This window comes from Rhipicephalus sanguineus, chromosome 11 (genome assembly GCF_013339695.2).
Source record: "Rhipicephalus sanguineus isolate Rsan-2018 chromosome 11, BIME_Rsan_1.4, whole genome shotgun sequence".
Classification (NCBI taxonomy): Eukaryota; Metazoa; Arthropoda; class Arachnida; order Ixodida; family Ixodidae; genus Rhipicephalus; species Rhipicephalus sanguineus.
Window position 1 is genome coordinate 67,983,716 of NC_051186.1, and position 72,089 is coordinate 68,055,804.

A 72,089-nucleotide genomic window follows, 5' to 3' on the forward strand; every position below is an offset into this window, starting at 1 on the left:
GGCAGCACGTCTATTTTTGTTACCAACCCATCCCCGTGCATTGTTACGTTGGTTCGAGGGGGATGTCTCGGCAAAGTGGAACCCGTTGAAGACGCACAAGTTCTGGACGCACCCGATGACTCGCACTGTACCAGTTCCCGCACCATCAGTGCTGTTTCCACGTCTGATTCGTCACCTACTGATGTATTTGGTCCCTCCATTGCTGACAACCTTACGTCGGTCCAGCGTTCGCAGCTTCTGTGCTTGTTGGATGAATTTCGTCATTCTTTCGATGTCGGGCAAACTTCCCTCGGCCGCACGTCCGCTGTTACGCATCGCATCGACACTGGCGCCCAACCACCACTGCGGCAACGTCCATATCGCGTGTCTCCCACAGAACGCCGGGTAATTAACGAGCAAGTGGACGATATGCTTCGACGCGATGTAATTCGGCCCTCCGACAGCCCATGGGCGTCTCCTGTTGTTCTCGTTACGAAGAAGGACGGTTCTGTGCGGTTCTGTGTGGACTACCGACGGCTCAACAAGGTCACCCGCAAGGATGTTTATCCACTGCCGCGAATCGACGACGCGATTGACAGCCTCCAAGGAGCAGAATTCTTTTCATCTCTCGATTTGCGCTCGGGGTACTGGCAAGTACCCATGGCTGATGACGCTCGACCAAAGACAGCCTTTGTCACGCCCGACGGCTTGTACGAGTTCAACGTCATGCCGTTCGGACTGTGTAATGCGCCCGCGACCTTCGAGCGCATGATGGACACCGTTCTGCGTAACTTGAAATGGCACACGTGCCTGTGTTACCTGGACGACGTCGTCGTCTTCGCTCCGGACTTCTCCACGCATCTCCAACGTCTGCGGCATGTTTTGACACGTTTGAGCAACGCCGGCCTTCAACTGAATCTGAAGAAGTGCCGATTTGCGGCACGGCAGCTGACAATCCTCGGCTACGTCGTGTCCAAGGACGGAATCCTTCCCGATCCGGCCAAGCTTCGGGCCGTGGCCGAATTTCCCAAACCTACGTCCGTCAAAGAACTGCGCAGTTTTGTCGGACTGTGTTCATACTTCCGACGCTTCATACGAAACTTTGCCACCATCATATCGCCGCTGACGAAGCTCCTTGGAAGTAACGGACCCCTAAATTCGTGGTCGTCCGAGTGTGACGACGCGTTCGCAAAGCTCCGTCGTTTGTTGACGTCTCCTCCCATCCTACGCCACTACGATCCTACGGCCCCAACGGAGGTACACACGGACGCCAGCGGTGTAGGCCTCGGCGCTGTCCTTGCGCAACGCAAACCAGGGTTCCCCGAATATGTCGTGGCATACGCAAGCCGTACGCTTACCAGAGCCGAGACCAATTACTCAGTCACGGAAAAAGAGTGCCTGGCGATCATATGGGCCCTTACAAAGTTTCGACCTTATTTGTATGGTCGCCCATTTGATGTCGTCACCGACCATCATGCACTATGCTGGCTGTCGTCATTGAAGGATCCCTCAGGCCGTCTCGCCCGCTGGGCACTTCGCCTGCAGGACTACGACATCCGCGTGCTGTACCGCAACGGACGCCAGCATGCTGACGCCGACGCCCTCTCGCGCTCTCCCTTGCCTGACGACAGTGCCCCCTGCTCAGTATCTCACATAGCTGTTGCTTCAATCAGCGTTCACACCATCGCTACCGAACAGCGCAAGGATAAATGGATCACCTCGCTGATCGACTTGCTCACTGATCCGACGGCAACACCATCCACTCGCGCGTTACGTCGTCAAGCCCACCATTTCGCCGTTCGTGACGACCTCCTGCACCGACGCAATCACAACGCCGACGGCCGCCAGTGGCTACTAGTGATACCCCGCAGTCTGCGTTCTGATATATGCGAGGCCTTCCACTCCGACCCGCAATGCGCGCACTCTGGGGTATCCAAAACTTACCACCGCATTCGACAACGATACTTCTGGCGTGGGATGTACCGCTACGTGCAGAAGTTCGTTCGCTCCTGCCTCGATTGCCAACGCCGAAAACCTGCAACGCACGTGTCGCCAGCAGGTCTACAACCATTACCTCGCCCTAACCGTCCGTTTGGGCGCGTGGGCATCGATTTGTATGGACCACTTCCTCTGAGTTCGGCTGGTAACCGCTGGGCCATCGTCGCTGTTGACCATCTAGCGCGATACGCCGAAACAGCCGCCCTCCCAGCGGCTACAGCGCGCGATGTTGCCTCCTTCCTACTACACCGATTCATACTGCGTCACGGTCCACCCCAAGAGCTTCTCAGCGACCGAGGCCGTGTCTTCTTATCGGAAGTCGTGGAAGCCATTCTGAAAGAGTGCCATGCTGTTCACCGCAAAACTACTGCTTACCACCCGCAGACGAATGGCCTAACCGAACGCTTTAACCGCACGCTCGGCGACATGCTGTCAATGTACGTCGCCGCCGATCACACCAATTGGGATGCCATTCTGCCCTTCGTCACCTACGCCTATAACACCGCCCCTCATAGCACTACTGGTTTTTCACCGTTCTTCTTACTGTACGGAAGGCACCCGTCGCACACCATCGACACGATACTTCCATACAAGCCGGATTCATCTGAGTGTGCGCCTATTTCTGACACAGCCAGGCTCGCTGAAGAGTGTCGCGAGCTTGCCAAGACATTTACGTCGCAGGAACAAGAGCTGCAGAAGAGCATTCGCGATGGCACCACCACTTCTGAACCCACGTTCCTTCCCGGAGCGCTCGTATGGCTCTCGGTCCCTACCACTGCAAGTGGCCTTTCTTCAAAACTGCTGCCGAAATACGAAGGCCCATACCGGGTCGTCGAGCGCACATCCCCGGTCAACTACTTGATCGAACCCATCGAACCAGCTTCGGACATGCGCCGTCGAGGGCGCGACATTGTCAACATGGAGCGCCTCAAGGCCTACTATGACCCACTCATAGTGACGAGCTGTTAGGTCGCCGGACGGCTCCCTTTTCGTACCCGGGGTAATTGTAGAGAAGCCTTGGGACATGGTAATGGGTTACCCTCTCCAGCGCCTTCTAGTGGGTCATCCTCTTTGGTTGCTTGAAGAAAGAACGCCGCTCGCGCAGGGAGTTCGTGCCTTGCCGTGACTGTCGCCATTACTCATTGTCGTTGAGTGCTGTCTATTAAACACCTTAACACTTTATTTGTTGTCTTTTTTTTGCTTGTGGAGTCCCAGAGGGTGAGCCCTCAGTTCACGGCTTCATTTGCTGTCAGTCAGACTTCGTCGATTGGCGAGGGCTATGCTTGTAAGAGCAGCTTCCCAATAAAACGGCCATTCTTACGGGCTCCGCACCCGCCACGGTTTTCTAATGGTTATGGTGCTCGACTGCCGATCCGAAGGTCGCGGGGTCGAATCCTGGCCTCAGAGGCCGCGTGATGGTGGTGACCTCTTCCTGATGGCGCTCACCCACAACGGGGGATGGGCCAAGAACCGGGCGGCAGGATGCTTCAGGTAAAGACCTATGAAACGAAACAAATCTGGAAATTTAGACTTTCGATGGAGGCGAAAATGCTTGAGGTCCATGTACTTGGATTTAGGTGCACGTTGAAGAGCCCCAGGTGGTCGAAATTTCCGGAGCCCTCCACTACGGCGTCCCTCATTATCATTACGTGCTTTTTGTACGTTAAACTCCAGCAATTATTACTATGGGCTCCGCTTTCCAGGTCGACCTCGCCTCCTTTCTCTTTATTAAACATTTTTTTGCTTCTTCTTACTATGGGCGGTGGCTACGAACTGCGACAGAAGAAGATGAAGAAGAAATAACGGTAAGCAGGCACCTTACCTTTTGCTATTCTTTTTTGAGTTTGCACGTCCCGGAGACTTAATTCAGTGGTAATTTCGGTTCAGTTAGTTGGATTGATTCGCTTACAAAGGGTTTCTGATGCGGTGCAAGCCTTGGGCATTTAACTTTTATTTGATCATAGCAGTGCGTCGACATCACACTGCGGAAATGTTCAAAACATGCTTCGTGTATCATCTTTCGTGAATCTACCTCGGTTACAAAAGCGCACGTGCGAGAAACCACGGATATTCGCCGCTCAATGGTCGGCACCGCGATCACTTGACTTGCTTTGTCGTCACTAGACTGAATCAGTAAGAGATGAAGATCTACTATGGTCCTTGCACTGTCATATTGCACGTGAAACTGAGACACCATATTCGCAATAGCAGCAGCAACAACAAGAATGCTACTGCTACTACTACTACTACTGCTACTACTACTACTACTACTGCTACTGCGACTACTACTACTACTACTACTACTACTAATAATAATAATAATAATAACAATAATAATAATAAAGAATAATAATAAGAAGAATGTGGGGCAGTGCAGCGACTCATCGGGCATTCTGCAGTTATCTTGTTTCCTTAGCTTGCCGTGTCACGAGATACTAGCCAGAGTTCGATCAAGTACGATCATTTCGGCCACACAAGCTACGTCATGTGTTTCCTTTTTCCCCAAAGAGCGCATCAGCGGAACTTCCGGTTGCCGTCACATGCGGGAGAGTCACGTGACCTGAGCAGAAACGTCGCGTGTGACGTCACGTCACCGCCGCAAAATTTGAATCAGAGAGAAAGGCCCTGCCTGGCATTGCATAAGTATGGCTATTTTGTCAGAGTGGGTCAGAGAACCAACGGGTGTTAAGGACATCTTACTCGAAATCTAGAAGAAGAAACGGGCATGGCCAGAGCATGCAGCGTGAAGGCAAGACAACCGCTGGTCATTAAGAGTAACCGACTGGATTCCAAGAGGAGGCAAACGCGCGAGGGGGAGACAGAAAGTTAGGTGGGCAAATGAGATGAAAAAGTTTGCGGGTATAACCTGGCCACAGCAAGCACAGGACCGGATTGATTGATGGAACATGGGAGAGGCCTTTGCCCTGCAGTGGGCGCAGGCAGGTTGATGATGATGATGAGTGGTTGGCCCGTGTCACCAGGGCCCAGTAACCAACGCCACGTCCGCATCGCGGTTCTCAGTTTTGCCAGCATCGATACTGCTAGAACCAGAGTCGACAAGCGACGTGTCACTCTACCGATGACGTCACACGCGACGTTTCTGCTGAGGTCACGTGACTCTCGCGTATGTGACGGGGACTGGAAGTCCCAATGCTGCGCCCTTTAGCGTGACGGAAACGCACAGCGATGTCCGAAAAACGCACGACACGTCCTAAGTGCAGGGGCGATTGTAAACTCGGTGAAACGGTGCCGTTGCGATCACCGCAGCGGACAAGCGGTGACACTAGAGAGTTTTATGGCCGGGGTCCAAAAGCGGCTTGCGTACGTAAGCCCTGGCGTTCATTTGCACTCTCCTTGGGTGTGGCTGTGAGTACCGCGGAACGTAAGAGCGTGTGTACGCAAGCGGCTTGGGGTTTTAGTGCTGGGGACTCCAAGCCACTTGCGTACGCACGCTCTTACGTTCCTCTGTACTTCCAGCCGCACCAATGGAGGATACACATGAACGCAAGGGCTTATGTACGCAAGCCGCTGGAGCCCACGTTTCAACAAGTGGGCTCGTCTTCGTCAAAGCAGACAAAGTTGCTTCACTGACGAAGACGAGTCCACTTGTAGGAATGCGGGCTCCATCGACATTTCGTGTTCGATTAATTGAAATTTCTAGGGCCGGGGCCCCAAAGCGGCTTGCGTACGTAAGACCTTGCGTTCCTTTCCCTGTTCGAAGCGATTTCTCGCGTCTTGACATGACATTTATTAAGGCGAAAGCCTTGGATACCTCGTGAAACGCGAAAAGTGACCTTCGGCGTCCCGCGGCGTCGGGAAAAGCACGTGTGATGCAAGCAATCACAACCACGTGATGACGTTACCGTATGACGTCACAATGACGTTATCACTCGCCAAAAAGTGGGACGTCATTGTGACCTCACCATGACGTCACTGTTGCGTCGCGTGACGCAACGTCGCACGATGACGTCATCACAGCTTCGTAGCTAGGTCATGGGTGGGCCGATCACGGAGGCAGTGCACAACCATGTCAGGTGCCTCCGATCCTGGAGGTGCCTTTAGGTGCCGAAAGCTTTCGGAGGGTGGCGGGGCAGGATCAGTACATCGACTGAGAAGAAAAAGAAGACGGCTTTCGCCTTCGAGTCGTCTTAGGTGAATGCATAAGGGACCCTGTGAATTTTCACAGCTTACTTGTCTTCTCGCTATACATGCACTCTGGTAACGATGATTATGCGACGGTTGTTCCTTAAACAGAACTGGGACCAGCCGCAGTTCCCGATGTCCCGCAGCAACTACCCGTTTCCAGTCAAAGAACAAAACCGCAAGCTGCACCGCTATGACCTGCCCCGCTACGGGATTGACACGGAAGGATACCAGTACATGGAGCCGCTCAGAACCGAAGACCTGCCCGATGTACGTACTGTCGAACCCACATACATTGAACTCGCAAAAAAAAATGAATTAGTTCGATATATCGGATAATTCACTATACGACTTTAAAATTATTCCATTTTCAGTGGGACTTTCGGTGAGCAAGTTGGCTTCACGGCACTGCTTACGATAATGTACGAAAGGCGCCTTCGTGCCAACACACGGGGTTTCTTTTTAGTTTCCTATGTTGCCGCAGTTTGTATAGTTGGCGATTCGGGGTTGCCTGCGGGACGGGTTATACGTGAGAAAATACGGTATCGATGTAAATATAAAGCGCCTCAAAAATCTTCATAGGCAGCTATGCGTACCCGTCGGGCGCCGGAGGCGTCTAGTCTGCCTTGGCCCTAATGCGGGCCTTGTTTTTCAGTGTCATACTCAGCTTGCTGCTTGGGATGCTGTACGCAGCAGCGACGTTAGGCTTCTTTTCCCCAAGTTCGATTGTTTTGATTATCGCTGCAGCTTTGCCGAGAACAGCAGGTTTTTCTGCTTTACGGCATCCATCGCGTTGAAAGAAAAAAAAGTGCGGCCAGCTCAACTTCACGAACACTGTCGAAACAGCGAAGCTGATGCCTCCCTTTGTCAGGCTCACCCTCCCCCATATTTGTGCGCCTCTCATTGGGTCACCCTTTCCACCGAGCCTTGACAATCTCCCTCTTGGCGCACCTCTTATTGGTTCACCCTTTCCACCTAGCATCGCCCACGCCCATCTCGTCGCGGCGCAGCCCTTCCTCTCCAACCGAGTCCCATTCTCGCCACGCCGCAAGACCACGTGACCAGCGCTACGCCAACGGACGGAGAAGCCTCGACTAAGAACAGCTTCGCTGTCAAAAGGAGCGGAGAAGCGAACCGCGACCACGCACGATGGCCCGGCGGCGCAAAGACGACGAATCATGGGGGCGGAAATCACGTGATGGCAAGCGGTAGTTTCTACTCGCTCCGCGCGGAGCCCTCTGAATCACACCCCTCGCTCTCCCAAATGCACGGGGGAATGTCCCCTTCTGTGAGGAAAAGCCAAATATTTCTGAGAGAAAGCCAACTCCTAGGGGCGTTTCGCGCGGCCCGGTGTTCGATAGATCAAATCTTCCAGCTATTTTTTTTTTCAATGTAGCCATAGATTTTCCTACGTATCGACGTTAAAGCATTGCCGTGTTCCAAGATAGTTCGATATAAAGGATAATTCGATTTACCCAAGTTCTACATAGTTGGCTTCGACTGTATACGGATCGACAAACACGCGCTTACCACACCGCTGACTCCTCAGGCCATGCAGCGATGCGCACACGTATACAGATATGAAGCGGCTGCCTTTCAGATCTCAGGAGTAAACTCTCGTATCAGTTTCTTACCACGAAAATCGGCTACATGCAGAGATACGAGGGCGGTCCGATAAGTACTTAGCCTTCAAAAGAAAAACGAAAATTTTGGAATGGTGTTGATTTATTTCTCAACATAGTACCCTTTCAACTCTATACACTTGATCCAGCGATCCTCCAACTTCTTGATCCCGTCAGAAAAATACGTTTTCTCCTGAGCTGCAAAGTAGGCTTCTGTGGCGGCGATAACTTCTTCATTCGACTCAAATTTTTGTCCGGCGAGTGATTTTTTCAAGTTGGGAAACAAGAAGAAATCACTCGGGGCCAAATCTGGAAAATACGCTGGATGGGGCACCATTTCGTAGCCTAGTTCGACCAACTTAGCCATGGCGACGGCGCAGGTGTGAGCTGGCGCATTGTCATGGTGGAAGAGCACCTTTTTCTTCACCAAATGTCGCCGTTTTTTTCGCAATTCGGCGTCGAATCAGCCCAGTAATTCAGCGTAGTAGGGTCCTGTCACCGTTTTGCCCTTCTCAAGGTAGTTGACGAAGATCCCACCTTGAGAATCCCAGGAAATGGTGGCCATCACCTTTCCGGCCAATGCGACAGCCTTCGCCTTCTTCGGAGCAGGTTTTCCGTGTGCAGTCCACTGTTTCGACTGTTCTTTGGTCTCTGGTGTGTACCAGTGGATCCATGTTTCGTCGACGCTCACAAAAGGACCCAAGAACTCCTTCGGATTATGCTTAAACAGCTTCAAACACTGCTCTGAAGTGGTCTCACGGACACGCTTGTTGTCCGGAGTGAGCAAATGCGGCACCCATCGCGCCGACAGCTTTCTCATGCCCAAAATTTCATGCAGGGTATGACCCACGTGGTCTTTTGAGATGCCTACTGTCTCAGCTATCTCGCGCACCTTCAGTCGGCGGTCTGCCAATAAGATGTCGTGAATTTTTGCCACGTTATCGGCCGTGGTAGCCGTTTGCGCGGCCCCTGGGCGAGGCTCATCAAAAACCGACGTGCGACCATGTTTAAACTCATCGAACCAATTTTTTACGGTTGCCATCGAAGGAGAAGACTCGCCGTAGACGGCATCCAGTTGCTCTTTGATTTCGCTGCACGATTTTCCTTCCAAAAACAAAAATTAAATCACCGACCGATATTGCTCTTTTTCCATTTTTAACGGACACACGAAGATCACCTGCTTCCTCAAGCGCCCAAAACAAAACCGCGAGCCCGACTCGACTGGACCTTCGCATGTGTCCCTCTAAGAGAGCGTACTTAACGCCAGTATATGTCTCATGCGATAGAGTCGCACCCTCGCGGTGAGGCTAAGTACTTATCGGACCGCCCTCGTATTCCCGTGCGCAAAACAGGTCGTGGTTTGTGAATAGTGTATCGTGCCAGTTGCAGACTTTATCGTGCCTAAAAATGAGAGCGCATTGGAGGCGAACTGCTAGAGGTCCTTGTAATGTGCGATGTCAGTGCACGTTAAAGAACACCAGGCTGTCGAGATTTCCGGAGCCCTCCACTACGGCGTCCCTCATATTCATATCATGATTTCGGGACGTAAAAGCCAGATATAAAAAATGACGACAACATTGAATGACCTTGGTAAGAATAATGGTGAATTCCATTGGCAGATTCGGAGCACTTCCGGTGGCAGTTTTCCTGCTCCTTGCGGAGCAAGTCTGTTCCATTGGCGGATTGTGAGTGCTCGCTGTATGTTTCATTGGCAGATCTGGAGCAGCTCCTGCGCCAGATTCACTCCACGGAGCAGCTCTCTAGTCCGCGAAAAGCGGCGGATTCGACCGGAAGTCGCAAGTTCCACGTGCGTGCGCAGGACGTGGCGTACCACGTGCGCGATGAAACGCGCTGTCCGATCGCGTCCGTTCTCTCGCGAGCGTCTAAATCTCGAACAGAATCCTTTTGTGTTCGACGGCTAGGTACCTGGGGACAGAATCTCTATGGATTTTCGATCGTGGCGTCGTCACTTCGTAGCGGAGCTCTTTGGAACGCCGCTTCGCCGACTCATGGGTGTTCTCTGGCCGACTGGTGTTGACGGATATGCTGCGCTCGAACGAGTCCAAGCGTTTATTTCACGGTGTAAGGAAGTATTTTTCTGGCACCGTGGTTTGTCTCTGTACCGACGACGATGACCGCGAGTCGAGACAATACAAATGCAGCCCGTTAAACCTACCGAACCGATTGGCTCTAGTGGCGCAGCGGTTAACGTGTCGTGCTCGAAACTGCGAGGACGTTGGTTCGAACCTCACTGCTGTCCCATTTCTTTTTTCTTTTTTTTCCGGCAGGGTATTGTTTGGTGTTGCATTAGTCTGTTACCAGACTGAGAAACGCGAAGCGGCTCCTGGGTTACGTGCGGTTACGTGCGCCCCAGTGACACGGGCACACCACGGACGCTGGCACGGACGGGCGCCTGGGGGCAGGCGCGCGGGATAAACAGCGCGTGGCCGCGACAGCGGCCAGTAGCGCGTGACGGAGACCCAGCCAACCGGCCATTGAGCGCCAGCGAAATGGCCGCACTCGCGAAGTGAGGGCGAAGCCACGATTAGTTTTCCGCGCCCCAAGGGCGCAAATGGCCTTCACTGAGCAACAGGAAAATGACCCTTTAAAGTGACGGCGCCACGATCGACGCCCTAGAGATTCTGTCCCCAGGTACCTAGCCGTCGAACACAAAAGGATTCTGGTCGAGATTTAGACGCTCGCCGTTCTCTCCGCTCGCGCCCATGAAGGCGAAAACTGCGCGAACCGCGAGGAATGCTGGCTTGTGAAGCAGATGTGCGCCCCCCCCCCCCCCCCCTACAGTTTGCTCTGGCGAGGGCGCTTGTGTTCCATTGGCAGATTTCCTTCGGTTGCTCTCCGCCGGAGTGCAGTGCTCCGGCGTAGAGTTCGTCGGCCACTCCGAATCCGCCAATAGAATTCACCACAAGTTGCCTATTTTAGGCTCCTAAATAGCTATGCATGTCTCCCTTACCCTATGCCCTAACAAGAGCCTTTAAGTTGTAATAAACAAATAAAAAAACACCACACGACTACCTGAGCTGGAGCAATTTCTTAATTGTTTTGTTCACTTTCATTACGTAGCTCATGACACGAATGCAGAGCTGTATTTATAAATACGCAGACGCAAGCGCTCCTCTTGCCGTCAACCCGACTCTCTGCTGTGCGCAGCCTCCGCCTAGTAACGCCACTCGTTCGCACAAGAGGCTCATGGTGGTGCTCGTTTGCGTCGTGGGGCTGGCGTGCACCACGGCAGCCGCCGCGACCATCATCAAGACGCAACGGAGCGAGATCGCGGGCATCGACTTCGGCACCGCCCAGGACGACACCACCACTCACAAACCAATTTACTTCAAGTAAGTCAAAGGCAATTAGCAGTACATATAGCTACGTAGCACGTAGCTATAGCTTATATGGAAAACGCTTATTGGAATTTCATGGAGACAAAAGTTTGGAACCTACTACCCTTAAAAGTTAAAGTGGAATGAAACTTTAAGCACAGTGCGAAATTATTTTGCTTGCAGCATCAAGACATGTAAACAGGCTTTTTTTCTTTCTCCTGCACTAATCAGTGCATTGTACCCGTTTACTTGTTATATATCTTAGGGAAATGCGATTATGTACATGCGCTTATGTATATATGTATGTATGTGCATATGTGAATAGGTATATGTATAAGTGTGTATATATATGTGTTTATTGTTATATATGCTCTGCTAATCTGCTTTTATGTACTCCGGTATGGACCGATCACTAGCCAATGTAGGCTAACGGTCCAGATATCTTGAAATATTTTCTTTGATTTGTCAATAAAAATCAGATTGATTGATTGATTGATTGATTGAGTGATTGATTGATTGATTGAAAAAAAAGAAAGACATGGGGATGACTTGGCACTAAGGGGGCACACCACCCAGCGATTAGGGGAGCGTCCCGACCCGCCTGTGCGCAAGCATATAATGAGAACCACTGAGTGCGATCCTGGCCACCCTCCAGTGACAGGGGCCAACCACTGACACTGACAAAATAGTGATACCTTATGCGTAGGAGTGCGCAGGGTTCTGAGGGAGACGAAGTTTCACCATAGCGTTCCCCTACTATTCCCCTGCCCCCCCCCCCCCCCACCTTCCACAGAGGCTCTTACGATCAGAACGCAGTGCTAAGACCAGGTATAGGGGCGGGTGCTTCCCCCCCCCCCCTCTGTTCCACCCTGTGCGCACTCTTATGACCTCTTGCAACGCCAGGCAGAACCTTCCCCTTTGAATTGAATTGAATTGAAATTATTTCTATTTTTTACACGAAGTTTGCAAACACTGTATAGACCCATAGCCATATACAAGATTGGGTCGAAAAAGTCACATTTTATAATGGCACTTTAGAAAAGCGCAACTGAATAAAGTTATGTAATACCGAGTATCGAATAAAGAATCGAGAAACAAAGAATAAAGTGCATGAAATAACCGCACAAAAGGATAAAAAATCGTTATAACACAGGGAAAAACAAAAGAAAAAAAAACCACCTACGTACATACTAAAGATGAGAACTAGTCGTCGGACTAAACATGGCCTTACATTCACAGATCAATTAATTCTTCTAAATAGTGTTCCTTTAGTGCTTTATTAATTTCATTCAAACTATTGGTGGTAATGGTATGACGTCATACGTGACGTTTTGGCTCAGCTCACGTGACTCCGATTGCTGCGACGGCGACCGGAACCTCCGCTATGCGCTCTCTATAGAGCAACGCTTCTAGAACTAGTTAGAAGTTCTATAGAAACGTTGTTACAGAGTACGAAAGCACGTTGTTCTGTGCTGTCCTCGTTTCTTATATATGAGCGCTGCCGCTAAGCTATCGTTATTTCTTCGGCGCAGGTTCTACAGTGACGATCCTTCGAGCACTCGTAACGACGTGACGTCGCCGCTTTACAGCGCGGAATTCAACGAGAGCGCCCCTCTTTCGGAGACCGTGGCAGAAACTAGTCAGTTGATGCACGCTGAATGACATTTCGCCGACCGAGCCTCAGCTTCCTCGAAAAGCAACCTAGTTTCGGCACTTTTGACATGCCTGCGAGTGCCATCAACACCTGTTGCAAATGTGTTGTCGTACTTTGTAATATCATTATATATGTAGCTATATCATTTGCTCATGTGTCATGCGTATTGCTAGACTTATAGCGAGAACGTATAACTTTTGTGCTGTCTCGATTGTCCGAAGTATCCATGCGTAAACTTTCACCTTCCTTACTTGAAGGAGTACTGGCGTATTAGAAGATTTCGTATTGTTGCTCGAAGTAAAAGTACGGGTGTTGAGAGCCCTTAAAAGAGCATCGCAGTTCCTTGAAACGCATCGAATATATTTTTATTACGGCGAGCGAGCATAAAAGAAACACTTTCGGTTTCGCACTGACGTGCCAACCCAGTCTGACGTGGGTCTAAGTCACGTGGGGATAGCAGCTGTTTCATCTGCTGTCAGTTACACGTGGTGCACGTAAACAACTATTGTGTGAATTGTCCTCCAACGACTCCGACAGAGATTTCGGCCGCGCGCAGGACGAAGAGTTCGCAAGCTAGTGATGCAGAACTATCGGTAAATCGGCTATCGATCGCATCGATAGTTTCTTTGAAACTATCGATGGTGTAAGCAAACTATCGACAAACTATCGATAGTCCAATCAGTCGTACCATCGGTAATGTTACTAGCGATAAAGCTGCCACGCGTGTTTATTGCTTTCTTTTGATGTATTCGGGTTTCATCCACAGACTGTTAGCAGCGTTTGACGCAGACCGCGGGAATGTTCGAGATCTTCGCGATTGTTTCAGATCATTTTGTTAAGATTACGCGCGCTGGACGCGAATACTCAAGTTTATTCGAGAGCTTACGGGAGCACCAGTGATAACGCTGGAAGGTTCGATGACTGATGTATAAAAGGTATGATTATCAGATTACTCGACGGCCGGCGACTGTTCTCGCCGCTATCAGTGAGCAGCGTGTATCGCTTGTATTTTGAGTTTTGATTTTCTGGGCACAAGTTCGACCAAATAAAGAGCTTCGTATTTCAAAGCCTTGCTGCAGCATTATTCCCCATCACAACCACGTGACAAACTATCCACAGTGGTGCGGATAACGATGCTGTTGCTGGCTGGCCAAACTGCCCCAAATAATCGCGATAGCCTACTATCAGCTTCGCTTAATTTATGAGCAAATTTTTGGCAAGATAAATTACTTCCGCTGTGAAAATGGCGGTATATGTCCATCAATAAATTCATATTCAAAAACAACCAGAAACATCTTACAAATAACAAACTTAGTTCTTGATATTTTTTTTTTTATTTTGAAATCATACAATGCAATATTAATTTGAAGCCGCGCAGTTCCATCCCATCTAACGGCTTCCTTTCCGCTACAGTTGGACAGTTCGACTTTATGATCATGTGTCAGCGAAGCACTCTCGTGAACGACACAAGCATGTCAACTTTCTTGCCCTTCAGCCTGCTCCTCCGGCTCTACTGTGTACCACGTGCGGGGGAACCAAGTTTATTCTGCAATGAGTTCGCGCTGTTGATTTTATACTATCGATAGCGCTATCGATAGTATTTTTTACCATCGATAGTTCGATAGTGACTCAGCTACCGATAGTATCGATAGAACCATCGATAGTTCTTCATCACTATCGCAAACCCAGTGAACCGTGTCGACTTGTCACGATAGTGTCCATTGCGGTGCGGCTGACTGTGTCCCTTTTCTGTGTCTGCGTCGCTTTCGCGCTGGTATTTTAAGTGTGCATATATAGTTTCCAACACGCCCGCCTTTCTAGCTTACTGCAACTTTATTGCAAATAGTATCAAACGCTTTGTGGAATAGGAAGAAGATGACGAAGAGAGCGCGTGGCAGGTAATGATGAGAAATTTATGGCCTGGGCCTAAGCGGCCCCCTAGGTGGTCCGGAGAACCTGTCTCCTCGCTACCTCACGGGTCTGCTGGATCAAACCAAAGGATTGTATACGTGTTTTCTGGTACCGGTAAAGGAGAGCGCCAACCCTTACAAAAATGGATTTACATAGTCTATAGACTGGCTAAACCAATTTTTAGACAGTCTATAAACTGTCTACATATATTTTTCTAAGGGAACACCGCATTCCAAGGAAATGAAACATGTCTCTTTTGCGACATGCCTAGAAATCGTGTCAGCACTCCCATAATTGCTTCGCCCTTGTCGAATCCTCTGTTGTTTGTGTTCTTATCGAAGAACCTGGCCTGACCTTTAAGCGTCATGTCCTTTGTGGATACGTGTGTAGGGATGAGGAACGGCGTACTGCTGGTATATTGTCTGGACAAGCGAAGCACCCAATCCACTGGGCCAGAAGAAAGCTTCCGGCGCTCTGAAAGTTCAGCTTTGCTCATCGGCATATCGAGTGGCGGTTGCACATCTTAAAAAAGCACACCAAAAGAGCCAAAGGAAGGAGAAAAAAATATGGCAGCTTCGCATCAGTGGTGCCAAGCCTGAAGGAAGAGCGTAGCTGGGTGTCCTTCCTTCTTTCTCTTTATTTTCCTCTTTCTTTTTCTTTCTCTCTGTTGCTAGCATATGTTTTGTTCGAAGGTACATGAGCAAGAAGGTACGTGAGCTAACGCTACGTGAACGTCAAAGTGGCCATGAACTTGCCCACTGGACGCAGATATCATCAAGGAAAGTTCGCCGCACTTGGAAGCATCGAGGAAGGAAGTATGCTGGGACGGAGCATCAAGCGATTCTCTTAATCAGGTGCCGCTAAAGTGCTAGATATGGCCAGGACATCTTTGATCTGGTTTTTAAGAGTGTGCCCGAAGGAAAGCTGCACAAGTTTACGATTGCGACGCGGAGCATACGCGAGCCCTCTCAGAAGCGCAAATGTTTGCGCGATGTTGCACAAGCAGAATCCGTCATTCACTTGCCGCACGCGCAGGAGAGGTTATAAAAATGACGAAGCTTGCACTAAGACGCGCAAGGCTTGAAACAACGAAACTGCACGATTCTGCCTCTAGGTGGTTGCTAGGCTTTACGGGCACGTCGTTGGAGTAGGGCTTCCATCGCTTCGGGCTCTTCTCGCAGCCGCCGTTGCCTTTCCCGTTCCCTAGTACGGCCGCTTCGCACTAGTCGCGTCAAGCCTGAAGGAAGAGCGCCGCTGATGATGATAGTTTTCTGATAGGCCGCACAAATTACGGCTAGCTTAAACTAAGCTTCACTGTTAAAAGGTGGCGACGAAGTTCCGGTCCCACGTTGTCAGGCAAGCGTTCGTTCCATCACCGAACCACTGTTCTCGACGGTTGATGCGCGCCGTCGCCACCGTATACCTGAAAATTGCGAGTAGTATCGAACGCTTCGCGGCATGGTGCCCGAAATGCGGGGGAAAGGGTGCTCGACACAGCTGCTCTCAGACTGATGGACTTTATGTTGACCTTCAGGCGCCTAGCAAGCCGACGACCGACGCCAGACGCCCCGTGTAACTTGTGTAACGCCTTATGTAACGAGAATCCTGACAAATGGCGTCGGTATTCCCTGGAAAAGACAAGCTTGTGTCCTTCCCGCTCGCGTGCGACCCGAGAGCTGACCATTTTCCTCGTCGGGAGCCGAAGCACCAAGGCAAATCCTGGTGGAGTCATGTACATACCTCCTCAAGAAAGCGTTTGCAGCACTTCCAGGTCACGAATAGCCTGCGCGCTACCAGCATGACGCAACATTCTTGAGAGGAAGCGAGCATAGCGCCGATGGTTGATGCGACTCGGGCTATGAGACTCTGTAGTGGATGGCTCCGGGAAATTTCGACAACTTGCCCAGTACACGGGCCTCACTCTTTTCGCCCTTTGAAATGCAATCGGGATCAAACCCGCGTCATTCGGGTGAACAGCCGAGCCCCGTAACTACAGGGCCACCGCAACGACATGGCAGTTGAGGCCCTATGAATGGTTTTGCCTGGACGCGACTGGGGCTATCAGACTGTGGAGGGCTCCGCATAATTTCGACCACTTCGAAATGCCATGGCCGGGATCGAACCCGCATCTTCGCAGGGCTTGAGCTTCGCCTGCGAGAGCAGAACGCGATAGCGTAATCGGGTGCCTTTCGCATCGCCTTCTCAATCGTTAACCTGGCTTCGCTTCTCGCTGGACATATTGACCGCTCCGCAAGGAAAGGAACATCTGCAACCACTTGCAATGAAAATACATAGCGAAGTACCTACTACGCGTCCATTAGGCAACACACGTCTCTGCGCAGCTGGTGGTGGTGTGATGTAATGAGGGGACCTTTAAACTACGGTTTCGGCGCTTTGTGCTAAGCAACATCCCATGCGTTCAAGTTTAGACTAGCGTTTTTCTCCGAAGCAGTTTGAAGCACTGGCATGGTTTTGTGGTAGAACACGTGCTTGCCACGCAGAAGACCTGGGTTCTATTCCCACTAGAACTGAAGTGTTTATTTTGTTTATCGATTTTTCGCTCTCTGAAAGCGCCGATTTCCCGCTCATAATTAACGACGGCGACGCCGGAATACCGAAATTCTCGATCTCCACAACAAATATTGTAGTTGGTCGAACGGAACTACAGGAATTTGTGTGCTGTAGACTGATGCTAACATCAGAGTATATGACTAAACCAAACACGGAAACAAGTTTGGCCTACTAAGTGGTAAGCACATTTGCAAACCACTTGCAATGAAGAGATAGACAGCGAGGTAAAAAAAAATGTTTTTTTTTTTTGCTGCCAAAGCCGGGCGAAAGTGCTTGAACGTCCAGGCGGCTTCAGCTTTGCCGCGGGACCTCGGCTGCACGGCTTGATGCTTCACGCGGCAAGCGCCGCCTTGATGGCCTTGAGACGGACGAACTTGCCCTTGCCGCAGATGCCTTTGTGGTCATCCATTTCGACGTTGTACACTGCCAGTCCGGTGAAATTCTGGGGCATTACGTTCAGGCGATTGTTCGTCTGTGAAATAACGACATAGTGAATTCACAGTTAAACCTTCCCATCCTCGAAAAATAAAGTTCTCTTCGGAACTTAAGAGGCCGGCTGGAAATAGTTTGCTCTGCTTTTGACAAATGCCATATACCCAAAATCAACTACGTCACATACCCTGTTACTCACGGAAAGCGCCGCCGAAACAAGATTGCTTGAGAACGTTTTGTCACTTCACTCAGTTTGCGTTGAAGCGATAGACCGCACCAAGGTCATTTCACTCAGTTTTCGTTGAATCTATAGACCACACTAATGTCACTTCACTCAGTTTGCGTTAAGCTACAGAGCGCACGAAAGTCCCTTCACTCTGCGTTAAGCTACAGACCGCACGAAGGTCCCTTCACCCTGTTTGCGTTAAGCTACAGACCGAACGAAGCCACGCTTCACGCGGCAAGCGCCGCCTTGATGGCCTTGAGACGGACGAACTTGCCCTTGCCGCAGATGCCTTCACCCTGTTTGCGTTAAGCTACAGACCGAACGAAGCCACGCTTCACGCGGCAAGCGCCGCCTTGATGGCCTTGAGACGGACGAACTTGCCCTTGCCGCAGATGCCTTCACCCTGTTTGCGTTAAGCTACAGACCGAACGAAGCCACGCTTCACGCGGCAAGCGCCGCCTTGATGGCCTTGAGACGGACGAACTTGCCCTTGCCGCAGATGCCTTCACCCTGTTTGCGTTAAGCTACAGACCGAACGAAGCCACGCTTCACGCGGCAAGCGCCGCCTTGATGGCCTTGAGACGGACGAACTTGCCCTTGCCGCAGATGCCTTCACCCTGTTTGCGTTAAGCTACAGACCGAACGAAGCCACGCTTCACGCGGCAAGCGCCGCCTTGATGGCCTTGAGACGGACGAACTTGCCCTTGCCGCAGATGCCTTCACCCTGTTTGCGTTAAGCTACAGACCGAACGAAGCCACGCTTCACGCGGCAAGCGCCGCCTTGATGGCCTTGAGACGGACGAACTTGCCCTTGCCGCAGATGCCTTCACCCTGTTTGCGTTAAGCTACAGACCGAACGAAGCCACGCTTCACGCGGCAAGCGCCGCCTTGATGGCCTTGAGACGGACGAACTTGCCCTTGCCGCAGATGCCTTCACCCTGTTTGCGTTAAGCTACAGACCGAACGAAGCCACGCTTCACGCGGCAAGCGCCGCCTTGATGGCCTTGAGACGGACGAACTTGCCCTTGCCGCAGATGCCTTCACCCTGTTTGCGTTAAGCTACAGACCGAACGAAGCCACGCTTCACGCGGCAAGCGCCGCCTTGATGGCCTTGAGACGGACGAACTTGCCCTTGCCGCAGATGCCTTCACCCTGTTTGCGTTAAGCTACAGACCGAACGAAGCCACGCTTCACGCGGCAAGCGCCGCCTTGATGGCCTTGAGACGGACGAACTTGCCCTTGCCGCAGATGCCTTCACCCTGTTTGCGTTAAGCTACAGACCGAACGAAGCCACGCTTCACGCGGCAAGCGCCGCCTTGATGGCCTTGAGACGGACGAACTTGCCCTTGCCGCAGATGCCTTCACCCTGTTTGCGTTAAGCTACAGACCGAACGAAGCCATGCTTCACGCGGCAAGCGCCGCGTGCTTAGCGAATGCGACAAATGTTTTGTCGCCCAGCGGCTGTCAATTCGTGAGGCGCTAAAGGGTCGTTCACGCTAGAGTTACTGTATATGCTATGTTTAGGTAGCAGAGTTGATCATAGGTCTGGCTAGCAACCACAGCTATGCGGCGAAGACGCACTCGGTTTTCGCATGCGACATGCCTACCGGGTCAGCGATCGACATGTCTGGCGTGTCGAATACCGGTGATGTAACTTTACTGTGAATGACTAGTGCCAATCCAGTTCGCTGCAGCGGCGCCATAGAGGAATACAAGCGGCGTTTGGAAGACAGATGCGCAACTCGCTACCTAAAGGTAGCATATACAGTTAGTTCACACCTGCGACTACCACCGATCGCGCAACTATTTGCGGCTGACGACCAAAAAGCGGCTCAAAGCGACCCATGTTCACACGCCACCCAGAATTCACGTCTCCTCACACGCTGACGTCCTGTTCCTCGAAGCAATGAACGCAATAGCGAAAAATTACGCAGAAAGGCTAGTAGCTTGACATTTGCAGCGCGCTGGTGAAACGCAAAGAAGGACGCACAAAAAGAACACGGGTGTACACAGGACGAGCGCGAAGTAACAAGTGTCAAGTTAAGAAAGGGAAAATAGACAACCACCCATATGTAGCACGAAGCCACAAGGAAATCCATACGGATTTGTCAGAAATAAAGCCTCTTATTCGCCGAAAAATTCGTCCTGGTCCAGCGTTCGAACCCAGGACCAACGCCTTTCCGGGGCGGTCGCTCTACCAATTGAGCTAACCACGAAGCTAGCAATTGGCAGCGCGAGGGTGAATTCATCGACAACTCGAAGCAACTGGACACATTGAAAATCAGTTCTGCGGAATCCCGCAAGGTGGCGGAAGAAAGGAAAAATAGACAAGCGCCCATATGGGTGGTTGTCTATTTTTCCTTTCTTCCCCCACCTTGCGGGATTCCGCAGAACTAATTTTTCAAGTGTCAACTTTGTATTTCACGCTTTTCCTGTTCTTTTCGTGTATTTCACGCTTCTCCTGCGTGTACTTTGTGTATGAACAGCACGCTGCAAGTGTACTACGCGCAAGCAGTCAGCCCCTGAGTGAAGCACTGAGGTCACTTCACTGAGTGAAGTGACCTTTGTGCGTTCTATAGCTTCAACGCAACAGTGAATTTACCTTAGTGCGGTCTATGGCTTCAACGCAAACTGAGTGAAGTGACCTTTGTGCGTTCGTGCAACAGTGAATTTACCTTAGTGCGGTCTATAGCTTTAACGCAAACCGAGTGAAGTGACCTTCGTGCGTTCGTGCAATGAATTTACCTTAGTGCGGTCAATAGCTTCAACGCAAACTGAGTGAAGTGACCTTCGTGCGTTCTATAGCTTCAATGCAAACTTTGCGGTGAAAGCACAACACGTACAAACCACCCCGCATGGGCACCCACGCCCTGTAAGTCAAAGTAAAGGGCGGAGTTTAACTACGGTGAAAGACGAGCAGGTCGAAGACCTTCGAAACGCGCCCTCTGCGTTCTAGCGGGTGATATCGAACAAGTCTCTGCCACGCTGAAGTACCTCAGAGCTATGCGTACCGCCAGCGGTAATAAGGGATGTATATAAATAGCTCGCCGTTAGTATGCTGGAGAATACATGCAGCGTGGCAGAGTATAACGCATCACGCATTCGGCCGTCTAAAACAGTGGGCCAGAAATTTGTCACTTAGAGCCAAACCGCGAAAGTGCGAAAGCCGTGCCAGAAGTCTAAGCTGTTTCTGAAGGTTTTCTTGACACTGTCGTCTGACGAGCATGCGCAGCTTTTTAGTCGCGCGTGTACCTCGTTTTCAACTTCTGTACGTTTTTTCGATGTGCTGGGTGTTCCTGCTTGCATCACGTGTAACTTGAATCGCGTGCGTACCGCGTACACATTGGTACGAGCGCACATAGTTCGCAGTACCGATGCTTGGCTCACCTTCGCCGTGAAAGTGTTTTCAGAATCGAAGAGGGCAAGGAACTTCTTGTGTTCGTCCGTGGCGTACAGGGTGCCGGTATCTTCGCTGTCCTTTTCAGTTTTCATTTTGCACACCTAGAAGCAAAGAAGAACAGCATTTAAGCAGATATACTTACCATGTTATGACGCATAATCATTATACCGCCGATTGCAATACAGAGTGATCACGCGGCGTAGCGAAAGGGAAGCGAGGTGCATACTAGCCTTATGCTTAGGTTCCACGTGCCTAGTTAGGACAAACTAATGTGCGCGCGCGCGCGCGCGCGCACACACACACACACACACACACACACACACACACACACACACACACACACACACACACACACACACACACACACACACACACACACACACACACACACACACACACACACACACACACACACACACACACACACACACACACACACACACACACACACACACACACACACACACGGTCTGCTCTCAATGAGCTAATTTGACTAATTTTGATTGTTGTGACAGTTCTTTGGCGTTTAAGAAAGAAAACTTATTCTCCGATATAATACAACTCTTAAACCGTTACCTCCTTTTTAATCATATTCGGAGTTTTCAGACAGACATTGTTACTTCCGATTGACAAAAAGTAGACCGGAAATCACCGAGCAAGGAGCATATTGCCGCTAGAAGCTAGCGGCATAACTTGTAAGAGCAACCTTGCGCGACGATGCCTTCTTTCTAGTACGCGAACGCACGCAAAGCCCTTTCCTTCCTTTTCCCTAACGAGCCAGAGCGGCGGCAAGGGCGACAGGTCAACAGGTTTATAGCACATTCCTCGTAAGTGTTCTGTTCTGGGAGCAATTGATTTTCGGCGTGACTACTACAACGCCGACGAAGGATAGCCAATACAAGCTACGCTCGGAAACACGATAAACGTTTCGGGATCCGTATACGGGTTCCATGATCACACTAAAGCAGGCAAAAGCGGTAAGTCTATATACGGGATTCATGATCACAGTAAAGCAGGCAAAAGCCGAAAGTCTTTTTTATACTAAAATATGACAGTCAACGGTTGTCATTAGAAGTCAGGTTTCAATCAATTTTGTTGATAGTGTGATGACACTACGTCATATTATAGCCTGAAAAGCGACTCGCGGCTCTTGCGTTCTTTGGTGTGATGATCAAGAAACCTTACGGGTTACGCGACCAGACAAACGACGGTAGCGGCTACTCAGTCTCATGCATTGTTAAATGCGGTATCGATTGCCATCAAGGATTATCACGCATTTTTCATCGATTGTTATTAAGGATTATCCCGCATTGTTCATGGACTGACCGGTGGTGTATGTGGAAGGTTAGTGACATTGTAGCGCTGAAGCAGATTCAGGCAAGAAGAAACTCAAGAAGAATGCACAGGCGAACTCACCGACGAGTAGTCCATGTTGAGGCTGCTCTCGGACATCTCTCGTGCGGCCGCGCCACTCCACGTCTGCTTCATGCGGTACGTCCTGGCGAACATGGCAAAGGATAGCAGAGCATACGTGCCTTCCTTCGCGATGGCCTGCAACGGCTCCTCCAGGTCTTCCTTGATCGCAGCCTGGGTATCAGATCCGAGTGAAATGTTTCATTTGTCACCACATGCAACACGCGATATACATGCTAGCACTGGGTTTAGCTGAAAATACAGTCCCAATAACAGGGCGACTCGGGCTCAGACGACACACTGAACATTGGGCAGTCCCGCATGCGCACACAAACTATGGTCTTCGAAAGCTTTTCATCATCTTCCCTCAACGTTGTGTTGCTGCTTGTGTTTCGCGGGGATGTGGGACTAGTCCAGCTGCTACTACGCAGATTTTATCCTCCCATCCTCGTTATGGTCAATTCAAATAGCGCGCGCTCTTATGGAACTAACACAACTTGATGTCCATCGGCACGGAGTTCCAGACTCGAGGTCTAGCCTGTTGGGTTTGGCACTTGCCGTTGGCACTCGCCGAGAGGCGACTGTCAGCGTTGCTCGTGTTAAGGGGTTTTTGATAGAGGGCAGGAGACAGGACATTCATTCTATCATATGTTACACTGCTGTCTGGAATAGGCAAGTAAGAATAATGAGGTCTCATGAAAAACAGTAATTTTATATTTATACACACTTGCTTAATCTGCTTTCGCGCAGATGGCAATGACGAAGCGGAGAAAGTTTCATGTGTCGTGAATTAATCTGTAGGCGGACCTGAATGTTTGGCTAAGGACAACGTTTTGGAAATATGTATACCGTGTACTCTGCGGTTGACCTCTGAAACGGTATATATCGTGGTAGTCGTGCAACCTGTATCTGCTTTTCATTTCTTGTCTGCTTATCGATGGAAATGAAAGTTCACTCGCCCGCATAAAGTTTTTTCACAGCCACTGGCGTAAACCATGACCCCTTTTCATAACACTAGCAGCGGAGTGTTAGCGCAAGGACATATCCTTGCGCTGGTTTTAAGGGCGACGCATTTTTTTGAGTTCCAGACGGTCCGGACCAAGTACGCACGTCTCTCGTTCGCGCCGTGTGTGCGCATGTGCGTTGGGCATGGCGATAACATGCGGGGTTTCATTATATGGAACGCTATAATTAATTTTTGTGAATTAAGTTCCCACTACGCGACCGCAAGGCAATACGCACACATGCCGTTGCTGATGTTAATTATACCCGCGCGATTTGTAATGTGTCAGCCTCTAAACAAACACTCGTTGCGCAATTCACATGGTGGGACTATTGATGTGATTCTACACTTCTGCCACAAACGCGACTGCTCGCACTATATAACGCCCGCATAGCCCCGGTGCGATTCTGTGGTAGAGCACCTGCTTGTTACGCAGAAGGCCTGCGTTCGATTGCGGCTTAGACCAAAGACTTGCGTTTATCGCGGTGTTTCATTTTTCATAAAAGAACACGCCGATTTATTGCTCACAGCAAATGACGCCTACGCCGGCATTTCTGAGAGACCAGCTCTAACGCTAACGCGCTATGAAAGCTTGTTCTGTAACAAATCAAAATTTGCCGAAGGCATCTCTACGGCTAACTGAAGTGAAACAATGTCTGCCGCACACTCGCATGCCTAGCCAGGCACACACGCCCTCAGCGCGCGTGCGTTCCATACTCACCAGGGAGAGCGCGTTGTGCTCGGACAGGTCCACATCGTCGGGGTTGGGGGCCAGAGGCCAGTGGTCGCCCGAGGGTCCGTAGTTCTCGGTATGCAGCTTGATGATGACAATGGTCAGTTCGGGAAAGTCACTGGCGTTGAAAACGAGAAAACATGACCAGCATAAACGTTCAAAGCGCCCGCTTTTACGTATAATGACGCCGTAAGGAGATAGTTCGAACGCGAATGCGACGTGGTATAGGTTCATAATGAAGGGACAAGTGGGCAGCGTTTGAACGAACACAAAGGACGAGATGAAGACGGGACATGCGCTGTACAGCGCATGTTTTGTCTTCTGCGATTCTGCTGGCGTTTCAGTCGTGCATATCGTTAGGCGCGGCAGATTGCAAGACTGTGGTGGAGGCCCGGAGCAGCATTTCACACTACATTCTCGCTTGCTAGGAATCTCGTTGATAGTGTCTTCACGGGAATCGGGAAAATTAATCGTATATCAGGCAACTCGTATTATCCGTAAAACAAAAAAGTCACGCAATCAAAGCGCACTCGGTGGCACATAATAGCAAAGACATGACACATTATGCGGAGCATTGTTACACGACGCCTGAACGACTGCGAGCGTTTGTGGGTCGTTGAAATGCGATAGCATAAAAAGCACACTTCGTATTATCCGATTTGATGTTAAAACGCGGTATGAAGATAACATTTCTCGTAAGGGAAGCTGGCCCGGAAAAGAAAAACGTACAGGAATGTGGCGAGCTACACGATTATACTCAGTCACCAACTTATTACAATTTAAGAATAAATACAGGCTAAGAATTGATACAGAAAGAGCACTGAAAAAAAATGGAGTATTTGGGGAGTATTTCTGCCACACAGCGATAATCGTCATCCATCTCGCGTACTTTCGTCGCGTTATCACCTCGCTCCCGGCCACGGTGTATTCTTACACCGTGCTCCCGGCACTTCCCGGTCACGAACGGCGCGCGCGGTATCAGCGTGACAGAGCATTCTTGATAGGAATGTGACGAGACCGGGTTTTCAAGAAAGGAAACGCGAGCAAGCCAGATGACGATTATGTTGTGGCAGAAATACTCCCTAAATACTCGATTTTTTCTTAGTGTACGGTTGAGTGGTTAGGTTAGGCTTGCTTTTTTATATCGTTAATTGCTTTTAACTTCACAAGCAACCATATCAAAACGCTTGGATTACAGAACTTACGGTTAAGTGGTTAGGTATTGTTAACCCCTTCAAACTGACAAACTCTGAGTGGCAAGTTGGGCGAGTTGGTAATCGATCCATTACGTAACTGCGTAAAAAACGAACGGTAACACAATAGTAGAGGAAAGCACAAACAGACTCAGACTATCAACTGAAGCTTTATTCTAAGAACAAGGCAATATAGAGGACAGGATAAAAAGCAAGAAAGGGCAAAGGGGGAGGAGGAAAAGCCAAGAAGAACCCATATCAACAAAAACTCGGGGCACATCAACCATAGCACGCCCGTCATACAGGACCAAGATAACATAACTCTTTTTTCATGTAAAGCAACAGAGGGAACACTGACGCAAGACTCAGATTGCTTATGTGCGCGACCTCAACAAGTTCACGCGCTCTTTGATTTTTGTGGCGGAACACAGAAGTGTCACTAAAGAGCGGTGAGCAGCCACATTTATTACAATGCGCTGCTAAATGAAGGCCAGAGGGGCCTTTCAGAGAATTATAATGTTCCCTAAGTCAACATTTAGACATCGTCCAGTTTGGCCCACGTATACACGATTACAGGACAGGGGTATGGAGTAGACAACACTGGTGATACAGGATACATAGTTATGAACATGACTAATATTGCACTTATCCTGCTGCACAATTTGTCGATTCGCCACATGTAGGTCTACCTTGGCACATAAAGTGGATAGCTTGTTCCTGGGAGAAATTACCGCTTGGACGTCATATCGTGATGCGACCTTTTTTAGGTGGTGGGTAAAACCATGCACATATGGAATCGCAACAAATTTTTTGCGCTGCGTCTTCTCTGCCAAGTTGCAACCATCAACGGTACCTTTTTTGATCTTGATCAACTTCTGGCTAATCTTTACCAATACATCCCGGGGGAAGCCAGCGTGACTCAGTTCTTGCACCTGCCCAGAAAAACTGGTTTTAACTAAATGAGTGCAGGATTTCTTCAGCGCAGAACTGAAGCAAGAGCGTGCAATGGCATTTTTTACCAGTTTCGTATGGCCCGATTTGTAGTTCAACACAGGTTTGACAGAACTAGGGGCGTAGAACCAACAGACATGCGTGGGCGAGAACTGCAGCTGTAGATCTAAAAATTGGATGCAATGGTCCTTTAAGCTTTCGGAAGTAAACTTTAGGCCAAGACCAAACTGCTCAAAACTCTTAAGAATACCTGCCGACATATCTTGAGTTCTTTTACGAAAAAAAAATAGTCATCTACAAAACGAAAGACCCTGATTACGGATGCTTGTAAAACCGGTTGGAGTGCCCGATTTTTTAAAATATCAATTAGGACCGGTTCCAGCCTAGACACCTTCCTTTTGCAAGTTTTCCTCTCCTCTTGTGTCACCGTTTTTTGCGCAGTTACATAATGAAACTCTGACAAAACTGTTCGCTTGCACAAAATACGGTTCAGTGGTCAGGTGATTTCGATATCGTCAGCCCTTCCAACCCTACATGCGCATTGTAAAAAGTGCGGCTCGGTGCTTAGGTTAGGTTAGCTTTTATTGTTATGAACTGCTTCCAACAGCAAAAATAACCCAACAAAACACTTGGCTTACAGAAACTACCTGGCTTACAGAAACTACGGTTTAGTGGTTATGTTACGTTAGGCCAGATTAGGTTAGGTTAGGTAGCTATGGGCACATAAGTAGGGCGGCATGACTCACCTGGAAATCTGTTTAGCGGCGTCAAGGATCTTGGGTCCTTTCGATCCATCCCGGAGCGAAAATCCCAGAGCCCTGTGGCTCGTAAGACTCGACGGCTTGCCTTGCAGGAACTCATCGGCTACCTGCAGTGTCGGAACAGAAAAGGGCTCAGCCATAATTTAACATCGTCATCAGCCACACACACACACAATGCGGCGCAGCGGATACCGCGCTTCTCTGCAGAATGATGAATGCCATAGTGGGTGCATCCTTACTTCTCAAAATTACGATTTATGGCGTAGCGGGTACCTTGCAACAGTACGTGTATTCAGGTGCGAATTTTCAAGGGCATAGATATGCAGGGATATCTAATTCTTTTCTCTCGTTATCCACCACCCGCCTTGGTGGCTGGCTCGGCAGTAGGTGTCGCGTTGTTAAGCTCAGAGGACGCTGAGAGTCCACGTCCGCATTTCGATGGAGGTGACATGCAAGGACTCAAAAGCTACATTAGGGCTTTTTACTGCGATAGCTATTATATGGAGAGTTTCGACGGGTTTTTGTAGTCGCCGTCGCCGTCGCCGTCATGTCCCTCCCGTATGAAGTCCAATTGATAAGATCCCCCCACGCTTAGTATGTTCTACCGCGGGTAAAAGCGCGGGTGCGGGGGCGACGAACGCGGCCGAAGCAGAGATCAAGCGAGCCGGCCGATTTCCGTCGCTCGGAGGGTGCATGCGATAACATCACCCCGCTCGGGAGGCCTGCCGTCGAAGCAGACAGGAAACGCCACGCCCGTCTTTAACAACCATGAAAAGACGTGAGAAGGGGGGGGGGTTGTCGCGCGAGCAGCCACTTTGAATTTAAGGGCGTGGTCGCGATCGCTGGGGCGCGCCTATCTCGACAGCCTTTCGATCCATCATAGCTGGCGGCTCGTATACCCTTCTACGTGCTGCGCTCTCAACGCGAAGTGACTATGCGGAGAGCATCTCTCCCTGAAGCGGCTGTATTCTCTTACACCAGCGTTTTGTAGTTACCTGAGATCGGATAGAAAAGAGTTAGCTGCCAGCCTCACTTCGTATAACACTACAAGTTGTTGCTATGGCATTCATTGCTTCGCCCTTGCGGTGAAACTGACTTCTAATGAAATAACAGAACAGGCATGTATATGCATTGGCGCGGCCAAGGAGATGATTTGTGGGGTTCAGACACCCCCCCCCCCCGTTTTTTATTTTTGTATGTGTATATATTCGCGCAAACGTACAAACACAAACATACACGCGAACATGCATAAAGCGGGCCCGCGGACAAGCGAACGGTGACGGCGCACTGCGGGCCAATGGCCGCGACAACGAGGAATCGGGGTGAGGCACCTGACGGCCTCGGCGCGTCGCCGTCCCAAGCAAACCGCTCGCTTTCTCAAATGCATGCGGGAAAAAGCCCTCTTTCGTAAGGAAAAGCTAGCTTCGTGAGGGAAAGCCATCTTTAGGCAAGCGGCATTTAGCGCTGCCCGTTCCCCCTGCCTCTTGCCCCCAACTACACGCCACTGCTGGCAAGCATCCTGGATCTCCGCTGTCTCCCGGCTCGCGGCACGCATTTCCCACCGCATTGCTCATTTATTCTACTTTCCATGAACGCATCGCTGATCATCAGCCCACCCCCCGAATGGGGGCCTTTAAGACTGAAATGAACTGAATGTAGCAGTAGTTTTTTTATGAACTGGCGCTAAAGCATTGTAGTCGGGTTTGGCAGTATAAATTATTTGATAATAGAGCGATCAATGGTAACATGCGCTGTATACTGCCACGCTAGGCAGGCGCCGTCATAGGGCTTAGTTATCCGCCACGGTCGTTTAGTGGGTACGGTGCTCGACTGCTGACCCGAAGATCGCGGGTTCTAATCCCGGCCGCGGCGGCTTAATTTAACTGGAGGCGGAATGATAGAGGCACGTGTACTTAGGTTTAGGTGCCCGTTAAAGAACACCAGATGGTCGAAAATTTCCGGAGCCCTCCAATGCGGCGTCCCTCGTAATCACATCGCGCTAGTTGCGGGGAGTACGCGTTCACCTTGATGTACTGCAAGTCGGTGTCCTTCAGCTTGTCGTAGTCCTCGATGTTCTCGACGTTGAGCATGCCAAAGTGAGACAGTTTGGAGGAGAAAATGTCTCCCATGGCAGCCATCAGCTCGGATTTCTTGTCTTTGACAGCGTCCGCAATTGCCCTGGAGAAAAGGGGAAAAAAGTTTTTCAACGCATCCAGTTGGTCCGCGGACGTTATTAGCATGCCAGCTCTAGTTTGGTGGGGTTATTTCCGAATTACAACGCCATATGCAAGAAAACGCAGCCGGTCAACACTCCAATAAAAAATCTTGGTAGCGAAGTGCCTACCGACACTGACCAGGTCACGTATGGTGACCGTCTTTCTTTTTATTGCGATAGTAATTATATGAACATTCTCGACGGGTTTTTGCCATCGCCGTCATGTCCCGTACGAAGTCCAAATTGATAAGATCCCCCCACGCATCGTATTTTCCACCAGGGGTAAAAGCGCGCGAGCGGGGCCGACGAACGCGACCGAAGCAGAGATCAAACGAGCCGGTTCATTTCCGTCGCTCGGAGGGTGCATGCGAAAACTTCACCCCGCTTGGGAGGCCTGCCGTCGAAGCAGACAGGAAACGCCCCTCCCGTCTTTAACGACCATGAAAAGACGCGAGGTGGGGGGCGTCGCGCGAGCAGGAACTTTGAACTTTGAATCTAAGGCGCGCGCGCTAATTCGTCAGCCATCAAAGCGGGCGGCTCGTATGCCCTTCTAGGTGCTTCGCTCTCAACGCGAAGGGACTATGCGGAGAGCATCTCTCCCTGGAGCGGCCGTATTCTCTGACACCAGCGTTTTGTGGTTACGCGAGAATCTAAGGGCGCGGTCGCGATCGCTGGCGCGCGCGCTAACTCGACAGCCATTAAATCGGGCGGCTCGTATACCCTTCTACGTGCTGCGCTCTCAACGCAAAGGGACTATGCGGAGAACATCTCTCCCTGGAGCGGCCGTATTCTCTGACACCAGCGTTTTGTGGTTACACGAGATCGGATATAGAACAGTGAGCTGGCAGCGTCATTTCGTATAACACTATAATTGGTTGCTATAGCATTCATTGTTTCGGCCTTGCGGTGAAACTGACCTTTGAAATTTTCTGCATTTTTCATTTCTGTCAGTTACAGTGTAACAATGCACTGTACATTATTAGGGTAAGTGGGTAGTGTTGGCAAGAAGACATTTTAATGCCTGACAAGTAATATGCACAGCATTTCACATTAATAGTAACAAAGCAGCCGTAGCTATAAAATTATTATAAACAAAACGTCGCCAGATGAACAGTGTCTTGCTTCGCGTCTTCGAAAAAGTGTTAGAATGCGCTATTATTCCTAGTATTTGAGGCAGGTCTAAAAGTATGAATGTTCGAGAGGCATAATTAACTGCAGCACATACTTTTATTGCTGGGAAGCATAAGGATGTTACTGATTAGCAGGGGCATAGCCATAAATTACTGATAGAAATACTGGCAGCAGGGTCCTTCGTGCTTTTATATTGTGTCAGAGTATAAAAAAAGCCTTTTCTTGCATTTTCAAATAAAAGAAAGGCGCTTAAAATTCAAGGGTATCTTTCATTCCGTTGAGCTTGGAATATTTGAAAAATTTGGTGAAACACAGGGAGAAGAGTGTTTATAAATCTGCGGGCTACTCGCCAAGGCTTTTCTTTCGCGCTTATATGCTAGTAGCCCGCCCAGGACGACAGCAAAACGTCTATATGCCCATTTCCGGGGGCGGGTTGTGTATATGTACACGCCAGTATGCGACAAGGACTGGGGTGAACTCTATCGTGGTTGGCCGTTTCATAGAGTTTCATACAATACTTACTAGAGGGAACTCTGGCGCTAGTGTCTATTGGAGCTGCAACGCATGGCGCTTCAGCCAGCATGGGAATGATGGGTAGTACACGGATTTGTCTAAACATCGTTCTTTCGGCTCCGTTTGGCTCCGCGTCGCCTGCATCCGCTTTGTCGCCAGATTAAATTTTTAACCTCTTTCGCGCATTTAGAAGCTCCAATTAAAATCTGGTCACAAAGTTCACAACGAGATATTCTTTTATCCGAAACACAGCAACGAGTGCGTTCGAAGCCCGCAAGTACGAAGACTAGGCAAATCCGTGTACTACCAATCATTCCCATGGTGGCTGAACGATCGCAGCGCCAGAGTCCCCTCTAGTTAATTTTAGGAAACTATGGGCCATTCCACCTGACCCGCATCCCCCCCATTTAAAGACTGCTGCCCCCTGCAAGCGACGATCATATCTGGTCTATAATGCAGGTGGTTAAACGCAGGCGCAGCGCGTGCTCACCCTGTAGCCATGGAAGTGCCGAAGGACGTCTTTGTGTACTGCTTGGCGGCAGACTTGAGCACGTCAAATGCCGGGCCCCCGTCCCTGGGAACGATAGCCTCCGCATCGTTGTCGTAGGTGACGTCAGTGTAGAAGATGACATCGCACAAACCGTCAGAGGGCACCATAGTTTTCACCACTCCAGATTCTCCGTAGGAGCACACGAGTAGTTTAGGCTTGCCTGCGCGCATAATAAATGCAGGTTAGGTTAGGTCTCGTATGAAAGGCCCCCCGACACCAAAATAAACTTGAGTCGTTTCCTTCGCCTGCATGAATAGACGCATTTATTCGAGCTGGCAGCAACTGGTGACATTGTGATCAGTATGACGCATTTAAAGGGAAGCTGAAATCACTTTGGAGCGTGTGATGACAGTTTGATCCCTGCTGAATTCGAAAAGCGATGTCAGAGCTCTCGAAAGTGAACTAAAATAGCATTTCTTGGCAAAAAACAGCGGCCGCGGCCGCATGGCTTCTCGAGATGCTGACGTCTTTAGTGTGCCCCGTCATCGGCAACCGTAGCACTGTTGAAGCGTAGTCTCTGCGAGTTAGCTCCGGCAAAGGCACTTAGTCGGGGGCCACGGCTGAATATGCGAGAGACGCTTGTTCACGTTGCGCTCGGCTGTTTGTCGTTATGGCAGATATCGTATTCCAGTACAGAAGTTTCAGCTTCTGTATACCAACTTGAGCGTCCGGTACATAAACAGCGCTCTCGCAGTTCACATCAGTGAGCGGCGGGAACCTTCCGTCGGAGTGCAGCGCAGTTCCTCCAAAAGAATTGAAGATTACGTAAGTTTCCACGCCCACACTTTCGGCGCACTTGCGTGAGCGGAGCAACACACGTTGCTCCGCCCACGCTTTTTTTCCCGTAGTTTCCGTAGTTTCTGTAGTTTACGTAGTGTCGTAGTTTCCGTAGTTGTTACAGCTGTTGCTGTAACAACTACGGAAAAAATTACGAAATCGACAATAATGTCGGTACTTGCTAACCACTGTTATAGAGGCACGGGGATCGATACCCCGCACCTCCACCAATTTGTTAAGGTGTTTATTTGACGGCAATCGGCGACAATACGCAGTGGCGACAGGCAAGGCAAAGCGCGGACTCTCGGCGCGAGCGGCGTTCTTTCAGGAAAAAGCCAAAGAGGACGAACCACTAGAAGGCGCTGGAGAAGGCAACTTATTACGCAGTTCCAAGGCTTCGCTACACCACGTAGTTTTACCGAATTTTAAAATCCCTTCAGCTTTCCTTTAATGGCTGCTCGAGCGCTTTGACATTTCAACAAGTTCCGTGAGCATCCTCGACGTCAGATACACAAGTTAAGAAAAATGCTTTGACTCTTGCGATGCGCTTTTGGAGCTCGTAATATACTCTCGTACGGGAGTCGCCGGACCCAGAAGAGAACTAGCATGTCTAAGCGCGTGGAGGGTCCGGACACTCTTCAAGCGAAGCGTGCATTAGCTCACAGGTGTCCTGAAGTTGCAAGTGTCACCGCAAGAAAACCCGGTGCTCGCGAGGGCTAAGAAATGCGGCCCTCAAAGGTCACGCGCCTTATTAATAACCGATGCTCTATATCATGGGCTTATTGGCGATCACGGTTTTCTGACATGGCAGTCACACTTTCGGCGCACTTACGCAGGTGGAGCAAGACTAAACTTCTTGCGTGCATTTAAAAGCTCCTGCTGCAACAACTACGGAAAAAATTACGACATCGTCGACAATAATGTCGGTCCTTGTTTCCCGTTGCGACATTTCATTGTTGCCTGGATATGACGCGTGGCCGTCGTTCTTGCTTGTAGGAACTGAAGTGGGGAACTGAAAAAGTGTGGCGCAGCTAGACACGTGGACGACGGTTTTAATTGCATCGCGCGATGCTGTTGGAAAAGGCTGATCAGGCTGATTTCAACATGGTTTCCGGCTGCTTACAGCAGTGGCCTAGCGAGGAAACTAAGGTTAGGTTAGGTTAGGTTAGTTCATGGACTACTGTGATGCGAATGCAGGGGCAGGCTTGTGTGTCCAGGCTGATTTCAACATGGTTTCCGACCGCTTACAGCAGTGGCCTAGCGAGGAAATTTAAGGTTATGTTAGGTTAGGTTAGTTCATGGACTACTGTGATGCGAATGCAGGGGCAGGCTTGTGTGTCCAGGCTGATTTCAACATGGTTTCCGGCTGCTTACAGCAGTGGCCTAGCGAGGAAATTTAAGGTTATGTTAGGTTAGGTTAGTTCATGGACTACTGCGATGCGAATGCAGGGGCAGGCTTGTGTGTCACGTGTCGTTATGTGGCAGGTGTCCTATGCTAGGCAGATATTTTGGAAATGACACGCTTTGTCAGCTAGGGTGTTACGAGCGTAGCGATATGGGCTTGTTGGTGCATAATGGAAAGGCAGTTTCTTTCGTGGGTGTTGCTTTGTCAGCGAGGATGTTACCCTCGCTGACAAAGCAATACCCGCATACGTCTCCTGTCGTTCGTTTCTGCCTAGCGGCGTACCCACGTGGCCAGCCGTGTTCGATTAAAGCTTGCTGGATGCCGCATCTCTCGGCGCCTTGCGAAACCGATACCGCTACTGGGCAGAAACAGGTGATTTAGTTCGATATTAATTTCTTTTGTAACCGCATTTGGCTTCACGGCACTACCAAAAAATCTTGCAAGGCAGTCGGCTTCACGACAATACGCGAGGATTTGTTTTTATATTTTCCGTCGTTCGTAGTTGGGGGCACGAAGGGGCATATACGGGAGAATATACGGTACTGATGTAAGTGGCGCCTTAACATCCTTATACGCAATTGTGCGTAGTCGTCGGGCGCCGGAGGCCTCTAGTCCGCCTTGGCCCCAGCGTCGGCCTTGTTCAATATCGCGCTCGGCGTGCTTGGGTTGCTGTACGCAGCGGCGGCTTCAGTTCATGTCAGCTTTGTGGAGAACAGCAGGTTTTTCCGTTTGACGGTAGCCACTGCCGTGGTGAGTGGTTCATTAGCTACTCCCTTAGGCGGCCGAATTTTGAAAAAAACTACCCCACTAAGCTAAAGAAGAGGCACTCCGAACGTGCTAAGCGATAAGTAGAGGATATGTAATGCAATTTGAGTAGTTTTTTTGCTATTGATTTGTGAAGATCTGACAAGGCATGGGGGGTGAAAACAGCCTCATTTGCACCCCCCCCCCCCTCTGCCATGGTAGAAGCTCGCCTTGTATTGAAATTGTACGGTGGTGGCGGCGACGTCACACGTGGCGCTTTTCAGGGCACGCGAACCCGAGGTGAAAACTCCCTTTAACGACTGAGCCTTCGCCATTGCGGACCATAGCATCGCCACTAACATAACCGGCGGTGCCATACAGCTTCTGATAAAGTGACAGGCCGCAAGACTTCTTGACCATGGGCGAGGCTCCCAAAAGAATGGGAACCTTCCTTAAAATCCATCGTTGGGTAGCGGTCTAACGAACAAGAAAGAAGAATACGGGACAGGCGCTGGTTTAAAAACTTCGTATGTATAGAGAAAACATACACACACAAGCTTAAGACTGATCAGTGAAAGAATCTTGTTTTGACAGGGACACCACATGGAAGAATGAAGAATGAAGTGTGATAGCAATTGCATAAGTCAGCCGTCAGTCAGTCGTCAGTCGTAAGCTTGTGTGTGGTTTACGTTTTCTATGTATCTATCAATTTTTCTAATAAAATATTTTAGTTAGACCAGCGCTTGTCCTGTCATCATCCATCGTGCCCGCCTTTCAGTCCGACTGCAGTTCCTTGAAGTCGACAAACGATGCCTTAATTCAAAATGTTCTCGTCATAAACCCAGTGTCCACGCACATTGACCAATTTGAGCTCTGCGAGCTGCATAGTTGCGGCGGCCGCCACGAGAGGCCGCGATGTGCCCGCGCTGCAAACTGTAGTACTAGAGTTACGCACAGTATAGAACTACACCAACACGCTCGCGATCACCCGGAAAAGTCAACGTCAAGATTAGGTCATGACGCGCGTTTGCCCCTTTGTCACCCCCCCCCCCTCCCACTGTGTAGCTTTCAGCACGCTCGCCGGTACCAAATGAGAGAGAAAAGGCTTAAAGCGTGCGACAGATCCCTGTAACTCCGCTCGCACTTGGCTTCTTAAACTATGAAAATTTGTAATTTAGCTCATCAGGTAACCGAGCAAGTGACCAACTTACCGACCGCATCTGCGCACTTGCGCGTCACTGCAAGGTGCAGACGAACGCCGGTGAATGTACTGTTTGGACAAAACGCGTGTGCGTTGTGCTCATGCGTATACGTGCCAGTGACGCCATTGGAATTTTGCGATATGGCGCCGACGCCGGCACAGGAAAATGTGCGACACGGGCTCCTTACGACTATCAATTTTTTTAATGTCTCACTCTTCCTTACAGATTGAGAATCACCTATGGGGTGCTGGGCTTTCGGAGGCCGAAACAGATTAAGCGACGTCAAAAACTCTTTCGCGACACCATCCCGTAGGCGCGAAGTCGTAAACCCATTGGTTAATTTGAGCCTTGCGAGCTGCATAATTACCGCGGCCGCCGCGAGAGGCCGCGACAAGTTTCAGGGCCCCTCTAATGTCGTTACGGTCTTGGGCAAAGTGCGCGGTTCGCCGTAAAGAAAACGACTTAGTACGCCTTACTTGGTGCAGCCTTGACAGCGGACATTCCAGCGGTGCGGCGACCCTTGGCGCGACGCCGACGAGTGTTGCTTTTCGCATCCGGGTGCACGGGAATGATCATTGTGTCGTTTGCGGGCAACGTGATTGTGGCCTCTGCTGTGTGGGTTTTGGAATCAAAGAATGCGATCCAATGGAAATCCATCCAAGAGCTTGTTTTGGGCAGCATGAGCTGGGCCTCGGGTTTATCCGGAATCATCGCAGGACTGGGTACGAAAGAAATCTTTTTATACTACCGGAAGCGTAAGCCTGGTAGGACACACACACACACACACACACACACACACACACACACACACACACACACACACACACACACACACACACACACACACACACACACACACACACACACACACACACACACACACACACACACACACACACACTTTTTCGCGTTTGTCAGACAAATCAGGTTATTTTCGCGCGAATGAAGCAGAAACATTGTCGCGATATTGTGACAAATTTGGAGAAAAAAGTAGCATTTTGACCCATATGGCGGTTTAATTTTCGCAATGTAGCGGTCCAAGTAAAAATATGGCTAATACATCGTTGTGTAGAACGCTTTGTTGGTATGACGTATAGTTAATTTTTGCTTTAAGCGAGAAAAACGTTTTCGAACTCAACAAGGGCAAGGCTGAAGTTCGCCCTTGTCTCATTTTCACTGCATAGCACGTCAGCGCAGGATTCCAGCGGGGGCCTTTTCGCAGCGAATAATGCAAGTCACGCAACTGCTTGCCACTTGTATACGACGTCAAAAACGGCAATAGTGCTAAAATTATGGAACGAATTCTCCCTTGGACCATATCAAAGGGCAGGTAATCAATCGCTTCATAGTCCAAAGTGCCAGAATTGTAATTTAGTGGATGATAGAATGTAGATGAAAAAAAAACTCGCGGCTCGATCTGAGTGAGTGAGTTTGAGCGAGTCGACTCACTCAGGCTATGATGGTGATGATGATATATGATGTTTTATGACGAAACCATTTGATGGCCAAAGAGCGCCAGTGCATGAGACGTGATGCTATGATGGGTTCTACATTAAAGATTTCGCCTTCAGGTTCCGCTTCACCTTGGCGTCCATGTTACACGACTGTCAAGTCGCGTATCTAACCCAGAATATTTAAACTGAAAAACAGCAGGAAACAGCAGGAATTTAGCTGTGCAAATGAAGGCAAGCTGAAGTTATGCGCAGTCATGAAGTCACGCGCTCCCGTGTTGCATTATTGATACTGGCAAGTTTTCGCAGAGCGCGAACATAGGGAAATTGGACTGTCCAATTTCCTATTTTAGCGCGCTGCAAAAACATGCCAACCAACTAGCCCAAGCCTCAACACTAATAATGTAATATTGAGCACGTCCGATGTTCGTTTTAGTCGCACTTTTGGCATGCGTGGAACCCTTACAGTTGGTAATGCGACGAAAGGGGCTAGTTGGTTCATGTTGACTTGGTGATGCGCTTACGGTAGGGACACGTTACAAAGTACACAACGTCCTGTTAACACTGTTTCTTGTGTACTTTGTAACGTGTCCCTACCGTAAGCGCATCACCAAGCCTTACACTTGGTTTCACAACGTTGGCGTACTATTAAGTTGTCCGCTTGACTGTGCTGGCTTTTCAGGCTGACTAAATGAAGCTGAAAGAGGGCGTGGTAATGACACTATTTAAACGACCATTACGGTAATAAAGTGCATGTGGTTCCATTTTTTCACAACGCTTCACCGGCACAACGATTGTTATCGCGTGCAGTAGCAAGTGTTGCGGTACAGCTATGGACGCCGCGCCGCTCACCCGCTCACCTCTCGCGAGACGCCGCTAACGCCGCTGTGCCCTCTCTCTCTCGTAGAGCGTCAAAGTTTCTCTCCCGCCTACCGAATCGCTCCCTTCGCCGCTGCCGCCGGCTGCCGCGAAAGCAAACCACCAATGAGCGCCTGCTTTTCCTCTTGCCACGGGCGTCCGTCTGTCGAGGAGAAGCAGGAGAAGCCGCGAGCCGGCAACGAGTAACGAGGCGTCGAGGCGCGCTTGCTCAGCGACTGTCGTGCTGACAATGTGGACAGCGCGCCGCTGCTTGTCGAGCGGAGGCAACGACGGGCGGGACGCCGCCGCGGCATGCTTTCCGTTAGTGTGCACGCATCTTTACAGTGTTTAAAAATTATAGAACGTAGATAGAAAAATTTGTTTTAAAAGAAACCGCTGCAAGCTTGCACAGCCCCCTTAAAGGGCCCCTCACCAGGTTTGACAATTTTGAGCTAACGAGCGCAATGCATACACTGGGGGTTCACGATCACGTCTGCCAAAATTTGCAACGCTACGCGCCGCGGAAATGAGCCAAATTTCAAGGTGAACGCTGCTTACCCTTCCTCTCGCGGGCGCGCGCTTTAGAGAATGAGGGGATGACGTACTGTACAAGAGAAAATGGCCCTACGTAGATGGTAGTGCTGTGACGTCGCTCCTCTACGTAGACGACTGTGCTCTGACGTCGCCAATAGTAGCACGTGACGCTGCGATAATTATTTGACACGACATGTGTAGTTTGTGTAATTTGTTGCTTGAATAGATTAATAAAACTTGAGAGAAATAATGAGACACACAAAGAGAATGTGTGCGTCTTTTTCATTTTTTTTTTCGTGAATTGCAGTGAGATGCGGGGCTAATGTGCCTCCCTTACACATGCGTTCGTGTCACCGTGGTTAGCGCATCGAGCAGACGCCAGCCCTGGAAACGAAAGTAATGTTCTGGCGCGTTCGAGCACTCATTATGCTCATTTATTCTACCGCGTCCAAGTAAACGTTAATGCGGCACTGGCTCATGATACCACCACTCTCGAGCCCGTACAAATGTCTCAACTTTCATGCCCGTCCCGCAGAAACAGGCAGTACACCACAGAACGCCGACAAAACGCCCATGGCCACTACATAGAAAAAGAAGGTAGCGGCTGTGCAACGCCGCTCGCGTGCTCGGGCGGGCTGGCTCGGGCACGTCATGCGCACGTGACCATGCATGCGCATGACGTGTTCATGCGTATTGTCAAGTGAAGAGGGCAGGGAAGGGATTTGGCTTGTGGAGGCTACACGGGGCGAGTGGCAAGGGTTTGAAACTCGCCTCCTCGCATCATGGTTTCGCGCCGCTACAAATTATTGTTTTTCTCAGCTCGTAATGGACCGATTTGAAAAATTCTTGCGGCATACTGCTCTTCATTCGGCACACAACAGCTTCCAGCGTCTAACTAATATTTCCTATGTGGCCTGGTGAGGGGCCCTTTAATGGTGTCTCTTTTGTACACGCGTCCGAACATAACTTTTCCCAACAATGTGTTTTTACTAACGAGCTTAGTTTTGTCTTGACATTTTTTCCTTCGAGGAAGACTCCTACAAAATTGCCCTGAGGGTAGACTTAATCGTCAGAGATTCCTTCATCGTGACCTTGAAGCGGTTTCAACCAAACAAATCGCATTGCGACCTACAGCGTTTTAAAGTACAACCTACATCGACCGTAGTAAAACGATTGTCTCCAGTGGTAATACAACACCTTACTTAATAAAAAAATATTCCATTGTATATATTTCTCGACTTACGTGAGAGTGACGGCGGTGGCGTCATCTTTGGGGGGCATAGCCGTACCAGCCTTGACGGCGTAATCTGGAGGGCGAGCGAAGAGGGAAGTGAGTCGCGAATTTCAAACATCAGAAAAATGATTTTACGTCGAGACAGTCTTTACGTCAAGAGAGATGCGGTCCGTGTCACTCGGTTTCGCTTACGCCAAGGAAATTAAACGGAGCGTTTCGCAGAGAGAGGTTGGCGATATCCATTAGCGGCGGAATGCGTAAAAAAAAAAAAACGTATTCTAATACTGTGCCTCGCGAAAAACCATTGTGTCGCTATTTTCAGTAAGTGCCTCCGAGTACGTGCGCACCGCTGTGTTTACGTCTGTGCATCTCGTTCCGTTCTTATCTTAGCAATGAGTGACGCGTCCTTTTCCTTCGTCGACCCCGACAGTCGTGTCGGCAGCACATGCAAACTGGTGGGACCTATCCGCAGCAAGGGTTTCATGGACTGAACTTGAGACCTGTGCCCATCCGATATTGGGAAGGACAGGTCAAACGCATGTTAAAACAAACGTGCAGTATTGCCAATGCCAGACTTCTCTTTACTGCTAGCACGCTTGCTGGCACATGTTTCTGTGATGAAATATGAAGGTTTTTATAATCGTGCGTACGATTGAGAATGCTTTCAGCGTGATTAAAAGGGATTATCTTGCATGGACCTTTTGCGGCTTCTGTTTTAAAGGGACAATAAAGAGAAACCATGAATTGGTTTAGATTGATAAATTGTACTAACTCTATAATGTCGTTAATTCGGTCGTGGTGCGAAGCTACCTAAAAAGTACGGCTGCTTGCGTCAAACGTGCGTCTGAGCGCGTTCCCGTGGAGATGCGGCAGACGCGCCGTCCTTCTCGTATATCATGCGTCTGTAAATTTCCTTTTTCGTACTACTTTCTTTGTGGCTCGAAGCAACACCGCCGCCGCTTCACAGCGCTCGTGTTTTACAGGGTCGACCACATCTAAGCTGAACACCTCGTTAGTATTCGAACCGGTAAAACTAGAACGTTTCTTATGCTTCACGAGTGCAATGCCCGTTATAGAACGTCTAATCATGGTGTCGACAAACACAGTAATGATTTTCTGAATTATGTATTAAACAACAGCTTCTATGAGGTCTTGAATACTAATGAGGTGTTCAGCTTAGATGTGGTCGACCCTGTACATCCCATAGGCAGCGCATGTATCAGCGACGCAGTGATGCGTCTCCGTTGTACGAACGCAGACGCGCTGCCCTAAAACAACTGCGTCTCTTGGAGAGCCAGCGTGACAGCCAACATAGTAATAATGAGTAATAATGAGGAATGCAAGACGCCGCCCCACAGATCTGAATAGAACTGAAGAAAAAATGACTTCATCTGATATCCGTCGGGAGCACCCTGGTCGGGAGTCGGAAGAAGAGAGTGGTGAGCGGTTGGATCGGGTGCATCTGGCTGGCATTGAAAACAGAGGAGGCGCTGGTCAAGTCTATGGCCCCCACAGAGGACAATGCGCTTCGTTTTTACCGATTATGAAGTACATAGGCCGTAGCAGGCGCCGTCAAAATATGTGACGTCATGGCGAATGGTGCGGAAACTTGTGGGTGGCTCTTGCGCATTTTCTCGCTTACTAAGCGTCTTCTCGCTGCAAGCGTGGAGTTTTTAGTATCGTGAAACAGCATACCAGTACGTGAAAAATCGTAAAAATTCCCGTGTGACATGGCCACAACTCCCCGTCGATCTCTCTAATGGATTTTGACGGAGTTTGGTGGCACCCGAGCAAAGGGGGGGGGGGGGGGGCTGAGAGCGGTGTGTTGAAGGGTCCTGGTCCTTACCAGCAATGGTGCCATAAATGCTGGTGTTATATAGCATGACATAGCCTTGTGTACATGCTATATGCAGGGGGTGGGAAAAGGAACTTAGTGAAGAGTGACGCGAGGGGGAGGAGGTGGGAACACCGCCATTTGAAAAAACGCTTCTGAAGGAGTTTTGACATCGGGACTATAGAATCTCTCGAATGACGTTTGAGAGACCAGAGAGAGAGAGAGAGTGATTCGTGAAAGAAATGAAAAGGGGCGCTATTTTCTGCCTCCCGTCGTGGGGGCACGGCTCAGCGCCCTTAGGAATGGGGAAGGGGAAGTAAAGATGATAGAAGATAGAAGGAGTGATTAGCGTGGCAAGAGTGTCTTGTCCACGAAGGCGGGAGCACGAAGCCAAAGGGCTCGTCTATAAGGTGGCGAGGTCCGCAGAAGCCGCAAACTCGAGGAAGGCTCGCAGGGCTTGCAGCTTTGAACGTGCAGGAAAGAGAAAGTCCTCCACCGTTGTGGCAGGGAGCTCCCGAGCAGGCGATAGCGGCGCGCCATCAAGCGTCGTTCAGCGGCCAGGGCAGGGCAGGCGCAAATTATAGAGACCAGCACCGCCCGTTAGAAAGCGTTAACCGCAATGGGCACACTCAGAGCCGTATATTCCTTCGGAGAGTTCGGCGGAGGGGCGGAGCCAACAACCATCCAAATTTAGCGGCGGCGCTATCCGCCAGCCATTTTGTGCCGCGGCACTGTAAGCTCGCGTTGGCATGCGCCCGCAACGCTCCGTCTCTGGCGAACCCTTTCTTGAGCGAGTTAAGGGGCTGATATACTCCAGCGTAACGTCGACGCGCGCGCACGCTCGGCACAGTGACGCTACGCTAACAAACGTGCCAACGCGCGATGCGACTCACGCGCCCAGCGTCCGTCAACGCGCCCCGGCTGCAGCCGGCGCGAGATGCGACATGCTGCATTCCACGCCGGCGACGTCATCCAGACTGAACTGCGTTTGTGTCTCTACGTGAAGAAGGGACGCCAAGTGCGCTCAATTGCGCACGCGTCAAGGCGACGTAGTGCGTCGCGCAAGTGGGAGTATAGAGTGCTCTGTTTTCGCGTCAACGTAACGTGACAAACCTAGCGTCGCCAACTCCCGCCGCCGCGGGCTACTGCGCTGCAAGCCCCCATTGCGACGTCCGTGCAGGTCCACGATGTTCCACGCAGCCGACACGTGCACGAACAGCAGCAAAGACACACCAGGTCGGTCACAGAGGAAGCATAAATGCCGACAGCGACGTCACGGGTACAGCATCACGAGAAACCTCGGCACGAAATGGCGTCGGCGGCGAGGAAGCGCGCTGTTGCCAGACTGGCGGCGAGATCAAAAGAGCGCCGAACTCTCCCAAAGGGAATATACGGCTCTAGGCACACTGCGCTTCTCTCTCTCCGCTGACGGGAACGCCTCTAGCGGCGGCGCGCGCGCCTCCCTGGGGTGATGGAAGCTTTTGCACGCTGCGGCCGGTGACAGCGTTCGTGCCAGCTCCTTCGTGTATTTCCGCAGTTTTGCGAAGCGTTTCTTCTGTAGTTGGTCGTTCCATGGGTTAGCATCGCAGCAACAAGGTTTATTGTGTCGTGGGCTGTCACAATACCCGCAGTAATTCACTTGGAACAGTTTTACCGCTTCCCGAAGGCTCACTGGAAGGAGGATAGACTCCAACGTTTGATACAACTTGTTCGCCGTGACAAGACGTTTTGTAATTTTATTCGGTGCAGGGTGTTACGTTTATTTTATGGGAGAGGCGCCCATAGAATCAAACATTGTTTCAGGCCTGCAATAATTTTGATACATCTAATAATCATCGTCTCGAAATGGCGATATGTCTTTTTTCACGCTGAATCGGTATCGTCAAGACATTGTTCAATTCTAGTTCTTATTTCATGCGCAACGTTGATGGAACAGACTGGGAGCTCACAAAAAAAGCAGAATTTGGAGTAGGCATTTCGTGGGCAATGCTAAGGCCAGTGAACAAAATCACCCAACCTACCTCCCGACGATTTTTTCCATTCCCTTACAAGGCTGTAACAGCTCGCTCATGCGAATGTTACGAAATCTGCGGCAACATTTACGCGTGTTTGTATGTGTAGGCTCGACAGCGATGAATATACCTTTCGTTCTAGACGTACTCGATTCACAGGTTATATCTATAGGGCTGGTGTACCTGTTTAGCCGTTGTCATGCTCGTATATTATTTTTGTTAGCTTTACATCCCAAAATCTTCGTGCTAAAATCGCACGTACACGGCCACTGCCGCAGCGTGCTTGCACTATCCTGCTAAGCCTGCTCTGCAGTCGCAGGTCGCATCAATGACTCTTCTGTTTCGAGAGAGCTTCAAAACAACAAAACAGAATGAAATAAAACGAGGCCATTGAATAAAAATGCTGATTTACTCTCAACTTCATAGTCTGACAGAGCGTTGATGCGCGTTTGGGACACACGTCGACTTTTCACCACGCTTCCGTCCTAGAGAAAAGTTCTTTACCACTATGTATAGTCGCGCTCAATAAGACTTGCAAGACGGGAGCGTGTGACCTCACGAGTTTAAGGATTTCGCATTCCTTCCACTAGCCCTTATTTCTACAACGAAACGCAGTTCTCACTGGGGAATGTTCCCAAAGAAGAAAATAATAGTAAATTACAAAAATAAAGCAAGTTGTAGCCGTGCGCAATTATTAAACTCGCGAGGCCACGCGCTCCCGTATGGCAAGTCATATTGGGCGCGACTATACAAGACCTGCCTCGCACAGAAGTTTGCATTTATCAATGTTTACTGCCCTGAAAAATTTACACAAACCTTCGACGTTCTGAAAACCAGCCGGCAGTTGCAGAGGAACGCACGCAGACGACACCAGCTTGCACAAGCAGCCGCGCTGTATCGCGCGTGTGTTTTGGGAGGGAACGCTATACGCTGTCACCCCAGGGACGCGGAAATGGCCGCGTTGGCGCTGAACGCCGCTGTGCTGGTGGAGCCGCCTATGCAAGCGCAGTGTGCCCATAGGCGAGTAAATAATGCGAGCACCATTTATAAAAGTCGCATTTCATTCCTTATGAAACCGCGGACCGCTGGCAAAAAAGTCCGCGGGCTGCGTGTTTGACACCCGCTGAATTTTGTGTGCGTCCTTGAGAGCTTGGCGTTGGTTTAATGTTAGCGCCTGAGCGTTTAACGGTACTCTTTCGACGCGTGTCGGCGTCAAGGCATCTCTCTCGAACATTAGTCGCATCAACACCCTCCAATTCGCAGTGACTTGTCCGAGTAGCTTACCAAGAGATTTGTCCACCTTGGCTCCTTCGAATTTAATTGTGAGGGTGTCGACGAGCGTGATAGCGGTAGCCGTCACTTTCTTATTAGGGGAAACTAAAGCTGCTTGATCCAGCGTAAGTGGCGCTGGAATCTTGACGACCGATGAGTTTATTTCCACATAACCCAAGAGCACCTGCGAGCAGAAAATCGCGCGTTCAACCAAGAATGACGTGGCGTCAGATTGCTACGGTCGAGACGTAGAGACGAGTCAGGATGCTAGTCGGCGCTTGGATGCTGCGTGGCTTCAGCGTTAAGCGCTTGAACGCTCGGCGTAAGCAGAATGTCTGCGGACCTCTCACCCGCCCTCGTCTTATTCGTCTCGTTTTGACTTCCCAATACAAACAATACAGGAATGCATCTATATAAGCCTCAGCCATACTGGGGCTAGCGACAGTTTGTTTCGGTAAGACGTTTCAAGTCCTTACGGTTGTCGGGAAAAATGAATAATTGAAGTGGTTTGTCCCTGAATCATTTTCCCATTGTCAAAACGCGCGGCAGTGCGCCGTGTCTGGCGGGTAATGTGACTGATGGTTGATTTGTATTTGTTGTACATGCAGGGCGCCCCAGCTATCTCTAGCCAAGAGTTACATGCAGACTTCTCTATGTCGGCGCGACCAAATGCGTGTTCAAAGCTGCATGGAGTACGCATTTGTGCTTAACTTCTAAAGCAACGGGCATTAAACGTCCGATTAGAGAGTTTCTAACTTTTCTACTAAGTATACATATATATTTAAGTGTTCTTATGCTTCCTGCCAATGCCTGCGAATTACACCGAGCGTAGCTTGCAGCAGTGGCGCAAGGCTAAAGGCACAGCGCAGCTTATCGGTTCCTAGATGGCCCTGGCCATTACTAAGTGATGCCAAGTTATACGAAGTGATGACAAGTGATGACAAGTTCCAATCGCAGTCGCCTCTTGCCGTTTCCGCGGAAATACGTCGTGAACTATGTAAAAGAGCTGTCCAGCAGTCTCGCTTGGCAGAGCGCCGAGATTACCGGTCAGCGGCTTTATCGGCAGTGCGAACCTTCTGTCTCGCCACCACGCTGGGCTTTCAAACGACGGAGAGCATTTGCTGCTTGTTCTCAACTTAAATGGTGCCTCGCAACGGTTAAGTTTGAACCGTAGAGTTTCATACTATAATACCTAGAGGGGAATCTGGCGCTAGTGTCTATGCGGGCTCCTTGAGCGGCGCTTCTACCACCATGGGAATGATGGGAAGTACAGGCTTCGGATTTGCTTCGGATGGATTACGTTCTTGAGATTGGCGATGCTTGTTCGCAAATTGCAGAATTGTAAAACGCATCTCTCGTTTTGTTGTGAAGTCCAGAGGAGCGTGACGGTGCGTCTACTAAGCTTCGCCGCCGTGAATTCTACTAGCATGGGACGCTAAATCTATGCGCAGCGGTGAGTGCACGACGCTTTCCTAAAAGTGAAATACAACCTGTAAAGCTGCAACGTAGCAGCAAATCAAGTAATCTAGCGGTCTTCAGCCTCTTTCAACAACAAAGGCACTGCTTGAGTGCTTTGCAAAGCACCCCACTACTCACGCCTCGCGAAGAACGAAAATGAACAAAACCATCCGTAGACAGTTCGCTAGCTAACGCTATCCAATCCGAAGCCTGTACTTCCCATCATTCCCATGGTGGTTGAACGATCGCAGCGCCAATTATTGTATGAAACTATAGTCAACCTTTTGGAATGCCAAACAAGGGAACGCATCAAGTAGCCATCATATCCCCTCCGCTGTTTAACATCGCCATGCGGAGACTCGCGCGGGCCTTGGACTGTGTCCCACAGCTGGATTATACTTTCTACGCGGATGACATCACTATGGGCCACGCGGGGAGCTCTGGCTCGCAAGGAGCGGACTCTGCAGGAGGCGGCACTGGCCGTGGAAAAAACATTCGGTTATTTCGAATATGCACTAATTGACTCGAGCACGTACCGAATGCAATAAGAACGTTATTGGATTCGTTATTCAAAATTTTCGAATGTTCGCACACATCTACTTGTAAGTTATTTATATATCTTAACATATCACAGCGGTCAAGCAGGCACAAAAATAAATTGTGTGAAGTTTGCACTAAGTTGCGAAAACCTTGGCACATCGAAGGTGGTAGACTCAGCTCGTAGGGCTGCAGCACAGGAATCAATGCCGGTGGCGACTGGATCCAGCGTGCTTGGCCGAAGAGGCGGCAGTGACGGCGGCGGGCGGATCCGGTGTACGCGCGAAGCTTGCCACTGTGCGTTGAAATCGCTGTCCCTGAGCCATTGTGTAAGAAACTGGCTGTTGCTATGGAGACGGCTCGGCGGCGGCTGCTCCTCGGCGCGGCGGCGGCTTGGCTATTTTTAGCACAGGTGGCGCGCAGCTGTGCCGGTTGCTATAGCACCGGTGCAGCAGGGGTTTTTGGTTAACGGACATCTTACTGCCACCTTTAACATCTTAGCTGTTAAAAAACGGTGTTACTTTATGCATTAGTGAGCAACATTAATTAATTCGCGCTGTTACAATGCGAGTCGGCATATTTTTAAACTCTCGCTAGAGTAAGTGGGGCCGCCTCTATACTTTCGCCACGGTGGTGTGGCACGCTGGTGTGTTGACCTGGCCTGATGACTGACCCTGTAACAATAGTAACAAATGATGCCGTGCGATCTACTACTGCTGCTACTGAAATACCAACGATGTCCGGCAGTTTTCGGACGCACCCGCGATGTCGATCCGCGGTGAGCCGATACTTCACGCAAGGCGTTCTTGTCACGAATGCGACTACTTCAGTGAGGAGAATGTACTTGCTGGACCACGTACTGGAAAGCTAAATACCCACGAGAGAGATAAATATTGAAGGATTTGTGGAGGCAGAGGTAGAAACAAGCAAATCGTTCGTTGCGAGTGGATAGCAGAAAACTATCATCTTAACGGGTATGTGCCACTGTGCGGCTACCCGAGAACGAGTACAGAAGCAAACGAAGAGACGGAAAGAAAGATATTGTTGACGAGGCGGGATTCGAACCCGCGTACCTTCGATCCGAATGCGAGCGTCCTAACCACTCGGCTCTCCAGGCACGCTAGCAGAGCGTAGCTTAAAAGAAAAAGAGAGTCAACGAAAGAGATGGAAGTAGATAGAAAAAAAAAAGATAGAAAGAAAGAGGAAGCAAGCATCGCATCATCTAGCGACCAGATACCGCACCACCTGGCCAAGCCGCGCATGCGCAGTTGCTAAGCCACGCCCACCGGCGGAGACACCGCTCTATAGTGCATAGCCTGACTCCAGCCCGAGGAGGAAGCCACGCCTCTCGAAGCTAGACGTGTAGGTTGACGGGGAGTTAGAGCGGCGACGTGTTCGCGCTTCGCTGTGCGAAGCTTTGCGAGACTTAGTGCAAACTGCCCGCAATTTTTTTTTCTTTAGAAAGAATATACTATTCACAAACAAATGGCAATAGAACATTCGATAATGCTGGTGCGAAGGCCACAGCTCCGTTAGGTGCACTCATAGCATCCATCCCACCTATACATACTTACTGGTCCCTGAACGCATTCGACGTAGAAAAACTGGTAGTCGGTAACCTTTTTGCCTCCCTCTAATTTGATCTCGAAGTTTTGCTTCGTGTAGGCTTGAAGTGGGTTGGAGCTGAAAAGAAAAAGATGGAAAAGAATGGCTGGCATTCACACAATGAGTTGTTATAATACCCTTGTCACAGTGGGCAACTTGAGCGCACTTGAGGGAGTGCACTTCGCCGCCAGTGCCATTCGCACGCTATCACACGGGAACGCTATCACGGGAACTCGCTGCAAAGCGCGCTCGCCGGCGAGTGCGTTCGGATAACTCACTTCGCTGCAACAGTCTAACTTCGGTAGCGGTGGCTCGAGAATAAATAGGTTACTATGCGAAGCCGAGTTCATGGCATAACTATCAGGAATATTCTTATGCATTAAAACATACTGCCACGCGCTAGTGGTGGCAGAAGAAGAGAGCGAAGAAGTTGGTGGCTGTTGTGGCCGAAAGTAAACAGCTGGTCGCTTCGAGTTCCCTCTGTGTCGTTTCCTCTCGCGACAGACTGGTGGAGGAGCTGGGTACTGCGACGTCCTATGCCTGCTGGTCCTGAACCAGAAGCAACCAACGCCAGTGCACCAGGGTCTGCTGATATCCATCGAAGCAGCCGCCGCCTTCAAGGTCTACCACCACAGTACGGTCCCCTGGCAAGTTCCTCGAGGAAAATGTCTGCCACGACCGCAACCCAAACCGAGCATGACCCATTCGCTGCCGTACCCTGTGTCGTCAACACGCCTCGCACGCCCAACCCATTCCATGGCGATGCCAGTGAGGATGTGGAAGACTGGTTGGACCATTTCGATCGGGTCGCTGCCATCAATGACTGGGACAATCGCCGTAAGTTGAAGAATGTTTACATCTCCCTCGTAGACGCGGCAAGAGTGTGGTACGAGAACCACGAAGCTTCATTCACCAGTTGGCAGGAGTTCCACCGGCAGCTTCGTGAGGCCTTCAGCAACCCCGAACGGAAAGAAAGAGCTGAGCAGGCACTTTCTTCGCGGTTTCAAATGCCGAACGAGAGCGTCGCCATGTTTGTAGAAGACATGTCGCGATTGTTTCGACGGGCTGACCCCCTCATGTCGGAGGAAAAGAAAGTACGCCTGTTAATGCGAGGCGTAAAGGAACAGCTTTTCGCGGGCCTCGTGCGCAACCCTCCAACAACGGTGTCGGAGTTCATCCGTGAGGCAACAATTATGGAGCGCATGCTTCGGCAGCGGTTGTCGCAGTATGAGCGCCAGACCGCCATGTCCGCAGCGTGCTCGCTTGTGCCAGGGTGTGATGGCAGGGAGTCCCGTACAGAACTCATCCGGCAGGTTGTCCGCGAAGAACTCCAGAAGTCTCATGCCGCGGCAACTCCGAGTGTCACCGCTCTTACCGACATCATTCGGAACGAAATCAGGCAGTTTGTTCCTTCTTCACCACCATCGCGACCCGAACCTCCCACGCTCTCCTACGCGGATGCCTTGCGGGTCTCTACGCCGCCGACGACGCGTTTTTTTCATCCACCTGCTGGGGCCCCTCGACGTTTTCCAAGCCCAACCCACCGCCCTGCTTTGCAGGCCGACTTCCGTCCTGGCCCGCGGAAGTCCACCGTCTGGCGTGCTCCTGACAATCGTCCTTTGTGCTACCACTGTGGCGAAGCAGGACACATGTACCGCGACTGCTACTACCGGCGAATCGGCCTACGCGGATTCCACCCGGATGCCCGTTGTCCACGCTACGGTGAGCGGCCGCAAGAAATTGAGGAATACTTAGAAAGCAGTCATGTGTCTCCCGCCCCGCAGCGACGACAGTCACGGTCGCCATCACCCCGTCGGCCCGTATCGCCAAACCGCATCCGACCATCCTTTGAGTCCCCTGGTGTCAGTGGCTCAAGTCCACGCCGGGGAAACTGAGAACAGCGACCTCCGGGGGTGAGGCCGCTGTCACGCGAACCGACAAATATCCTCCTCCGATGCCACCCCCTCACGACGTACCGCTAACGCCTTCTTCTGAAACCGCTACGAGAGCGTCCGCTGCCATTACCGTTTCCGTCGACTGTTATCCAGTGACTGCACTTGTCGATACGGGCGCTGATTACTCGGTCATGTGTGCTTCGCTGGCTACCCATCTACGCAAGGTGCTGACAACGTGGGACGGCCCACAACTGACCACCCTGGAGGACACCTCGTGTCACCCATAGGAAGGTGCACCGCAAGGCTGGAAATTTGTGCGTCGGCTTTCGTAGCGTCATTCCTTGTACTGCCCAAATGTTCTCGGCCGGTTATTTTGGGCATGGATTTTCTTCAAGAATACGGAGCGATAATTAATCTGCGTGATTTGTTCGTCACTTTCGCTAACTGTGTCTCTCCAGATTCGGATGTCGAGAACGAACATCGTGGCGTGGCGTTACGCGTGGTTGATGACTGCGTCACGTTGCCGCCTCGCAGTAGTATCTTCGTCCTTGTTGAGTGCCCACAGGAAAAGCCAAATACGGGCATCACCGAAGGTACGGGCATCGCCGAAGGTAACCTCACGTTATTGCTTGATCGGGAAGTCGCCATCGCTCGAAGTCTCGTTCGGCTCCGAAATGGCCAGACTACGCTTTTAGTGACGAACTTCAGTGGCGAATACAAACACTTTGCGAAGCGCACCACCATAGCTTACTTAGAGGCACTGGATGAGTCGGACGCCTTGCCTTTGGTTACGACAATCTCGACAGAGGAAAGCTGCGATGCCGACGTGACTAGTCACCTCAACGTCAATCGCCAGTTAGAAAAACCTCAGCGGGCAAGGCTCCTCAGTCTACTGTCATCCTTTAGTGACTGTTTCGCTACTACATCGAAGGTGCGGCAGACACCTCTAACGAAGCACAGAATCATCACTGAACCCAACGTCCAACCTGTGCGCCAACATGCTTACCGCGTGTCGCAGAAAGAACAGGATGCCATTCGTCATCAAGTCAAACAAATGCTCGATGACGACGTAATTCAACCATCGACAAGTCCTTGGGCGTCACCTGTCGTGTTGGTTAAGAAAGATGGTTCCCTACGATTCTGTGTAGACTACCGCAAACTGAACAAGATCACGAAAAAAGACGTATACCCTCTTCCTCGCATCGATGACTCCTTGGATCGCCTGCGTCACGCCCGTTACTTCTCGTCGATGGATCTTCGTAGTGGCTATTGGCAGATTCAAGTAGACGAAAGGGACCGAGAAAAAACGGCGTTTATAACACCTGATGGTCTCTACGAATTTAAAGTCCTCCCTTTTGGACTGTGCTCCGCTCCAGCCACATTCCAACGAATGATGGACACAGTTTTGTGTGACCTCAAGTGGCACTCGTGTTTAGTGTATTTAGACGACGTAGTCGTTTTTTCCACGACGTTTGAACAGCACATTGAGCGGCTTGAGGCGGTTCTCCTGGCCATTCGCACCGCCGGCCTGTCTCTGAAGCCGGAAAAGTGTCACTTTGGATACGAGGAGCTTAAATTCCTTGGCCACATTGTCAGCAGTAACGGTGTTCGACCCGACCCTGAAAAGGCCGTAGCAGTTGCTTTGTTCCCGATCCCGAAGACAAAGCATGATGTACGCCGCTTTCTGGGTCTTTGTGCGTATTACCGCCGTTTTGTGCCAAATTTTTCGAAAATCGCCGAACCTCTGCAGCAACTCGTCAAGGACGACGTCGCGTTCGTTTGGGGTCCCGAACAATCAGACGCTTTCCGCGACCTTCAACAACGCCTCCAAACGCCGCCGATCCTTGGTCACTTTGACACCGAAGCAGACACAGAAGTACGCACTGATGCTAGCAACCTTGGTCTCGGAGCCATTCTCGTGCAATATCAAGATGGCGTGGAACGCGTTATTGCCTACGCTAGCCGCACGTTGTCATCTGCTGAGAAAAACTACTCAACGACTGAAAAAGAATGTCTGGCGGTCGTATGGGCTATTACGAAATTCAGGCCATACCTGTACGGACGCCCCTTCCGAATCGTCAGTGACCACCACTCTCTCTGCTGGCTGGCGAATCTGAAAGATCCTTCGGGCCGTCTCGCAAGATGGAGCCTTCGGTTACAGGAATTTGATATAACAATAGTTTACAAGTCTGGCCAGAAACACACCGACGCCGACTGTCTTTCCCGCGCACCCATCGAGACCGCTGCGGAAGACAATGACGAAGATTTCAGTTGCCTTTCTATTCTGACATCCCTGAACGTGGCTCAGCAGCAACGCGACGACTTAGAACTGCAACCACTCATCGAATACCTTGAGCGACGACGCCCACAACCCCCACGTCAGTTTGCGCGTGACTTGTCATCTTTCTGTCTACGCAACGACGTCCTCTACAAGCGCAACTTTCATCCTACGAAAACTGTTTACCTCCTAGTCGTTCCTGCTGTTCTCCACGACGACATTTTGCGAGCATGCCACGACGAACCATCGTCCGGACATCTTGGCTTCGCGCGTACTCTGGCGAGGATCAAGCAGAAATACTACTGGCGGAAACTTACAAAAACCGTCAGGCAGTACGTCAAGACTTGCACAGCTTGCCAACGCCGCAAAAATCCACCGATGAAACCAGCTGGTCTGCTTCAACCTGTACGACCCCCTCACGCACCTTTTGCACAGGTCGGGATGGATCTACTCGGCCCGTTTCCGAAATCTTCAGCTGATAACCGCTGGATTGTCGTCGCCACCGACTACTTGACTAGATACTGCGAAACCCAAGCCGTTCAGCGAGCAACTGCTTCCGATGTGGCTAATTTTTTTGTCAAAAACATCGTTCTCCGCCACGGTGCCCCCGCTGTTATCATCACGGATCGTGGTACGGCATTCACGGCACAATTGCTCCGAGATATCCTGCGGCTGAGTGGTACGACACACCGAACAGCAACCGCGTACCACCCGCAGACCAACGGGTTAACCGAACGCCTTAACAAAACAATTGCAGATATGCTTTCGATGTATGTCGCCAAGGATCACAAGAACTGGGACGAAATCCTCCCATATGTCACATTTGCCTACAACACTGCGCTTCGGGAAACCACCGGCTTTGCTCCTTTTAGTCTGGTTTACGGCCGCGACGTCACTACGATGCTTGACATCATGCTACAACCAACTCCGCCGGACGCGATTACCCCGGATACAGACGTATTTGTTCAGCGCGCCGAAGAAGCCCGGAAGCTAGCACGCTTACGCATTTTGTCGCGGCAAAATCAAGACGCTCACCGGTACAACACCCATCATAGAACTGTAACGTATAAGCCTGGCGACCTAGTCTGGGTTTGGATCCCCATACGTCAACGAGGGCGCTCCGAGAAATTGTTATGCCGATACTTTGGACCCTACCGAGTTCTTCATCGCCTCGGTGAAGTCAACTACGATGTTGTCCCAACAGACACATCGCACCATTCCCGTAGGCTACGCTCCTCGGATGTTGTTCATGTCTCCAGGATGAAGCCGTACCATTCCCGTTGACTGCAAGTCACGCACTTTGTGGTGCGGAGCCTGCCTTCAGGACCATTGTGCAGCTATTTCCCATTTCTTTTATCTCGCCCTTGTGCTGTGCAACAGACACGTTCTTTTGTTTTTTGGCAACGCTTTCACTGCTATTGTCTCTTTTTTGTCTGTTTTCATGTCTTTTTTTTCTGGGGAGAGGGTAATGCCACGCGCTAGTGGTGGCAGAAGAAGAGAGCGAAGAAGTTGGTGGCTGTTGTGGCCGAAAGTAAACAGCTGGTCGCTTCGAGTTCCCTCTGTGTCGTTTCCTCTCGCGACAATACTATGCCATGAAGCGGTATGAGTCTTTGGACAGAGGATGAAGTACGAGAGCCGGGGCAGGAAATAAACGGAGGATTAAGTTCAAAATAAAGCAGATTAAGATGGACGCCTGTTCTGTACTGTCGCTTTAGTGCTGTTCCGTTCCTTTAAGTAGGAACAGTACATTATTATGGCGCAGCTGGCACTGGAAGCCAACATGTGGGTGACGTTCCTCCTTGACGAGACCTAAGATGAGGCAGCGGTAGACCTACCTCGTGAGCTCAGTTCGGAACAGTGTTGTACGGAACGGCGTTCCAAGGAACGACGTTCCAGGAACTAGTTCCTTCTTGGAGGAACGTAGGAACGCCACCGTTCCATTGAGGATCGGTGGAACTGTAACGGTAACTCGTTACGTTTACGTAGGAACGGCATAGGGAACGGCGTTCCTTCTGTAAAAGTTCCTCTGCCTTGAACAGGCGCCCGCACACAGCAGATCATGCAGAACATGGTGGATGGGCGACCGCGTGAGGCGCAAGAATCTACCGCTCGACTGTCACTCGACTATGCTGCATCCTGATTTTCACTTTAAGGCGCCAGCCGGGGGTGCAGGGAAGCGCGCGATGTCAAGACCAACCAAGCGCGGGAGGAACAGCTGATTTTTTTTTTCTTTTTGTCTGAGCTGGTCTGACCGCAATCACGGGACGTTCTTGAGAACGTTTACTTGACATTCGAGAATCATCGAACCCCATTGTAAGGCTGCCGCCAGGAAAGTGCACGCTATTTTTTTTACCTCGGCGACCTTTTTGTTCTGCCAACTCAAAAATAGCTTTTGTGTGTGTGAGGGGGGGGGGGGCGTATTCGGGCGGTTCTGCTGCGCGTCGCCGGTTCTGCTACGCGTGGTTCCGCTGAGTTTTCGAACGGCGCGAATCATCGCCACGAATCTGCTGTTTGACGCACATGGGACAGAGGAGACAATCACAACGCCAGAGGTCGCGGAAGATGAGTGAAGCACCGATCTGCAACTTTTATTATAGTTCAGTTCGACAGCCGCACCGATAACGTCTGTCATGGAATAAATGATACGCGTACATCCGGCGCCATAGGTCGGCAAACTCACTCATGAGTCGACTCACTGAGACTCACTCCGACTCAGATCGAGCCGGGAGTGTGAGTCTGAGTGAGTCCGGGTAAGTGATATTTCGGGGAGCTTGAGTCCGAGTGAGTCCCATTAAGAACATTTTTAGTGAGTCTGAGTCCGAGTGAGTCTAGTTAAGGAAACTTTTGGTGAATCTTAGTGAGCCCTAACGGAAAAATAAATTTCTTGAGTGAGCTCCATATTTTTTGCCGACCTATGGTTCTATCTACTAGACTTTAGCATTGCTATAAGCCTTATGTCACATCTAGACTCGCGCCGGCTAACACTTACTTCAACGCACTAGTGTTCATACGCCAGATCAATATTTATTGATCAGAGGAGTGACAGGGTGTGGGTTCGAGCTAGTTGGTACTCCATGATCACTACTTCTTGCGCAAAATTTTTTTTTCTAAGACGACGGTCTTAGAAAGTCGTGTCTGTTTCGTGTCCGTCCGTGTCTATTTCGTCCGTCGTCTTAGAAAAAATTTTGCGCAAGAAGTAGTGATCAGAGGAGTGAGTTAAGGAGGGGGGAGGTCACGGCACCTCCTCCCCGCAAACTTTTTGACGGGAGGTTCTTGATAAAACTATCTCGTTCGAGTCATATGCTTCAATGAAAATGTCCTTACTGGATTGCAACCACTGATGACTCGTATTTGAAGGTACGAGATCAAAAGGAACCAAGTACAGCGCCGATTATGCGAAATATTGGTATTAAACACCATTTACACCATGTTCAAAAAAGGCAATTATACGCTAATGGACGCATGAGTCGACTCACACAGACCCAGATAGAGCCGTGAGTCTGAGTCTGAGTGAGTCCGAGTGAGTAATATTTTGGTGAACTTGAGTACGAGTGAGTCCGGCTGAAAAATATTTCAGTTAGTCTGAGTTCGGGTGAGTTTGGTTGAAGAAAATTTTGTTGAGTCTGAATTTAAGTGAGCCCCTAAGGGCAAAATATATTTCATGAATGAGTGAGTGAGGCTTCAGGTTTTTTGCCGACCTATGTCCAGCGCTACAGTCTTGTTGCGCCAGCTGAACCTGCCCTCGCCCCTACGACCACGGTTGACTTGTCCCTATTTGTATACAACACGGCAGTACCCTCAAGCACTTGAAGGAACGGCTCTTCAAAGTTGCCAATGAAGCGCTGACGAGAAAACAGGTTCCTCAGTCTGATATCAACATCGATATTCGACTCTTGCCGAGTGCGAACAAGGGACTTTACTAAGTTGCGAATATGTATCCTGGACATTATTTTCTACTCACACTGCGGTATTGAATCAGCACTCATTAAACGCCTATCTGTTGTTCTTTTCGATGTGGTTTCCTGTGCAAAAAACTTATTTATATTGGTGCATGTGTGGGATATTCTGTTTGAATATCTGAAGCGCAGTATTATGACGGCGCATTTGAAGACTGACGCGGATAGTATACCCCATGAGTTGAACTTGTAATAGACGAGCACGAAAGTTGCAGTTGGATATGTCTGTAGTATGGCCGGTGGTGTCTAAAAAATGCGTCAAGGAGGGTTTCTTTAGATTCATTTTATCTACGTATAACCTACTGCCGGCGATGTCAAATTCGTAAAATATATGTAGCTCAATATTACCTTTATATTGCTCCCCTTATTTCGCCTCGGGGTTATCCGACACTACATTTTGATTAAAAAATCAAATGTAACGTAAAAGTAACGACACGTTCCAATTTTCGAAAAGTAACTGGAACGCGTTCCTTTCGCATTGAAGGAACTTGTAACGGGAACTCGTTTTAAAATTGGGAAGGAACTGGGAACGAGCCTTCGTTCCTGTTTTAGAGGAACGTGTACAACACTGGTTCGGAATAACTCGGAAGTACTCGTGAACCTGGTTGTGGAAAAAGCAGCCGTGGACACTACTGAACTACGACGGAAAGGTGCTGTGAAAGTGAACTTGTGTGTGGCAACCTTCAACGATTAAGTTGTTGAACCATTGCGTCGAAAAGACTCAGGATCACGGTCTTCGACGGAAGAGATGAACCTCGTTTCCAAAGCTATTCATCTGCAACAGGAACAGGTTGTTAACAGAACAAAATAATGACATCTCTTATAAGCTCTACTAAATTTGTAGAACGTGATGCCTTCGACGGCTTTAAGTCCAGATAGTTGGCTTGAGTTCTACGAATATACCGCTGGAAAAAACAAGTGGATCTCTGATGAGGATGAAATCATCAACATGCGCGTTTACTTGAGAGTGAAAAGCTTGCAGGACGGGCTCGAGATCACAACATATCGATTAAGTTCTGTGCGCCTTACCATCTCGCGGCGAATGGGCTTGCAGAACGCGCCATACGGGACGTGAAACAGTACATCAAGATGTACGATAGTTTTCCTCGTGGATGGAAATGCACTTTAGAAGCAGCCGTATGAAATATGCATTGTGGAACGCATGGACGAATCTTGGAGCCAGTGGAAGAGAAAATTTTGGCTGCATTCCGAAGAAATCCAGTACAAGGATGGAACACAGCGAACAAGTCCGAGCAAAGCTCCCTGGTCGAGTACTTTTTTGAGAAACGCCGTTCTTTAGAACTGGCTGAGCCTGTACTATCTACGGCCGTAGTAGCCTTAATGCATGGACTGCACACTGAAGTGTTGAAATAAGTGCAAATACTGTCACCCAAAACTCTAGATGACCTCCTGGAGTGTCTTCAGGACATAATCAGCTTCGGAAACAAGCATAATTGAACACTGACGCCGCAATTATGGGACTGGTGTAGTGTTGTATGAAAAATGTATTGAAGCATCCTGCCCAGAAAAGCAACACGTAGTAGGTTACTACAGTTACACCTTCAAGCCGTCTCAAAACTAAACACACTACTACTGAAAAGGAAACACTGCCTGTTCTGAAGGCTGCTGAGTACTTCCGTACGTACCTGGAAGGTATGAAGTTCACTTTGTTCACCGATTACCAGACCACCAGATCACCAGATCACGTGGCTTCACTCGTCTCTAGAATATGACCCAAACTGAAGGACGTATCGCCAGATGGGTGAATTACTTGCAGCAATTTGACTACCATCTCGAACCGACAAGGACCGCTTTTAACCGATGCAGATGCATTATCAAGGTTGATGGTACAAAACAACACAGAACAATCCGAAGAAATCAATGAAGTGAAGCTGTGGGAAGGCTCCGAACTGGTTTTTACTGACGGTCGGTATCAAGTCCCACCAACGCTTGTTTCCAGAGTGCTTTATTTGTACCACGATAGCCCACAATCTGGAAAGACATTTTGGCGCACCTACAACAGTTGGTCACGTGGCCTCGCATGAAGAAATACGTCAGTCAGTACGTTCGTTCATACCATCTGTGTCAATTACACAAAGTCAAGTATAAACAGCCTACGGACGCAATGATACTACCTTTCCACTCGAACGTGCCTTTTGAGTAGTTCACCTGGATTTCGTCGAACTAAAGAAACGGGAAGGAGTCGGAAAAACGCAAGCTTTTCTTCTGGCCATAGATGCATGCACCAAGATGGTCGCGGCACGAGCAGGAAAGGAAGATGTAAATAGTGTCATAATCCTCCTCGAAAGAGATGTTTAGGACTACGCAGACAATCGTATGTTATAACGGCCCCGCGTTCGAGAGTGAAAAGCTAGCAGGATGGGCTCGAGATCACAACATATCGATTGAGTTCTCTGCGCCTTACCATCCCGCGGCGAATGGGCTTGCAGAACGCGCCATACGGGACGTGAAACAGTACATCAAGATGTACGATAGTTTTCCTCGTGGATGGAAATGCACTTTAGAAGCACCGGTACGCTTATTCAGGAGAAACCCCTATTCTGCAGGCAGACCGTGAGTTGGGACTCCTGGAAAGCCCCAAGATCGTCGAGGAGAGGCAACAAAAATCACAGGAGGAGAGGTACCGAAAACGAATGAAAAATAATTTCGACAAGAGACATCGAGCAGACATGCCAGACATTCAAATCACCGACCTCGTAAGTGAGCAAAGGAATACGATTCCAGCGCCAAATTTTACTGTCCTTACTCTGTCACCAAGACAGCCACCCAGAACGGAATTTTGAGGACTGTCTGGTACACTGGTGAACGTAGAGCAGTTGAATGTGCTGCAATTGGAAATGTCTTCAAGCATTACCCCAGGAGGGGTACTGAAGAAACCGGGAAGGGTGAAGCGGTATGAGCCCTCTCTGGCAGTTTACAGACACGACCGTCAGGGGCATGCCCAGTACATGCTGTGCAATGGCCGTAGCCGCCACGTTTGCACGCAAGATTATTTTAACAGCTGTTTGTAAGCTACTTAAGTACGCGTTGACATTATTATTTTCAAAGCACACTTCCTTTTCTTGTGTAGCAGTGCGCCGTTAAAGTGACATTCTGAGGGAGGAAGTGCACCCTCAAAAAGTGCTCCTAAAGAGCTGACGCAGCTCGACCTGGGCTTTTTGAGGGGAGAACGAAATAGGAGAAAAATAGTCGACTTTTTTGCGAGTTCCGACTCTTTGGGGGAGATTGCTCTCGTCGGAGAGTCATGGAGACTCGCAACAAGAGAGTTAACGTGAGAGTCGTGGCAAGTCAGACGAATTCCAATGGCAGAGTTGGAGCAGTTGGCAGACTCCGCGACCGAGCACTCGACTCTGGCGTCAAAATCCCCTATTGGAACGCGCCGCTGGAGCGAGGTGGATGTGGAAGTTATATCTTTCGGGTGCCGAGTTGCGCAGAATACCTTGCGTGTAGCTATTCCTTTCCGAAGTCGAATTCTGTGCAATCCCCGCTCGTACACGGACGTTTCAGCGTCGCTGTCACTATGCGATGAATCGCTCGTGCAGGAGCTAGAGAGACTCGGATCTCTCTATCGAGCAGCGGAAGCAATGGCGCACGATTTGCCCGGGAGAGTATTTGCACCTCAACAGCTCGGGGTCACGTGACCCAAGTTGCAGTGCCACATATGACGTCATTGGTTAGAGCGATCGGCTTTAACTGGCTATGTCTTATTGGGACTACGCCTTGTCAAGTGACTGAGGTCACGTGACAAAAGAAGGAAGGCTCGTCAGAGAACATTTTTGTTGCCATAAACCATCATGTACACTGTACCATCATGGTTCGCGTGCACGAGGGCAAGTTATCTTGTGATCGTCATCCACGCTGCGTGCCCTGGCGGATCAAAGAGGCCGGCGAGGGAAGCCCACGTAATCGATGTCACTCCACTGTGCCACTAATGGACTTACTTGTCATGTGTCGTTGCGTAGGTATGAGAGTAGCGAGTGCTGTCGAGGGGAGTGCCAAGTGTGTTGTGTCACAGGTTGTGTGTAGGGAGCCTACATGAACGGTCGGTCATGTAGGTTCCTTAGTTATGTTGCGCTATGAGCGCTAGGACACGCGATAGCGTGCCGCAAGGAACAGGTTTGCTGCTACCGCTGTTAGCGCCATATGCTTTACATCGAAGGAATCTACTGAAGTCTACAGGTGTACAGCCCGAAGTCCTCCCGAATCCTGATGGCCATTTGGTTGAGCCTTGCGGCGTTACATAGAGTACAGCCCGAAGTCCTCCCGAATCCTGATGGCCATTTGGTTGAGCCTTGCGGCGTTACATAGATGGCCGCTCCTCAATTTCTGAAGTAGTAACCAGTGAGCAGTCTACTTAAATTTCATCTGCACCTACAGATGTCAAGTGGAAATTATAAGGGCTCGTTTTTATTTGTTAGACAATATTTATGAGAACTGATCGTGTGCTGTGAAGTGATCGCAAACTGAGAATTATTAATGAGGTCAAGAAACTTATGGCACGCTCCACCACTCTCTGGCGCCCTGTATACCGATAACTAGTTGACAGCCCAGATTTAAGCATTTAACCTTAGCGGCTTTGCATCCGAGAATTTAGGCTCTTTCAAACCAGTTGTAATCAGAAAACTTCGTCAGTGCAGTCCGGAGCGTACCTTTTCGGTGTTTTAGACAAATGTGCTGACCAGTGACCTGCACTGCGCTACGTTACCTAGCCGCACGGCAACACACCCGACTCGCCACAGACGAGCACTCGCTCTGGTCCCTGCCTAGGTGATCTAGTGGTTATGGCTCTCGGCTGATGATCCGCAGGTCGCGGGACGGAATCCGCGGCGGTAGCATTTTCGATGGAGGCAAATATGCTTGAGACCCGTGTGCTGAGATTTAGGTGCACGGTAAAGAACCCCAGGTGGTCTAAATTACGGCAGCCCTCCACTGCGGCGTCCCTCAATCTTATCTGCTCTTGGGGCTTTTAACCCCATCAGATATTACTCTTTGGCCGAGTTGCGACGCGGTATGAAGAGAACTAAAGGAAGAAGCAGAAGACTTAGTGAATTTGGACCGTAAATGAATTTGGCCCGGGGCTCTTTCTAGGTGCTCCAGTTCTTGATCTGTCTTCACGCACCCACGCCAGTTGTGTTAGCCACTTAAAGCCCAGGAGATGCGATCGTACGATTGATTCATCACTTAGCGATGACGAACTATCAATATCTACTATAATCAAGCCGTCAACGAACTACGCAGCGTGGATGACGACCACAAGAATGTACGATAACTTGAATTCGTGCAACCATGATGGCAACAAAACGCGCCTTCCTTTTTTTTTTATCACGTGACCTCAGAGTGGCTTGGCAAGACGTAGTCACAATCAGACATAGCTAGTTGAAGCCGATCGCTTTAACCAATGACGTCATATGTGACGTTGCAACTTGGGTCACGTGACCCCGAGCTGTTGAGGTGCAAATAGACTCCCGATTTGCCAAGGCGTCCATGCCATCCGCCTTTACCGCAAGAACACGAGACTACCGGGGGCGCTGCCAAGCAGGCAAACGTGTTAAAAGGAAGTGCGTCACGCAGAGTTCCGGTACACTCCACCGATTTTGGCGGAGCAACTACCTGCTCCACGGAGTGAATCCCGCTCCGATTTCCCTGCTTACTCTCCCATTGGAACGGTGAACTCCTGCTCCGACTCCCGCCATTGGAATTCAACATTAGAGTGAGACGGCCTCCACGCTCCGAAAGAGTTTGTCTTAGCAGCGGGTCCAGCAGGCGTTGGTTTGCGTATGAATGCGCTTGTGCCAGCGATTCAAAGGTGGGCACATCGGGCACATTCAACTTGCGAAAGTAGACGGAGGGAAAACTGGCGCTGCGAACTGTTGTACGCGTGGGAATGCTGGGATATGCGATATTCAGAATTGGCTCGGATTGGCATCGTTCACGAAAAGCCCGGACACCTCGAACATTCGTCTGGCTTCAACGCGTTCCTTGCGTCAAAATGGTTGATTTTGTACTGAAGGTGCACATAGTAAGCTATTTTTTAGGGGCGAAGCTCCTTATAGCGGCACCCGTTGGTCCCCGTCGTAGTAGTGTGTAAGCAGTCTTAAAAACGGAGGGGGCGTGCACACACGAAGGCTCCCTAAAGACAATGCGCTGCGACAGTACGTGATATGTATCGCCCTCTCCTCTCCTACGCTTCCCCCTCTTTCTCCTCTCCTACGGTCCCCAAGTCACAATGGCAGCGTTAACTCTGCGACTGTGTCGTCTGTTTTTTTCTTTCGCCGTTTGGTTATGCCGTACGGGTCAGTGAACCTTTTTTTATTCGCGAATATAATACGCGAGAATAAGATGCGTTTATAAAAGGTTTCTTTTAGAGATGCTTTATTTGCAGTCGTATCCGCGTTTTAGCCGAAGCCTCGCTAAACACCAGCCTCGCAGACACACACCGTGATTCCCATCGCGGACAGGGCGCCCCTTAAGAAATTCGCTAGACTGTAGCGCCAGATTTCCCTCCAGGTATTGCGAGAAACAATGCAATGGGGCCCTTTACGAGATCTTTACGAGCGCGTGAGAAAATTAAAGACGCCATGCCACTGCTGTCCGAAAACGGCGTTCTAGGCATAAAGGAAAAAAAAAAGATGGCTGATCCCTCCGTTATAGGAATCGGTATGAAACATGCCGTCACAGAAGTAGTTGATTGTAGTGCATTGGTAGTGCATTTTATCTTTCACAAAGATAAAGTGCTTGTACAATGTCTGCTGTTTGGCAGATATAGCACCGCTTTATGTGGACGCACCCACGTTGACGCCTAGTGCGACAGCCAGGCGAGCGTCGGAGAGCTATTTTTCGATATGGGTTGGGTCACGGTGTGAGATACTTGGGCTAAAGCCGCCACCTCGCGGTGCGTTAAAGTGTTGACGACGTTACACTTCTATTGGAAACGCGCCGAATGGCGCGGTCGTAGCAACGGCGCGTTATTTTTGGTTTTTTTTTTCGAGCCTGGTGGCGCACATGTCACCACCCCTTTATAAAGGGGACGCTCATAGCATCCACCCATTTATCATTTAAGAGCACTGTGAAAGGAAATTGTGAAAGATGAAATGCGCGTTCATGTAGCCTCCGTACTGTGTTTGGCGGTAGCTCAGTGGGCTAAACACCCGCCAGCCATCGTCGCGACCGGGAGGTTATGGGTTCCACTCTTAACGAAACGTTAAGGCCCACACCCCGCCATCGCCCTTGAAGCTCCCTTCTTTCAAGCATCGCTTTGGGTTGCGGTGGTGGTTCTAGCGCACCAGAAGTTCGAGGTTAAAAGAAATAAGCTCTGTGCACAACTGGTGTAATGGTCGTCTTCACTTTTATCACCTTTATCGTGGATTGTGAAATGACAACCATGATTCTAACGCACTACGGGCGCTTTGTCGGTAGTAGCAGACGCTCTCTCCACGCTGCGCCGGCGCAAAAAGACAATGAAACGCTGCTCGCGTCGAAAGCCGCGCGCGGCGTTCCGTCGCCGCCGTCGAAGCTCCCCGCCGCATCACCGCTGGCCCCCCTCTCCCATCTGTCTCCCTCTCCCTGCGCTGCGCGCGCCGCACACTCACTCGCTCAGTCGTTCCCACCACCGAGCGCAGCAGACGCTCTCCCCACCCGCTCCCCACCCTACCGCCTTCATGAAAGCCAGCAGCGAGATCAGGCGCATGGTTGTTCTTTGCCATGTGGTGGCGTACTTTGTTGACGTATTTCCGTGACCCCGTCTTGCTGGACCCTGGCATAAAACACTTTCGTGTTAAAAAAAGTACGAGGGAGCGCGCCTAGCGTCCACGAGTCAATCTTCTCCGACGCCACTCTGGTGCTTTAATGCTCTGTCACAATTCCCAGCATGCTCCTCCTTCATATTTTATGGCTGGGCTTCGAAATTGTGGCGTGACGCTCCCTCCTAGTTTTTCTCCTTTATAGTTCTAGGGTAAGCCGCAACCAACGCAACCTATAGAAACTTTACTAGAACAAATCTAGTTTCGCAGCTACGCACGGACGCTCTCATGCCGAAGTGGTCACGACACGACGAATATTCCTTAGTAATCTCTTTTAGATCTGATACCATAAAAGGTCGCGGCTATATACGTAGTTTAGCTAACTTACAATTAAATCCTTCGACGCGCCTAAACCGACATTCCGAACATTGGCATGTGCCGAGACCGCGCACAAATTACGGTTTTGAGACATTGCATTATTGCTTGCCGAATACACTAAATAAATTAGGAATTAATTGTGAAAATGTTCGTACGCTAATACTGTTATTTTAAATATGCTTTATTAGTTTATGTGTGTAGTATTTGCTGTTTTGTATACTTCTTTCTTCCGATTTATAGCATGTGCGTTGCTGGGTTGTATAAGTTTGTGTAACTTCTTTGTTCCGATGCAAAGCATGTGCATTGCTGGTTTAAACTGTCTTGTGGTTTACTTCGCTTTTGCCGTTTTGTTGTCACAGTGAACATGGGGACGTGGGGCTTTGTCAAGCTGTTTTTTATACAGCTTTTTTCCCCTGTCCCTGCCACTTACTGTACAACTGTACGTGGTAAATAAACTCAACTCAACTCAACTCAACTGAACAGCCATCGCGCGAACTACCGGCGCTGCAGTGCCAGTTTACATGATGCCTAACGCGTCGTCTGCTACAGTAGCCATGTGCCCTATTGTCGCAGCTTTCGCCGGTAACAACCGCGATTCGGCATTTTTCAACAACGATTGCTTCAAAAAGCAAGCATTTCCCAAGCTTTGCTCCATAAACGTTGATATATGATCAAACTTGACCTGTATGGTGCCAATTTTACAGGTCTGGCTGTCCGCTCAAAGGAATATTCACATGCCGCCAACCAGTGTGTAAAAAGGGAAACTAAAGGTAAATCAACGTTTATTGTTGAAATAGCGTTCCAGAAACCTCGTAGTGCTTGTTTCGTGCAAAGTAAAAGCTTATTTTGAATGAAAGTCAGTGGTCAGCACAGCGTAAGCGCACTTCAAATCACGCGCCTGAAAAGGCCTCCTGACCTAGCATTTGCCTTGTTCAGCGTTGCCCATTTTTACTGCCCGGCAGGCGACGCTGTGTTTTCTGCTCTGAAAGGCACATTACAGAACATCACATGGCCACGGCATTTGGTCGAAGTTTCTGTTAGAGCGACTTTCATGAGCGTGCAAGGCACACGCAGCAGTACGCGATGACGAAACTACCACTGAGACAGGACCGCGCGAGCGGAGCGCAGCCCTGCGAAAACGGAACTTTTGCAGAACCACGCCGTTCTCCACTGTAACGTCAAGTTCTTTTCTATAATCAAACAAACACGAAAAGTAGCACTTTATTACGTCTTGCAATGCTCAGAATGTTCTTTTATCATAAGTAGCTTGAATACTAGTGATAACTTGTACTCGAGACTAATGATGTCATCGAGCTCGTTCCAGAATGCCCCACTGGTGGCGCATATAGTGTCCTACATTTACCTTAATTTCTCGATTACTAGAGCACTGCTATTGATAATATCGACGTGTTAGACGTTCTCAAACATTGACCTTTTACTCTGACAAAAATTTGTTTGCCTTTAGTGTCCCTTCAAGCCTCTGTGGCGGTACAGTGGTTACGGTGCTCAGCTGCTGACCCGAAGGTCATGGGTTCCGGCCGCGGCGGTCGCCTTTTCGGTGGAGGCGAAAATGCTAGAGGGCGTTGCGCGAGGATTTGGGTGGACGTTAAAGAGCCTTTGAATGTTTCCGGAGCGCCGGAGCGCTCCACCACGGTGTACTTCAGTCGTATCGTGTTTTTGGCAGGCAAAATCGTAGCAATTAAGTTCCGTGTAGGCTCGTTGCAATACTAAGCTGCGTAAGGAGAGCGTTATTCCGTATCTTAGATGTATTAATGGAAATCCTGGCGAACTTATCTGCACTCAAAATAATACGTATGTAGGGTCTTTCTGCTAGAAACAATGATAGTCACTTATTTCGCATAATTTCATTAATAATAATTGTTTGGTTCAACGTCTCAAAACCACGATATGATAATGAGGGACGCCTTAGTGGAGGGCGATGGACTAATTAAGTACACGGGCCTTAAGTATTCTCATCTCCATCGAAAATGCGGTCGACGCGGTCGTGAATCCCGGTCGCCGCGAAGTAGCGAGCGGAATTTAAGCAAGCCAGATGACAATTTTTGCTGCGCGGCAAGATTGCTCCCTAAGCATTTTTCACGCTGTACGGGTAAGGCAACAAAAAGGAAAACTGGGTACAGTTGAACGTGCCCAATTTCATTGACATTATTGCGCATTTCCCGGTGGTTCAAGAGACGCGTGTTGCTCACAGCAATTCTGCCTCGTTCCTCGCTGACTGCACTTCTGTTCACTCATTATGGTCTCCACCTTCTAGACAAGGTGTACAAACCGAATGCTTAATTAACTAAGCTGGCTTCTATCTTCTCGAGTGTTTCGTTGTCAACGCTCAGAATGTCAAGACATTTCTTGCAGGATCCCGCGATGCTTCGAAAGTGAAGACCGGCGTCTTTTTCGTAGCCGCTCGTGCAAGCACAACGTTTTTCAGCTGTTTGTCCTGTCACCCACGTGAAATTGACTCCTTCCGAAGTGATCACCATTCGCACTAATGCGAGGAAGCAAGCGATCATGGGGAAGCGTGGTATGCGTCGCGAGCGGCTACCACTTGCGTCTCGGCTCGCGGCGACAGGTGCGTGGTCTCACGCGATTAGCTCTGGCAACGAGCAACGGCGCGTTGCCGGAGCTAATCGCGGAGGCCACGCCAGGTAAAACAGAATGGAACAACATATGCTCACACGTCGCTTGGACAAAGGTGGGCGATCACTTAACTACGGATGTGATGACGTCACGTAATGGGGGCGTCATAATGAAGTCATGATGACGTCACCTATTCGGCGATCTGCGACTCATGCTTGCGCCACTGACCGCTGACGGAGGCAGTGCAAAACCAGGTAAGGTGAAAGCTTGCAATGTCTCCCATCCTGCAGGCAGTGCAAAATTACGTTAGGTGCAGTGAGCTTTCGGATGGGTACGCGGATGATCAATACATAGATTGAGAAGAAGAAGAAGAATAAAATGGCTTTCGCCCTCGTGTCGTTTTAGGCAAATGCACCAGGGACCCTGGGACGCCGACGCCGCCCGTCCCTTGGCGTCGGCGTCAACACGAGTTATGCAAGAATTGTGCATCATACGATAACGTTAAAGATCGAAGAATTGGTGACGTCATGATTGCACTTTGACGTCACACGATGACGTCATCGCATATTGTCGCTTGGTAAAAGGTGGGTCGATCACAGAGGCAGTGCAAAACACGGTGAGATGCAGAAAGCTTGCAAAGCCTCGAATCCTGGAGGCAGTGCAAAACCACGTAGGCGCAGAAAGCTGTTGGAGGGAGCGGGGGAGGATAAATAGATCGACTGGACAAGAGGAGAATAAGGCTTTTGCCTACGTGTCGTCTTAGATGAATGCATGACGTACTCTGCGAGTTTTTATGCGATAGCAATTATACGGACGCTCGACGGTTTTTAACATCCCCGCGCGCATCGTATGTTCTACCCGCGGGTAAAAGCGCGCTTTCGGGGGCGACGAACGCGGCGGAAGCAGAATTAGGACGAGCCGGCCCATCCCCGTCGTCGGAGGGTGCATCGCATGCGATATCACCCCGCGTTCGAAGCCTGCCGCCGATGCTGCCCCAGTAGAGAGGAAATGCCCCGCCCGTCTTGAAGGAGCATTAAGAAACGCGGGAAAGAGGGGGGGGGGGGCTGTCGCTCGAGCAGTCACACTCGAGACTAGCACCGGTCGCGCGCACATTTGCGCCTGGCGATTAAAAAGGCGGCTCTACGCGACCGATGTTCACCCCTGCATGAGGCCTATACCCGTCGCCGCACAGAATTCACGTCTTCTCGCATCGTCATTGCCCCGTAAAATGTAAAATAAGCGAAGTCCTGTTCCTGCGCATCTGATTGGTTGAACGGTTTGCGACTGCATTCGCGCGACTGAAAAATCGTGTAGCGAGCTACTGAGACAAGACGGTCGTTTTGCGATCAAAGTGGCCATTTGCGATCAGTATTTGCGTTAGCACTGCTCGACAGGGGTGTAGCTAAGGGGGTGGAGGGAGGGTGTTGGGGGTTCAACCCCGCCCCCGAAAATTGTTAATTCTGATTGCGTATGTATACAAGCACACATACAAACGCACGCACGAACATACATAATGTAGGGTTGAACCACGCCCCCCCCCCCCCCCCCCCCCCGAAAATTTCTGGCTACGCCCCTGCTGGTCGCGCGACCAGCGTCTAGACCAGTGCCATTCGCAGTTGTGAGCGAGCCACAAGGGGGCGGTCGCGATCGCTGGCGCGCGCGATATCTCGGCAGGCATCAGTGGACGCCGTGTATACCCTTCTAGGTGAAGTGCTCTCAACGCGAAGAGGCTGTGCTAATCCTTTTCGCTACCTGGAGCGGCCGTATTTTCTTACACCAGCGTTTTGTAGAGATCGGACTCAAAAGAGTTAGCTGGCAGTTTTACTTCTTATAACATTACAATTTGTTGCTATCGCATTCATTGCTTAGCCCTTGCGGTGTAACTTTAGAGCAAATCATTCGCTAAGAAAGCCACAGAAACGGCAGCGGTCAATGAAGTATTTTTAACACGAAAGTGTTATGCTGGAGTCCACCACGGCTCCACTGACGTATTTCCGTCACGGATATGACATTGATATTACATTGTAAAATGTAAAGACTAACAGTGGGCAAACAAAAAAACCAGAAGAAAAAGTTCCGTCACCGGGAATCGAACTTACGACCCCTCGCCATTCGGCCACGACGGCACTTTCTTCGCAATGCTAACGGCGAGCTATTTATATACACCACTTGCCGGTGGCTGTACTCGTGAGATCTGTGTTACAGCGTGTTTTCGTTATCACTAGCGATATGGCGCGAAGGGCTCGAAGAGCGCGCTTGAAAGGTCGTCGCCGTTGCGACGAGCGCCCGCGACAACCAAGGAGGTTAAAAAATATTGCTGGAGTGGCGATTATAGCGCAAGAATGAAGCCTTGCCCACCAAAAGATGGCGGCTGCGCCCGCCATCTTAGTAGGGGCACGATAAAGCATCGGCCTTTGGCGAAGAAAAGTGAGCGTTTTCCTCGAACGCCACACGAGTTTATTATGGCAATTCTTACGGGTCATATACTGCTCCAAGTGTATCTTCGTGTTACTAGTTTTCTTAAATAAGCGTCAAAGTCGTGGCAAATTTTATTGGAAATCAATCGCCAATACTCCTCTCGACGGGTTAATTTTGTCGGCAACAACGATCTTTTATTTTATAATTAACGTAGTATTTACACTAACAGATCAAACCCATTTGATCTCTAAGTACGCACCACCAGAAAAGAGCATGTTTCCGAGCTCTTTGGTGGGCAAAAGCTGGCTTCACTTTTGCTGGGAAGGCGTTGAGAGAGCTTCCACTCAAGAATTTTTTTTAACCTCCTTGGCGACAACAGGTCGTGGTCGCTTGTGCGTGCGCTTATCTCGTGATCGCGGTGGTTTGCACGTCTCGCGTTGAGAGCACGAAGGTCGCTTGGCTCACTGCAGCGACCGCTTTTGCGAAAGGAGCGCGGTGCTCACGCAGAAATAAGTTACAAATGTGACAGTTCGCTCTCATCCTGTGTATGTTCGTTCCGTGCTTCATTTCTGCTTGAGCAGCGCGTTGCAAGTTTCGAGCTGCTCGCCGTTCTTCGCGTGACATTGCAATTGGTTGCTGTAGCATTCATTCCTTCGTCCTTGGGGCAGAAGAATGCCCAACATATACTCAACTACGTCTGTGAAGACACGTTTCACTTTCGTGTTATACCGATTCCTATGGCAGAGGGATCAGCCATGTTTTTTTCAACGTATCTTCAAGCATGTGTAAAATTGTCTCGTAGGTTGATGGCATTCACTGCGTGAGAAAGCACTCACGTGCCCTTGTCGTCTTTAAGTTGAGTCCCGGTTTCATCAGGAGGTGTCGAGTCTTTAACCATGAAGAAGCTGCCTGCAAAAGCAAAGGAGATGTTATGCGAGATTTAAGCTTCATTACTTTTCATCACTTTAGCATACTTTTTAGTGGCGCAACGACAAGTGCGTATACTAAAATATCAGGCATCTGCCGTAGTGAGAATAGGGGGTAGAGCGCTGGAAGTTTAAGAGTGGTGGAAGTTAAGAACAACGACTGCCTCCGCCTTCATAATTCGCAAGGTAGATGTGCGCCCCAGCGGCTAGCGCACTGCTTGCGCTAGCCGCTGGGGCGCACACAGTGCGAGAAACGTTAGCGCGGCAGGATAGGTGATGCAGCAGCACGTGGTGTTATTAAATCTCTTGACAATTAGATTTTTTGCCCAGTAACACGTGAAGAAATAAAAAAAATATGCCACAAAAAACAACTAATTTATATATCTATATATATATATATATATATATATATATATATATATATATATATATTAGTTGTTTTTTGTGGCATATTTTTGTGGCCTACCTAGAGGGCGCTGGCCTGTGTAAGGGGCTGGGTAAGACGCTGCGGCCTCTCCCCCTTACACTCTCTCAGCAATCACGCGATGGCGTCGGGGACGAGATTCTGCAGACGCGCGATGAACCCGCGTGGCGTACTCCAACAAGAGTTCGGGACGAGTAACAGCAACAGCAACTACAGTCAATTCATGGTGTGCTCCACATGCAAGGACGCGTTTTTAACATCGGGCAAGGTGCCCGTGATGAACGGAACTTCAAGTCAACCCACGCGCTGCTTCGCATCCCCACATGGTTCCCTTTAGTGAGAGATGGTGTAATTTTTTTTTCCGATTGGCTGTTTATACGTATTCCTAAAAGTACGCGTGGCGCACGCTGTTCATTATAATATTTATCCATAGGTTTGTGTATTTACAACAAGGTAATAAATTTGGCTTTCTTCCTCTATTTCTCTTCCTGTGGCAAGGTACTAACTACTATGCTGAAGACAGGTGCTACATATCCAGAAGGGTGCACGATCGGCTTTGTCGTTAGAGCATGCTTAAATTTCAACAGAGAGTGCAATAAAAACAAACTGAAGATGGCGCGCCCTGTTCTCCGTCTCCTATTTTTAATGCGCTCCGTATTGAAGTTGAACTCGTGCTGCAAATCACTTTCGTTGCTACAGTATTATCTGCTGCAAAACACCCTCGACAGCCATTGGATTTGCAGAAAAAAGAGGTACATTATACCACTGCTGAATAAACATCCATTGTGCCCAGTATGTT

At 49.9% G+C, this 72,089-nt stretch overlaps 1 protein-coding gene across 1 annotated transcript; it reads right to left on the bottom strand.

The window, feature by feature from the left end:
• Positions 1–17,448: 17,448 nt before the first annotated feature.
• On the bottom strand, positions 17,449–36,492 carry LOC119373923 (uncharacterized). Its single transcript, XM_037643985.2, has 8 exons — positions 36,342–36,492; positions 31,678–31,897; positions 29,353–29,506; positions 27,314–27,435; positions 24,412–24,541; positions 22,691–22,861; positions 21,262–21,375; positions 17,449–17,688 (listed from the first exon to the last, which is right to left on the bottom strand). The coding sequence occupies exons 1-8, from the start codon at positions 36,439–36,441 to the stop codon at positions 17,548–17,550; spliced, it is 1,152 nt and encodes a 383-aa protein (XP_037499913.2). The 5' UTR covers positions 36,442–36,492; the 3' UTR covers positions 17,449–17,547.
• Between the last annotated feature and the right edge of the window lie 35,597 nt (positions 36,493–72,089).

Bases quoted from the DNA above. Each gene is read 5' to 3' on its own strand.
- LOC119373923 (XM_037643985.2), bottom strand. From the start codon at position 36,441: ATGATCATTCCCGTGCACCCGGATGCGAAAAGCAACACTCGTCGGCGT. The intron at 31,898-36,341 runs GTAAGGCGTACT...TTATGCGCGCAG, and splicing joins CGCTGTCAAGGCTGCACCAA to GCAAGCCTAAACTACTCGTG. The intron at 17,689-21,261 runs GTGAGCCAAGCA...GTTATTTCACAG, and splicing joins AAAACACTTTCACGGCGAAG to ACGAACAATCGCCTGAACGT.